Source organism: Oryza sativa, chromosome 2 (genome assembly GCF_034140825.1).
Source record: "Oryza sativa Japonica Group chromosome 2, ASM3414082v1".
In the NCBI taxonomy this organism is placed as follows: Eukaryota; Viridiplantae; Streptophyta; class Magnoliopsida; order Poales; family Poaceae; genus Oryza; species Oryza sativa.
Window position 1 is genome coordinate 8,970,556 of NC_089036.1, and position 72,089 is coordinate 9,042,644.

The window sequence follows — 72,089 nt, forward strand, 5'->3', positions numbered from 1 at the left end:
TTACATATAAATTAATAAAGACATGTCATATTTCTCGCTACCTTCTGATTTGTGCGATCTATACTATCTTTTTTTAAAAGAATATACCTAGTTAACATGAATCTAAAATTTTAAATTTAATAGTAACAAATATAAGTTTTCAAAGAACTATATATTGCGAACCTTAGTGCGGTTTATATATGTAATAATATGTGGAGAAATATAGGATAGGTGTAAGGCCATTAATGAATAAGCGTTTTAAAATTGTTATGAAAATGGAATATGCAATGGTTGGTCAAATTTTAGTGAAATGTAAGAACCCAATTTTTTACGAACTTATTACATTTTCTATTACCTGCTTTATTTTAAATTTTATACCAGTTCAAAATATAGGCTTTTTGGATCTTTAAATCATTGCTTTAATTATAAATACAACAATATTTAGGTTAGAAATCAGATGCATAGCTTGAAATTTATGCATGTTTTAATATTTTTGATTACTTTTGGCTATATAAACAGGAAGGGGTAGAGTAGAGAGCTCAAGCCGAGAAGGGATGTGACGAGTAGTGTCGTGTTGTGCTTATGTTTTGGGGGAGGGCGAAGTGAAGGGGTGTTTTTTTCTTTTATATCTAAATGATTTAAGTAAAACCGATGATCTATTTTTTTCTCAATTTTTTTGTTATTTTTTCTAATTTTTAAGACGTGACACATTGCGGCTTAAGATTTTCTAAAAAGTATATATATTGGTTGAAAATAATGGATCTACCTATTTAAGTGAAAACTAATGGTCAGATTATTTTTCTTCCAATTTGTAAGGTTTTATTCTTATTTAAGGCTTAACACGTGACGCCTTAAGTGTGCTCAGAGGATGTACAATAATTTATAATAATATAATACTTATTTTCATTTTATATTATGGTCTGTCTTTTTTCTATTTGGTTACCATGCAAAGGAACAGTGTCTATGTTTAAATCATGTATTTTCATTTTTATAGAGTGAAATATGGGTAACATGGATCTTAAATTATCTATTTAATTATAAATAAAGCAAAAATTCAAATAGCTAACATTATGATTTAACTTAAGAATTATAACCATTTGGCTTTCTAATTATTGATATTTTTTTACTTAATTAAGAATTAGGAGACAAAGAAATTAAATGAGTGAGGAGAGGAAGAGAGAGTTGAAGGGAAGAGATTGCGCGTGCATATAATTGTAATAATTATTTTTACCGGGTTGTAGTGTTTTAGTTGCAGTTACTTTTTTAACTAAAAATTGAAAAAAGATATATTGATTGATTAAAATATATCCTTTTTACTTGTCTTTTCCAGTATATTCATAGTAGCTATTAAAAATACGAATACTACAATCTAATAATAATGTTATTTTGACTTATTCTAATGTTATAATGGGGGAGTAGCTTTTTAAAGCATTCCTTAGAGTTAGGTTTATTTTACTTTTTTCTATATAGATCTAATTTAATTATTCCAAAGAAATATATGGTGATAAAATCTATACCATTATCTTTCTATAATTTTATGATTGTTCAAATGGCACACAAAAAATAAGAAAATATAGCCCCAAAGTGACATATTTCTTCTCAAAGTCGATATTACAGTGGATATGGGTCTTTAAATGTAAAATAATCTAAAGACATAAGTTCATGAAATATTAGTTGTGTGAGTTAAATGTTATAATTTCTTATTTTTTGCATAAGTTTTGCTTTCTAACTAACATATTTTGGAAACATTACTCATAGTATATTCATTTTACTTTTATGATTGTAGACCTAATTTAATTATTATGAAGTTATGTATGATGATAAAATCTATATTATTATCATTATTTTATATGTTTTTATAATTGCTTGAATGGCATGCAAAAGTCAGGAAATCTAAACCAAAATGGCATTTTTTTTGAAAGCTAAATTGTAGTGAAATATGGTCTTCAACTATAAATTTAGTTATAAATAATCTAAAGATTTACGTGGATCAGAAATTAGTTGTATGATTTAGAAGCTTAATTGTTTAACACAAAATTATTGTTTATCTAACTAATAAGGCATGAAAATAGGAGAAGGAATAGGTGAAAAGTGGAGAAATGAATTGAAGGAAGAGGAGGCGTACATACGTACGTTTGTTTTTGTCAAAAAAGTAACTTATACATACAGGCTTAGGTGGGCCTGGGTTTAGAAGAGGAATTTTTTCTAGAAAATTAATCTAATTGTTGTAAATAATGGGTCCACCAAATTTAATGAAAATATGTTTTGTTATTTTAGAATTTTTAAGAATTTCACTAATTTATTAGAGTATCACATGGCAACTTAGAAGCGTTTATAGGATGTCGTATGGTGAATTAGGAGCATTTTTTGGAAGTTTAATGGACTTTTAGACATCTAACCTAATGTTCTAAAATATTAATCGGGTCCACCAATTTAAATGAAAATCGATGGTGATATTTATGTAAATTTATAGAGTAATATGTTTTATCATTAAATAATATTAAATCCTATTTTAAATATCATCAATTTTTTTCCAATGATACTAAGTATGGATGTTTTTATATAAGCCAACAAATCATCGAAGTAGAAGTAATCGGTTGGAACAAATTTATTTCATTTGCGCATATTTGTTTGTTTCTTTTGCAATGTATTTAATTTCAAATACGACAGCAATAATACAAATTTTTTTATCAAGAGTAGGTTTTCTCATGTGGTTCCAATAAGTTAATTTTGTATTATCTGATCTCTTGATTTAAGCAAATTAAAAACATAATTGATGTTTAACAGAAATATTTTGGATTGGCCTATTATTTTTTTCAATCCAAATCTGCTTATTAAATGTTAATCAGATATATTATATAATACTCTAATAGCATCGTAGGGTTTCATCTAGTTCTTCTTCACAATATAGTAGCTTAATAGTTATAATCGAATTGAAGCGTCTCACACCAAGCCACCATGACATTCCTTGCAGCCACATGCGAGCTACTTGGCCCGCGTTCATCATTGTTCACGTACAGACGGACAGACGGACGTACGTAAGTACGTAGGAGGTGGTGGGGCTAGGGGAGAGGTGGGATTCAAATTTAATCTAATGTTCTAAAATATCGGGTCCACCAATTTAAGTAAAAATGGACGGTTAGATTTGATAGAGCCACGTGGCGGCCTAAGAACATTCGTAGGAGCACTACGTGGCGGCTTGAGAGCGTTTGTAGGAAGTTTAATGGACTTTTAGTACATAATAATAGATAGATAGATAGATTATATACTTCCTTCGTTTCACAATGTAAGACTTTCTAGCATTGTCCACCTTCATATAGATGCTAATGAATCTATATATATAATAATGTCTAGATTAATTAGCATCTATATGAATGTGGGCAATGCTGAAAAGTCTTACATTGTGAAACGGAGGGAGTAGAAGTACTAGTACTCTACTCCCTCCGTCTTCAAATATAATTATTTTTAGACTTCGACACGGTATTCGAGATACTACATTGACCAACAATATCTACAAAAGTGAGATGTTATAGAACTCTATAAAAGAACTGTTAGACCCGTCCGCGTTGCTCTCCCCAGGGTGACACGGACGGTGACCAGCGCCCGCCGCCGCCACCCTCCTCCCTTCTCTCCCCCGCCTCGCCGTCGCCTGAGCGGCTGCCAGCAAAGATGGCGGCCGTTAGGACAGCGGCGGCGAGGCTTCTTCTCCCTCGGCGGCGTTGGATGGCTGGGGACCAAGCCGCGTCCCGGAGGTGGAGTCGTCGCCGCGCCGCCCAGATCCGGGCCTCCATGGCTGGATCCGGACGGGGAGAGGCTAGCGAGCGCCGGTGGAGGCGCTGGCGAGGCGGTAGGCAGCGGGGGAGGCGAGGACCTGACGGCGGCGGTGGAAGTGGAGAAGGAAAGGCGACGAGGAGAACACGGTGGTGGGGTCGTCGCGGCGGCTGCCGGCGGATCTGGCGACTGGCGTCCTACTGGCCAGATCCGGCGCCCTCTTCTGGCGAGGGAGGCCATCTCCCCGTGTGCCAGCGAGAAGAGGAGCTCCGGCTCGGCATGCGATGAAGGGGCAGGCGGCGGAGGTGGCCCTCGGCGACGGCGTCAGGCATAGGGAGTCCAGCCTGTGAGGCTCGCGTCTACGGCAGTGAGTGGCACCGGAGGCAGTGAGAAGGAGGATGTGTGGAGGTGCAGCGGTGCTCGAGGTGTAGGGGGAGGCTGGACGATGAAGGGCGACAGAGGTAGGCCGGCGCGGCACGAGAGGCGCCGGCGGCAACGAGGTCGGTGCGGCGTGCGATGCGATGGGCAGAGGCATGAGCAAGTGCGTCCATGGCCGGCGGGGCACGCCCAGCGCGGCCAGTGGCTAACTGGCTTTGGGAGCTAAAGGGATGGTGTGGTGGTCCGGCAATGGTCGTTGCGTAGGATGGTTGTATGGAGCTTTGACTGGAATCGCTGGCGAAAGCCTTGCCAGGCCATGGGCCGGCATGACGACGACACGCCATTAGGCGCCGTTCCCCTTCTTGAAGGTGTTGTTCTGGTGTTGACCTCTCCTAGCACCAAGAACCTTTCCCATGCAATGCTAGTCATTGGTGAACTCCTGCATTGGCTCTGAAGCTCTACAAGCCTAAGGTGTTTGATGAGATCTTCTCTGTCTTGGTTCTGTTTCTTGCTCTACGGTGGGTGTTCAACATTCTTATTTGGTTACTGCTGGGTAGAGTCGGAGCTGCTTCGCTGTAGGGGTGCGACGAAGCTCGGCAACAATGACACACTGCAATCTCTTTATAAGGTTGTTGATGCTAGCTGTGTGTACGAAGTTGTTCTTTGGTTGTTTAGGCTTATGTCCTTCATAGGTATCGTTTATGCTTGTTCTTTTGGTGTTATGGTAGCATCGCAGTGAAGTCGAAGCTGTTGTGTCGCTTGGGCGGCAAGCTCGGTAACGATAACATGTGTGGGCTGTTGTGTCGTCACTATGATAAGCTTGGCCGATGCCTTGTGTCGGGCTCCGTCGTGGTAGTTTAGGTTAGATTAGTTGTTAGTGTGGTGTTGTAGTTGTGGTTTTCGTTCAGTTTCCCCTAATTAACTGGACAATATAAGGTTTGGTCCCGTTTGCTTCTTAAAATGAGACACCTTCTTCTTAATGTAAAACATCGGCAACGGTCTGACCGTTTAAAAAATACAAAAGTGAGATGTTTTACTGCTTGGTCCTGTTCGAATCTAGAATTAAGTATAAGACATATAAAATGATAAAGCTATTAGCGTATGATTATTTGAGTTGTTACAAACTTAGAAAATAGATTTGCTCGATATTTTAAAACACCTTCTAAAATAAAGATTTCATAAGAAATATATCATTTAACAATTTAAAAAACGTGCTAATGGAAACGGAGTACTCTATAAGAATTGTAATTCAGAAGCTATAAAAGGATTATAAAAGGATATGTTGTACGTAGGTATGGCTCGTTAAGAATTAGGCCACGTTTAGATTCAAAATTTTTTCTTCAAACTTTTAACTTTTCTATCACATCAACTGCTTGGACACATGCATGGAGTATTAAATGTGGACAAAAAAAAACAATTGCACAGTTTGCATGTAAATCGTGAGATGAATCTTTTGAGCCTAATTACACCATGATTTGACAATATGGTGCTACAGTAAATATTTGCTAATGATGAATTAATTAGGCTTAATAGATCCATCTCGCAGTTTACAGGCATAATCTATAATTTGTTTTGTTATTAGTCTACGTTTAATAGTTCAAATATGTGTCCGTATACTTAAAAAAATATTGGCACACGAACTAAACACAACCTTAATGCAGGAATTTTACAAGACTGTTAGAGAAATAAAAAAAACTGGGGGAAAATTTTCTCGTGTTTCAAACGAGGCTTGAATTTGATTGGGCTAGCTAGCTAGCGTAAATTAATGTGTCCCTCCTAATATTGGCATGTACCAAAAACTATAATAAACGCAACCAGTCTAAAACTGTGTGTGATGTCAACAACATGCATTTTAGGACGACGGACGTCGAAAATCAATTATTAGCATGTACATACTGTACGTACAACTGTGCTTCATTTCTCTCATAGTACTGTTTATATATCTACTCTTGCGAACTACTCCTACTACTATATATACTTATAACATCAGCAATGTGCTATAAATAAATACTAGTCCTCCATATATAAATGCATAATGATGCATATCCAGATACATGAGCAGTCCTCGCAAGGCACAAACAGTGCACTATCACGTCGTGTTGCAAACTACTACTCCTGCTAGTATCAGGCCATTCACAGTGGGTTTACGTGTCATTCAGCTTTGAGCTTACACGTATGAGATTCTCAGCCACATCATCATTTCCCGTGACCAACCCAGGACCGAGTGGCCAATGTGAGACACGTTCTTCAGCAAAAATTTGGTAGCTTTGTCAGGTCGCCAGGGAAGGGAGATAGGGAGGAAAGGAAGCTCGGCACATTCGAAGTTTGAGGCTGAAGGCGAGGAGGGGAGCTTGAGGCTGACGCCGGCCATGGCCGCCCCCTTTTCACGTGCCGAGATTCTCCTGTCGCGCCGTCCCCCGTCGATTGGAGGACAGATGGCGTCGTCGTCCCCACCGCTGTTGAGCTTGTCGTCCTCGTGTCGTCGAGCTTGTCGTTCTCAAGCCGCCCGTCGCCGTCACTGCCCGAGGCCAAGTCCGGCCGGATCTAGCCATCCGTCCCGCCACCGCTCGGCCCTGCCGTCGTCCCGCTGCCATGCCGCGCCCGGCGCCCGACGCCGTCGCCGCTTGGCTCGCCGCCGCTCCGCCCGGCTGCCCCGCCGCCGCTTGGGCCGCTCGGCGTCATCGCCCCGCCGCTCCGCTAGGCCACCTCTCTGCCCGGCTGCCCCGCCGCCGCTTGAGATGCTCGGGAGAGAGAGAGGAGAGAGAGATGAGGGAAAGTGAAAAGGAAAAAGTGGTATGGTGGGTCTCACTATAAGTTACTTGTAAAATCACTTGCATTGTAGATAAGTGGCTTTTGGTGTTTTCTAGCTGAGCCTCAAACCCAGATGTACCATTTCTGATGGCGCACTGTGAGTGCTCTCACAGTGGCTTGTGAAGCTTGTGAGTTGTGATGGAACAATTGGAGGTTGCGGTTGGTGAAATGGGTTGGCCGCAATTAAGGCGCGCGGACATTTAGGGGATGGGGGCGGTACACGAGACAAATTAAACAAAATCTTGGCGTGGCAAAGCTCGACACGTGGATGCAAATGGAAATGGACGGCCCGGATCGTCACCGATGGCAGCAGAGTTTTTTTTTTTTTTTTGACACGAGCAGCGTTTGTTACCAGCAACCACTGCAACGCGTAAACGAGGCCGCACCCGCACGCCCATCTGGTTTTTGGCGGGCGAATTTATGACGCACAAACCTTACCAACCAGTGGGGATAAATTGTACCCAGGTCCTCCCACTTTCCACTATTTTTATGGTCCCTATGGAACAGTTTGGAGAATATATATGTAGGGGTACTATTATGTAACAGGTAGGCCTCAGTGCAAATTTGCTATACGCTTGTTTGGCCGATTGGCTCATTGCCGTTAGCATTTTTTTTTGGCACAGCAAAAATTGGTCATTACCAAATTTTTAGCAAGAATTGACAATGGCTTCGTTTGATTTGCTGCCAAATTAGTTATATATGTCGGCTCAATCTTTCCAAGATGCTCATAAGAATAGGTGTATGTGCACACAAGTCTTATCGTGTACGCAACTAAAAATCTAGAAAAAAAATTATAGAAGTGATTTCAATAGTATTACACTTATCTGCGAAAGGGCCTGTAGCCTAGTGGTTACAAGAGACTCAGTAGAGGTCTTGGGTTCGACTCCCCATGGGAGCGAATTTTCCAGGATTAAATGGCGTTGTGCTTTCAGTGGTAGGCGACATACCCGTCGACAGCGAGGCGCCTGTGGTGACTTCGTCAATCTCTCCAGGATTTGCCGGTCCAGTCTTCGAAGATGCTCATAGGGGTAGGGTTTGCGTGCGTTCTGAGTGTCTGCATTGTACTGTGTAATTCTAGGGTTTGCGTGTGTTGTGAGTGTCTGCGTTGTACTGTGTAATTCTCAAAAAAAAATAGTATTACACTTATCTGTCCAATGTTAACCTCAAATTCATTATATTTTAGCTGTAACAAAAATGATAAAAAAATTTTAACAGTTTTAAGAGTATAAATCTGTCAAAATAGTGTCGTTTTTTTTGCTCCCTACTCTCTCTGTTTTATATTATAAGTCGTTTGACCTTTTTCTTCGTCACATTGCTTGAGGTTTGATCAAATTATTGAAAAAAATAGCAACATTTATAACATCAAATTAGTTTCATTAAATTTAATATTGCATATATGTTGATGATATGTTTGTTTTACGTTGGAAATGTTACTATATTTTTTTACAAATTTTGATGAATTTAAAAAAGTTTGACTATGAAAAAGTCAAACGACTTATAACATGAAACAAATGGTATATATAATGAGTTTGAAGATGAGACTCTATACATAGATATAATACTACTAAGTATATATGTACAACATTTTTAGAACTTTTTTGATATTATTTAGTTGATGTGCATGATGTGTATACGAGAAAACTTGTGTGCATATGATCGATACATTGCCGTGTGTATTACAGGTGTTTAGAGCTTGTTTATACTGTCTTTCTAAAAAAAGTTACATTTTGGCATTTACTTAAGCTAAATAATTTGGCGTGCCAATTTGACTATAAAAACAACCCAATGACTAAAATTTTGGTGATGCCATTTTTTTATTTGATCGTGTTTGGCATATGAAACAATTAATTAAAGAGGCCCTACAATCCCATAACAATTGGTTTTGTTCCCTCCTGACCAGGGAATCGATCATAATAAATGAAGCGGGACGTACAGACAAGCAATTTTTCGCGTCTCAATTAATCTCCCTTTCACAGCAAGCAAGCATGTGCAAATTACCTGTAATTGGCTGGACTATGTGATTGGACTACTCAATTTAAGTGCGATTAATTTCACTACAACTCTACAAGTGGTTCATGCTCGATCATGGCCAATTTCATGAGACAAGCTGCATGCATGCTGCTGGTAACGACATGTATGATAGTTCTACCTTGGTTGCTAACTTAAAGATATATACTAGTACTCAATTGCTAATTTGGCATGTGACAAGATGATTAGGTTGTGTAATTGTATCCCTAGGTTATCATGATTCAAAATCTAGAGTAGATATCGGTGTCAGTGCACTCACAAACATCATGTTTAGCTAGATAACTATGTGGTTTAACTAACTGGAGTTAAAATTGTTTAGGTTGGATGTAGATGCCAAACAAACTGTATTTCTACCAAAATGCAATTCCTTTTTTCACATGAGTATCTTTATGTCGGTCTACGTATAGTATTATACCATCAAATTTATCACTGTTATAGTTTGTGTTGAATATATATACAAAATCAGTTACAAATTAGATTTTTTAGTTGTAACAATATATGTTAGAATAGAATTAGAGTCAAATATTATCTTAGACTCTCTCTTAAATAGAGATGTACACATGTTGTAACAACATGCATGGCAACTATAGCATAGGGAAGGGAAATTGACCGGCTGCCTAACCGGTCGATCGTCATGGCTACCCTAATACATTGTAATTATACTAGATCGAGGAGGAGAGTCCATAATTAGGCAAATATAATGTCTTGGTTTTGTCGTCATGATTCGATCTCTTGTGGAATTTTTATATTTCGATTATACCCACCACCTGTGAAAATCAATTTCCACACGTGGGGCTTGACTGGATAACCCACACATATTTTCATAGGCGGGTCTTCCTAGCCCCTTGTAAAAATAAGGGGTTGTCTTAAAAAAAACCATTTCTATATATAGTAGTGACTTTTGGTAAGCCATAAAATCTAACTCACACTTTTTTTTATTCCCACTTGTCATAGACCCACACTTTTTTTTACTAAAGTTTGCCTAACATATGTAAATAATTAATTCTTATCAATAAAACTTGTGGCATGTCGTCACAATTTATATATGTCAAAAAGTTCGGTAAGGTGAAGTCGTATATACAACCAAACAGCCCCACGTCTGGCGCTAGTACATGCATGCGTGGACTCTAAGCATTATTCAGCACGCATACATCTAATACACATGTACATAACCACAACCATTAATATAAATAATGTAGGGTTGATGCATGTCATGCAACCATCATGTATATGCATGGTTGGTGATCTGAAAGACTGAAATTAAAGTAACTCTGGTTAATTAGATTAGTACATATAGGAGTATTTGCAGCTTAATTAAGCTCCAGGTTTGGCCTTTGGCGCGCGCTTATAGCTAATTACTCCTAATTAAGCTAGCTCCAAGATCGATCGATCGATCGAGATCGATGGTTAGATCGACAATGTAGCGTGCGCAAGGGCGGGACAGCGTGTGCCCGGAGAAGAAGGCAGCACGGCAGTTAGCTATAAGCTGCATATGCAGGCAAGCAGGCATGTGTTTCAGCCAAAATCATCATCTCCTGCACAGCTTTACATTGGAGTCATGCTGCATATATGCAACATACATATTCATTGTGTTTGTGCTCGATCCGATCGATCGATCGATGGAGATGATCATCATATATATACATGCATATCGAGCTGCATGTGCAGGCAAACGGCGTCATCCGTATATATGGACCGCACACAGATCGATCGGCCGACGACGCCAATCGTACTAGTTGTTAATTGAGCGTACATAATCACCCTTGGGAGTATGTAAATAAACCTCACTAAACTATCAAACTATGATAATTGATCTTATTGGGCCCCTTTGAATCCCAGGATTGAGAAAACGTAGGAATAGAAAAAACGTATGATTTTGATAGGAATGCAAATGTAAAACAGAGTATTGTAAAAACACAGGAAAAACATAGGAATGACCGTTTGATTGAACCGTAGGAAAAACGCAGGACTTGGATGAGAGAGATAGACTCAAAGGAAAGTTATCAAGAAGTTGAAGCCCTTGCTAAATTTTCTCCAAAATCTCTATAGGATTATCTATTCTATAGGAATTTCAAAGGATTGGATATGATCCAATCCTTTATTTTTCAAATGGCTTCTTAGTAAATTTTCCTATAAGACAGAAATCTTCCAAAATTCCTATATTTTTCTTCAAATTAAAGGGGCCCTAAAATTGTTGGTTCTATCACAGCTGGTGGAGAACGTTATGCTGATCCAAACCAACTGTGATAAGAAAAGAACACCAGCTAGAATTTCCAGTCAAAATGATCCCTCCCTAACTGGAATTCTAAAGGCAGGGCACTAGATAAAAAAGAGAGGGGAAAAAAAAGGAAAGTTTTGAAGGCTAGTCTAATTAAGAAACACAAAAAAGAAAAAGAAATGGAGGTCAAAGGGGGAAAAGAAAAGAGAAACGAACTAAAGGAGATAATGGATGAAATAATTAAAAGTGGAGTGATCGGTTGCGATCGATGAGACCTGTTTTTGCCTTTTGATCCTTTTTTTCTGCTAGGCGAGCAAAGCCAAAGGAAGGAAAAGAAATATGCCAGGTTGACCGGGCGGTGGCCAAGTGGCCAACTGCAGGAAGAGCACCCGCACTAGCACTACATATGCAGTAATAAAAAAAATAAATTCAATTACTAGTATTTTTTTAAAAAAAAACTAGTAATTGAGTTACTAGGTTCAAATTTAGATATCGTCCGTGCTTAAATCTATAGTTATTCATTCGTTTCAAAATGTAGCATTAGTATGACTACGAATCCGGATATAGGTTGCTAGCCGGTACACGAGGTAAGAAATTTATTGTACCGATAATAAATTTATAGTCGAAAGTTTTTTTTTTAATGGCCAGTATACATGGTAGGAGAGTGCTCTCGTGATCCTGTTACATTACGGATGAGGCTCGTCTGACTTATTATTCTCTAACGTGGATCGCTGACATATGAACCCATAAGCGGTGGGATCTATGTGTCAACCATTTAAAATTAGAAAACAGTACTAAGTTAGATGACCTATTTTCAGTACAGTACGCCACAGCACATTACTAGGAATAGTACATTACGTACGTTGTCATGGTGACCATGCACGAGGGAGAAGTGAGAAGGAGGAGATGGGCAGCCATGGCGTCGCTTTTGTTTTGTTTTCTTTTCTTTTCAAGCCGTCACACAAAAAGGAGATGGAGTACGTACTGTATAGCAGGTGTACAGTAGTACGAATCCTAGGTGGATCTCGACTTTATTCTTCTTGGTCGTCCTCTGCATTGCGATGCATTTCTTGCCACAGGTAGGTCACCTCGCCAACGTCTTCCTCTCTCTTCTTTTTCGTCTCCAAAGACGAGACCAAGGCAAGCAGCAGCAGTAGCAGCAGCAGCAGCAGCAGCAGCATATGCACGCATGATGATGCCGCACACAACTGGGCCCATATATGTGCTCCACTTGGGTACAGGATGTGCGTGTTGATCGCCCCAAGTTTAATTAAACTAGGAAGGTAGCGTGAATGCGTATGTATTGTGGGCTGCATGTTTAATATTAATCGGATAGCACTGTCATACTTCAAAGTATATTTTCTCCACAAATATTCTTCGTCGGTATTTGTTATTTTCCACAAATGTGTTATCTAACTACTTAAAAGTGTTTTACATTGTTGTAATGTAAGCAACATGTTGTTAATAATATGATTTAAAATTCTTTGTGGCTTTTCCTAAATATTTATGACTGATCAATAGCTAGTCTCCAAAATATGGTCTAAAAATGCTTACATTTTAGGACGAAGGTAGTAGTTAATTTGGATTCGACTCATGAAAGTTAACTGCAAATAATCTAATGAGGTGCACAGATAAAAAAATTAGTTTAGGTGGTATAGTTGTTTAAAAATTGCTATCACAAAATATGTTTTCTATCTAACTAATAAGCATAAAAATAAGACAATGGGAGAGAAGGAAAAGATGAGGCGAGGTTGTGTCGTGCATGAGGGGGGAGGGCGCAGACATGCATATGTATGGACATAATGTAATAGGACAGGAGGGTTGGGATTGGGCCTTTTCTCTTTTTGTCTATTTATTAAGATAAATCTAATGGTAAAAAAATAATGATTCCATGGTAAAAGGCATATTTCATATAAATTATGAGTGCATGTGATTTTTTTTCAATTATTTCATATTCTATTATGTCAATTCGGATGACATGTAAAAAAAAAGCAGGGATGCTGTCTCTTGACAAAACACTATTTAATAGTTGAATTTCTAATTTTTGTTTGACATTGTAATTTAAATTTACATATGCAAGTTTCTAGAATAATGTAGATGAGAGGAAGGAGGAGGAAGGGGAGGAGACGTTTTTTATTTAAAAGTTTTATATAGATAGATTTTATGGTTAAAAATAATAGGTTTATCTATTTAAATGAAAATCATTGATTAAATGTTTCTTTCGCAGCATTTATAGTACTTTTTATAATTTATTAGATGTGCCATGTGATGAGCTAAAAACACTATAAAGGATGTATAATAGAAATATCTGCATGATATTTTATGGGGATCTGCTTAACAAATCTTTATTATATAATAAAAATTATATATTAATTATTTATATACTAAGCTGCTAGCTAGAAATAAGGATAATAAAGTGAAGGAGAGATGGTAGATCATTTACGATTGCATGATATGTCTTAATATTTAGTTATCATATAAAGGATATGAGTTTATATGCAAATGATATATTTCTTTTATATATATATACATATACATATATATATACATATACATATACATATACATATATATATATATACATATATATATACATATACATATATATATATATATATATATATATATATATATATATATATATATATATATATATATATATATATATATATATATATATATATATATATATATATATATATATATATATATATATATATATATATATATATATATATAAAACACTCCAACACATGGCATAATTAAAATCAAATATATTATAAGAAATTCTAATTATTTAATATTAATATTTTAACATAAAAATTTGCTACCTATAAATAAATGGAAAGAAAGAGAGAGAAGGTGGGGGACGTACGTACGTTATGTACGTGATGGAGGGGATACGGATGGGTTTTGTGATTTTTTTTTTCCTGTTATAAGATAGATATCTAATGGTGTGAAACAATGGGTCCACCGTATTAAGTGAAAATCGATGGTCGGATTTTTATTGTTTTCTTAGAATTTCTATAATTTGTTAGAGCGCCACATGGCGGTATAGGAGTGTTTGTAGGAGCCACATGGCGGTTTAGGAGTGTTTGTAGGAAGTTTAATGGACTTTTAGTATATAATAGAAATAGAAATAGAAGATCTGCCCAGATTATTGGGTTAATTAACCTGCTACTACCGTTTTCTTGGATCAGATGTTCCTCGAGCTACAACGTCGCCGGGTTTTGCAGCTTACTACAATTAGTCCTTCCTCCGATTATGCCATTCTACTACCTGATTAGCATCTTATTCAAATTTTTTATAAGAGCGAATTTTTAGATTAGTCTGTTTAAGGGGTAAGGGTGTGTTTAGTTGGGGAAAAGAAAATTTTTGGATGTCACATTGAACGTTTGACCGGATGTCGGAAGGGGTTTTCGTACACGAATGAAAAAACTAATTTCAGAACTCGTCGGTAAACCGCGAGACGAATCTTATGAGACTAATTAAGCCGTCATTAGCACATGTGGGTTACTATAGTAATTATGGGTAATCACAGACTAATTAGGCTTAAAAGATTCGTCTCGCGATTTCCCCCATAACTGTGCAATTAGTTTTTCTTTTTATCTATATTTAATGCTTCATACATGTGTCCAAAGATTAGATGTGATGTTTTTAGGAAAAAATTTTGGGAACTAAACGGGCCCTAAGTAGCCTAAAATCATTTATTTTATGTTGAATAACAGTACTAGTAGCATCAACTGTCGGACGTACTTACATGAATGATTTTTTTACATTTTAGACTTTTTGAAAAACTTCTTTTATAAATAGACTTATAAATGAATTTTTGTAGGGCATCAAGTTATTGACGCCATGATCCCTAGCTTGCCCGTAGAAGCTAAAATGCTGATGTAAAAGGGATCGGTGCACACGTTATTGGTGCCGATGATCTTTTTGTAAATTCTTTTAAAAAATAACTTATTTGTAATAAAAGAGGATCTATTTAATTAAAAATGCATTTACAAATAGATTCACGACACTAATAACACGGCACTGAGAATCTATTTATAAATATATGTATTGTAAATAGGTCTTTTTTATAAAAAATAATTATAGATAGGTTCTTGATGCCAATGACATTGACGCTAACTCCTTCATATCAGTCACTTAGCTTTCACGTGAAGGCTATAGGATAATGTCAATGTGATTAGCACTGTCACGTTGGACCAAGATGCCTATCTTCGTTGGCACCCTGAAAAGAGTCTATTTTTAAAATAAGTTTTTCTAAATATTTATTTGTAAAATGAGTTTCAGAGCAAGGACAAAAAGTAAAAAACAAAAAAAAAATCTAGATGGACTGGTCCAGTGAAGAAGATGGCTCCCCAATCCGAGCTGCCATGTGTGGATCTGCAACGCAAAGAGTAGGCTGGCTGTAGCTGTAACTAGCTGCACACAGCAGAGTACAGGACACATCATATTACCTCTGCAGGCTGGACTACTGCCGCTGCACAGGCTAGTATAGCGGAGAGGGGTTACGTCTAATCGGGGTCGCTGAAATTTGTTGTTTGTCATGCATACTCCATGGATACACGAGTCGCAGTTGTCTACTCCAGCCAGTGTACCGTGTGTATATGGACTGGAGACTGGAATCTGGACTGCTTGTGTGTACCGTGTGTATAACGGAGGATCGATCGGTCATTGTGTCACGGCAAATCCTGCTTCACCAAAGATCTTCTGCTGCTGCTGCTTCTCTACTCACAAGATCAATCCATATCGTCCCCGTTAAAAAAAACATTAAACAAGTGGTACTACTAGTAAACATTAGAAAGAGTGGGATCATTTGGTTTGGTGTCCTAGCAAATACCTTTGGTAAATTTTGGCATCAATCCAAATATCTACAATGTACTATTTAAAGTGCTTTGTAGGGCAAATTTTGTCATCAAACCAAAACAGCCCAGTACAACCAATATCATGTTGTTCTTGCTTACTAACCCCGTTCCATGAAAAATCAATCTAGTAATGGATGTGATAAATTCTAGTACTAAATCACACATCTGTTAATATGTCACATCCAGTTCTAGATTATGTTTTATGGGACGAAGGAAGTATTTGTCCCTCACATAAAAAAAATCAATTCAGATACTCCCTCTCTCCCATTTTAAGTGCAACCATGAGTTTTTGTGCCTAACTTTAATCGTCCGTCTTATTTGAAAATTTTTTATAATTAATATTTTTGTTGTTATGAGATGATAAAATATTAATAGTACTTTATGCGTGATTTATGTTTTTAATATTTTTTTAAAATTTTTAAATAAGACAGACGATTAAAGTTGAGCACAGAAAAGTATGGCGGCACTTAAAATGGGACGGAGGGAGTAAGATACAACATATTCCCTTCCAAAAAAAACAACTTTCATGGATCAATTCGAATAAGCATTTTTCCAGATTTATCCTTGGAAGTTTATTTTTTTTATATTGATTGTTTATGTCCTTGAACATGAGCAATCAAACTTGTCTTTTTTTTTCATATTGTAGTATTTTTAGTAAACATATTTTTAAAAATAGACTTAAAAAAACTTATTGCAGATCCTATCTCTACGGCATGGTTTGTGGATTTTGGCGCCAGCAAGTTTGGCGTCTACCTCTCCCATCTAGATTTCCTCAAAATCTTATTACTAATTTGCTACTCCGTATCAAATTTTAGGAAAACTACAAACCAATGCATCCTAATTCATTCACGCTAATTTATAAAGGGAGGAGAATGTGGGTCCCACACTCCTTCTCACACCTAGTAATATTGATTTGCAGTGAAATTTCGGGGAAAAAAAATACATATCATGTGTCAGATTTCGATTTTATTTCAAATTTAACCACGAATCAATAGTACTGGAGAGGAGGGTGCGAGCCATGTCCTCTTCCCATATTAATTTTTTATACATAAAAATAAACTAGCGGAAATAAATTAGGAATTTACGATACATTAATATATATCGTCCTTTTTTTTCAAATTTGACAACAAGTCTATAAAATTTGCAGAAAAAAGGAGTAGTTCTTAAATGGGAGAGGACGACGTTAAAATGTTGCTCTGTGATATCCTACCTCAGCGCCAACATCTCTGGTGCCAAGATAGTGGGTCCATACCTGCAATAAGTTTTATAGAGGGTATATTTGTAAAATATTTTTTCTAGCTAAAAGAACTAAAATGCAGCCAAATACATTATACTATATTCAATAAAAAGTACTGTCGGCCCATTCTGGAATAACTATCGCTGTCGACGACGGACAATAACTTTGACCATAAATTACTTCTAAATGAATGTATTACGATCAAATGAAGTATGTACAATCTATCTATCTATTATATACTAAAAGTCTATTAAATTTCCTATAAACGCTCCTAAAACGTCACATAGCACCCCTAAAAACACTCCTAAATCACCACGTGGCGCTCTAATAAATTTTAGAATCCGATGGACCCATTAGTTCTAACCATTAAATCTATTATAAAAATACAATTAAATTTATCTAAAAACTCTTATTGTACGTGCACATATAGGTATTCCAAAAAAACAAAAAGTACGTCCATATTTTGATACGTACGTACGACGCTGGGCCCACATCATTCTTTTTTTTTCTATCTCACTTATTATGGAAAACCAAACTGTCTATATTTACTATGCAAAATATATGTTATTTAGAGTTTCTAATTAGGCGCATTTCATGGAAACATCCATGAAAAATATAAATAAAATAAAAAATAGATTATATGATAGCTAAATTAGGCTTTCATTTTTAAAATAAAAACAACTCTAATTGTGACTAACAATTCTAAAAATTTTTCCACTCCCTAGGTAAAATATAATAATATGTCAAAATGATATTACTAAATTATCATGAACGTATTTTCAAGTATTATATGTTTTCTCTATTCTATAATATTTGAAAATTAAAGATCTTATATATTCTTTTGACACCATGTCGATGTCTTCTATCTCCAACTTAATTAGACTTTGATCTAGCTCAATAGCTGAGCTTATCTTGGACACACGAAACGACACATGTCATTAGTGCAAGATTAATTAAATATTAAATATTATGAAGCCAAAAATAGATTTAGCTTTTATATAGAATATATTTCTAATAATACACACGTTGCACTTAAATATATACAATGTAGTCCATGATATCAATTTAATTATAAGGAATATAATGGTTTAGATGGACTTAGATATTGTTATCAAAAGGTATTAATTTCTTTTATAAAAATTCCTAGAACAATCGAGGAAACGTGCTCATAATAAATAAGAGAGTAGCCAATCCGATAAGTACTTTACAACTTATTGCATACATACTAAAACCCTTAATATGTAGTATATAATATACTTTATAAATACAAAATAGTCTAATACAATCGTATATTCCCACTAATCATAAGTATATAAGTTCTGTATTAGTGGGAATATTGCTTACGAGTCATTCGTGCACAGTGCACCTAATAATTAGCTGATATCCAATAAGCACGTGTGTCATCAAGCACCGAAGATAGGACTATACTAAGTGGGCAACTTCAACAAATGATAGGTAAGAAGAGTATGCCACTAAACCACAACAAACAATAGTTGACAGTGAGTAGGTTGCCAGTGTGAGTAATAACATTTCTACACTCCTACAAGCACTCTTAAGATGCCACGTGACAACTCTAATAAATTAGAAAAAAATAAGAAAAATTATTAGAAAACAAAATATTTGGCAATTGATATACACATAGCTCCATTATTTTCAACCATTACATTAGATCTATTCCAACTAAAAACCATTTAATCCCTTCGTATGTACGTATGTACACAAGATATGTAAAAAAGAATAAAAAAGAAGAGTTCATATACGATCTGCTCTATCTGATAGTTTTTTTTCTTTAATTTGAGGCACTCATGGCAATCTTCTCGAAGAAGTCGTGTCGCTGTGGCACCGCTTCATGCCATCCCACCAGACATTTTGAAAGTATTTTTTTACTAACCATGTAAAAGGCAATCGTAAGCGCTCATATAAATGTGTGCACACTATCCTATGAATACACATACTACTATTCACAAAAAGAAAATATACATACTTACAATAAAAAAATGTCACATGGAAACATATTATATCCTTATGTAATTATGCCATTCTCATATAAAAAGTGTTAACAAAATTAGCATAAATAATTTTGACAATGGATTATTCCTTCGTATATTACCCATGAACATGCGCAGGTGACTTAGATGTATAGTAAAAGAAAAAAACAAAACTCATATTAACTCGTATGTTTGTGAAAGATGGTGATAGACGAGTTTACGTATAACCAGGATAAAGTGAATTTGTTTGAATATAATATACATTATCATTTAGTATATAAAATTTTATGGTTTATTTCATGGTGTAAGTATTTCTTTCTTTTATGATTATAATGTAATTTATAGTTCTTACAGTTGAATATGGTGAGATACGATTTTTTATATTCTTTTTTATAAACAACAAATAAATTACCCGTGCATCGGTACGGGTTTCCTTGCTAGTTTTGTTTAAAAGGCATGTGGTTAAAGTATGAACTTGGAATAGTGACCGTGTCAATTATTAGAGAACGGGTGTGAGTAAAACATGTTAAAGTTGCATATCTCATTTGTGAACGCCATATTAATAATTGTCACTAAAAATAATTTAATAAAATTATGTATTTACAATATAATAATAACTACACATAATTGTAAATAATAACTACACATATGGGTATGCATTAGAAATTAATTACTCCTATACTCTATCACATCCTAATACGAGGTTGACTTTTTTTTTTGACGGGGGAGTACATGGTAAGTAGTTATGTCCTAAAATAAATAAGCATATCGTGTATAAAAGATAATTTGTTTTGAGGGAGGGAATAAAAAAGTGCAAAGGAAATTGTACGATGATTCATGAGCAATTTTTTTGGAAGACAAACATGAGAATCTAGTGGCCTGACGTGTCCTTTGCAAGGAGGGAGGGAAGGTTACCTCAAACCATACCTCAAAGAGGAGAGTACTATCACTAGCTGTCCATGCAGTATAGACTAGATCTATACAACCATCCAGCATGTTGTTGTGCCATCGATCCAACACAAAAGCAAAAGCCGGAGATATCACAGACATATATGCATCCATCCATCCATCCATGATCTGATATAAATCTCATCATTCTATCACAAAAGCTAAAGAAGGGGGTACAGTACTGTAGCTAGCTGATGATTGAACTCAAGGACCTAGCCATGCATATATAATTGTGACAATAACATTGCAGTAGGCCACGGAGTTTATTGTTTACTTGCCACTGTACAAATCCGAAACGGCAATCCAAGTACGATTTATATTCTTCTTTGCCCTTTCCCTTATTCTCCTATGATCTGTTTTATTTTCCTCTCCTGCCTATGGATTATACAAGCATGATGTACTATTACTACAAGCATGGGCCGTGTTTAGATTTAAACTTTTTTCTTTAAACTTCTAACTTTTCCATCACATCAAATGTTTGGACACGTGTATGATGCATTAAATGTGGATGAAAAAAACCAATTGCACAATTTGCATGTAAATCGCGAGACGAATCTTTTGAGCCTAATTACGTCATGATTTGACAATGTTGTGCTACAGTAAATATTTGCTAATGACAGATTAATTAGGCTAATAGATTCGTCTCGCAGTTTACAGGCAGAATCTATAATTTGTTTTGCTATTAGTCTACGTTTAATACTTCGGATGTGTGTCCGTATACTTATAATAATTTTGGCACACAAACTAAACACAGCCATGGTTATAAAACTGATGGATTATACAAGTATGGTTTATAAAAACGATGGAAACCAGATTTCCTAGACAACGAAAAAAAAATACAAATTGCTCGGTTTTCAAACTGAATTTCAAACTTTTGACAAGATTTATTCTAATTTCATCAGTTTTGATTTGGTTTATCAACGATTTCCACGGAATTCGACATACCAATCGGTTCTTGATCCGGTACTAGGCAGGTTCATAAAACCGATTGTTTTTCATGAAATTAGTTGTCGGTCTGTGAAAGTTGATCAGTATTAATTGGTTTTCAACATTGATCGAAAGTCATCGGTTTTCAATAAACCAGTGGGGAGCCTTTTTCCATTCAAAGGCCGTGTTCAGTTCCCTGTCTAAATTTTTTTTAAGTATACCGACACGTATTTAAAGTATTAAACGTAGATTAACAATAAAATAAATTACAGATTCCGCCTGTAAACTTCGAGATGAATGTATTAAGCCTAATTAATCCGTCATTAGCAAATGTTTACTGTAGCACCACATTGTTAAATTAGACGTAATTAGGCTCAAAAAATTTGTCTCGCAATTTACATGCAAACTGTGCAATTGCTTTTTTCGTCCACATTTAATGCTCCATTCATGTGTCTAAATATTTGATGTGATAGAATTTTTGAAAGTTTGAAGGGAACTAAACACAACTAAAAACAAAAAGGTACTCCCTCCGTTCCAGAAAAAGGCAACACTCTGTCCAGATTCATTGTACTGGGAGGGGTCACATTCTCTCCTAGAATGTTTTTTTTTTTTTTGAGACGCAGGGAGTACCAGGATTGTGAATCCGGATTACAAGTGGGCATGCATGCCAAGAGGTACTAGGAGGCAACAAGGCAAGAGACAGAGCATGGTGGATGAAGGTGGGGAGGATGAGATGATTCAGGCCACCACAGCTGGGCAGGCAGCACAGTCCCTACATACACACATCACATTATATGCTGTTTTATCAGTCACCTCAGCTCACCTAGGTTATCTGGATTTGCTTGGGGCAGGCATGCATACCAGGGGGGGCCTCCTCCTCCTCCTCCTCCTCACCTGCATCCTGCATGCATGCAAAAAGCAGGTTTTGATTCACTTGGATTGAACTGATGGAACTGATGCTATCATGACCATTTCTTCTCTCACACACATACACAACTCTGGTACTCGTCTGGTAGACTTCACTCCAGTACGGCTGTGTCTAGTTCATTAGTAAGTTTAAAAGTTTGGTTGAAATTGATATGATGTGATAGAAAAGTTATGTGTGTATGAAAGGTTTGATGTGATGGAAAGTTGAAAGTTTAGAAAAAAACTTTGAAACTAAACAGGGCAAGTGAAGTGAAAATGGGAGTAAATTACTGTAGATAGAATTACCAGATTGAGCAAGACTTGTACTACTACTCCCACAAATAATTACTGTAGAGTATAGCAATATAAATTCATTATCACCAAAGGATGTGCATGTATGATTGTTTTTCTATGAATGAAAGGAGAAGGAATCAAGGAATCAAAATGAAACATCCATGCAGGCTTCAGCCCCATCATCTCCCCCATCTTTTGCTGACCAGGTGGCTGGCAAAAATTGCAATGGCAATGGGGCAATCACGCACCGAATCCGCCTAAAGAGATGGGGGAAAAGAAGGGGAGGAAACAGCAGCTGAACAAAGCCAGACATGCGCCTTTCATTCATTCATCTTTTGTGTTTTTTTGTGTGTGTGAATGTGTGAATGTGCAAGTGTATGGGCAGCAGGATAATTGGCTCACTGACACTGCATGCACATTCCTGTCATGCAGGACCCAAGAAAAGAACTCTAATGATAATGTTAGTGGCTGATTGATTCCTTCATGGTCCTTCACTCCTCTTGAGTTGTGTATAATAGTGTAGGAGTAGTACTCCAGATGCTCACTATCAATTGCTGCAACAAAACTTGAAGCTACACTATTTGTGGTGTTGGTAGTTGAGAACCGGAAAACAAATCAAGGTTATTGGCAGTTTGGCACTGTAAGGGCACCCACAATAATTATCTATAAACTCTTTACAAGAGATCCATGTTAGCATATTTTTCTACTTGGAAGAGATTAAATGAAGAGAGAGAGCAAAGCTATCTACTAACCTGAAGATAGTCTATAGAGAAAAACGAGGCAATATATTAGAGAGCTATAGATACCCAAGTAGACATACTATTGAGGTGGTTTACTATTAATCTAGTCTATTGCTGAGATGTACATGTTTTATAGAGAGCAACTTACTTTACCATTGCGGGTGCTCAGCACATTTCAATGTCTTTCTCCCTTTCTTTTTGTAAAGAAACAGGAGAAAAGTTTTGGCACTGAAAACAGGTTTTTAATAGTACTACTACTAGTACTCTCTCCGTTTCAAAATATTTGACGCCGTTGACTTTTTAGCACATGTTTGACCATTCGTCTTTTTTTAAAAAAATTTAAGTAATTATTAATTCTTTTTCTATCATTTGATTCATTGTAAAATATATTTTTATGTAGGCATATAATTTTTCATATTTCACAAAAGTTTTTGAATAAGACGAACGGTCAAACATGTGCTAAAAAGTCAACGGTGTCAAACATTTCGAAACAGAGGGAGTAGTAGATTTCACCATCAGTCTAATAACAGGGTTTGGTAATTGTCATTTTGTCTCATCTCATTGTTTTAAACGCCAAGTACGGTAAATCAATCAGCAGTTCAGCACCAAAAAGAAGGGAAAAAAAAAGAAGAGCTACTAACTACTCTACTGCTTAACTAATCTAGTTGTTGAACAAAAGGAAAAGGACACAAACCGTCTTTTTTCTTTAATTATGAGCTAAAGATTATACATGTCTCATGCAAAAGTTTAAGCTAAGGTTTTAGCTCCTAAAAGCAAACAATCCCCTCCAGCCAAACTCACCATTTTGCAGGTCACTTCATCACTATCAACTCTTAACGTGAACATGTCCTTCCAATCCCAAATGCTCATCAAACTGTTCATCAAAAGCCAGCAAATTTATGTCTCACACTGTTCACCAGCAGCATCTGCATGGACATACAATTAAATCACTAGGAGGAGTAACTACTTATATCTGCCTCCTCTGATTTTAGATATAAAGATATTAGTTGGCATAATAATTAAGAAAATGGCTAAATGTATTTGTTTCTTTATTTATAATATATATTTGAAAATGTAAATAATTTATTTGTGAAAATATAAAATCTATGCAAGTTTCAAAATGGTCTCCATTTAGCAAAACAGTTTCTAAAGATACAGGAAATTTCATTTGGAACATGAGAGAAATAGTGTAGTAGCCATGGAAAATGAACAATAAGCTATATCAACTTTGAGGGCTCTTTTCAACGCAGGATTCCTATAACACAGAAATAGAAATAGTAGGACGCTGCGATACTCCTCCCTTATATTTAGGGATGGAGGGAGTACATGATTTTAGAAACATAGCAACACTTAAGATATTTTGTTTGGATAGTTCCACAGGAATTGAAACAATTTTTTTTAAGGAAATCACATGCGGGGAGAGAGAGAGAGAGAGAGAGAGAGTATACATTGGACATTAGCAAAGGAAAAAAAAGATGAGTTCATGTTAGAATTCATATATTGATTGAGAGCATATGAAAACAATCCTTATGCATTTTACTTTGTTCCAAGAGATAGAACATAGGAAAAAAAATTCTTAGTCCAAAGGAGCCCTGATGCTACATCACAAATCACAATATGAAGAAATCAAGAAATATTGCTTGTAGGGAGGTGTGAAATGGTTATGACTGAGGAGGATCATTCATGCACAGAGACCGATGCATGACACTGTTGATCCTACAGAAACGCCATTGTTTACTGCAATTAAAAATGTTCCCAGTCGTAACAGTAATATGTTTACAGCTTTTGTTTAGCTTTTTATGCATGCCCTTTTGGACTTTAGCTTTACCTTTGATCTGGCCCCGCTTTAAAGGCATTGTTTAGACTGTTTTGGATTCTAAAGCTGCCATGGAGATAGCAGCAGTAGTAGTATGGGGGTGCCTCACTGACTGAAGCTGCCAATGCAACACTTGTTGGACTCTACTATCAAGCAACAATAATCTACTCCTACTGGTACTAGCACTGGTAGTTTGCAATGGCAATGAATGTGCAGTGAAGAAATGGGAGTAGTAAATATGTGTCTCTTGTGTCATCTTGTGTGTGTACATCTCCATGTCCTTGGTATGTGCATATGGTTCCATGGCCAAGGTTTGGAAGCTTGCAGGCAAGGGGATATAGGAGGAGTACATGCTTGAGCCTCTTGTGTGTTTGCATGCTTTGTCCCATACGTGGTGTCCTACTACTAGCAAACACAAACAGGAGTAGTAGTAGTAGTTTGCTTGTTTGGTTTTCTTTGGGCTTGTTTCTCTGCAATTGCTTTGCATGGTGTAGTTCCTCTTCCATTCCCTGCATCTGCATTTAATCAGCACAAATGAGGGCACACTAGATTTAGTACTCCCTCCGTCTCTATGTTTGACGCCATTGACTTTTTAAATATATTTGACCATTCGTCTTATTAAAAAATTCAAGTAATTATTAGTTCTTTTCCTATCATTTGATTCATTGTTAAATATACTTTTATGTATACGTATACTCCCTCCATCCCTAAATGTTTGACGCCGTTGACTTTTTTAAATATGTTTGACTGTTCGTTTTATTCAAAAAATTTAAGCAATTATTAATTCTTTTTCTACCATTTGATTTATTGTTAAATATACTTTTATGTATACATATAGTTTTACATATTTCACAAAAGTTTCTGAATAAGACGAACGGTCAAACATATTTAAAAAAGTCAACGGCATCAAACATTTAGGGAAGGAGGTAGTAGTTTTATATATTTCACAAAAGTTTTTGAATAAAACGAACGGTCAAACATATTTATAAAAGTTAACGACGTTTTCTAAATATTTAGGGAAGTCGGCTATTTAGAAACGGAGGGACTACTACTAGTATTGATCAGCACAAACAGCCGAACAAAGTTTTCTGAACCAATGCAATTGCTCTTCAGCATCATGCTGAAGAAGCACATGCTGAACAAGCTCTCCAAGAGTGTGATACTAGCAGTGTAGCACATGCTGAAGAAGCTTGCTGTAAACTTTCGTTTTCCAAGAGGATCCAAGAGCTTGTCAGAGTGAATACATGGATGCAGCAGTGAAATTTGTCAATGCTTCTTCAATGCACCCCTGTCACCATTCATGACTCATGAGAGGAGGAAGGTACGAGCAAAAACAACTGTGATGCTTGTGCAAGAACAGGCAAGGAATCTTGGACCCAAGAAACTCTCAAGCTCCAGATGACAAAATTTTGAGCGGTTCAGATTATTCAGTCGAAATCATCGTCGCAAGAACTTGCTTGGAGAAAGGCCAATGCGAAAACAAAAAAATTGACAAGGCATCAAATCGACCAGGACACTACAGAAATAATGTGAATGAGTCCTAGTGGAGTAGGAGCAAGAAAAAAGAACAATGTGATGTACTTACTACTACATAGGATTAGAACAGTGAATTTCATAGTACTGAATAATGTGATGCTTTTGGGTGTGTTTAGTTCACGCTAAAATTGGAAGTTCGGTTGAAATTAGAACGATGTGACGGAAAAGTTGAAAGTTTGTGTGTGTAGGAAAGTTTTAATGTGATGGATAAGTTGGAAATTTGAAAAAACAGTTTGGAACTAAACTCGGCCTTTGTATTACCCATTTGGAGTTGTAGGCGTTTGGGAAGTTTGGGCCTTTATCCAGATTACTTGGGCCGTTGTCTCGGCCTTGGCTAAGCATTTGGGGCCCATCAAGCTTTGGCACTTCAATTACAGAGATGTGCTGGTCAGTGTTCACAGGAAGCAACAAGAGGTGTGAACTGATCAACGTTGAAACAAATGCTAGGTCAGTACTCCCATTTGGCCATTTCAGAATACTTGCTTCTATGGAGCAGAGAAAACACCCATTTATCCTGTGGCAACTTCCATCTACTGCATGAAAGCTACTCTTTGGGAGCGATTTGCGTTCAGCAGCAGCACAATGATAGGAAAAACCCCTCTTTTTCACGCGTATTCTTCCCGAAGTGTTACCGTGTGTTTTAAAGGAATTTTCTATAGAAAAAATGTTTTAGAAAATTATATTAATTCATTTTTAAATTTTAAGTAATTAATACTTAATTAATTATATACTAATGATCCACTTCGTTTTACGTATCTCCTCGACCTTCTCTTTTTCTCCTCTTGTCAAACACACCCTCTCACTGAGATGATTCCCGTAACAATTTTTGTTCAGACGGGCATTAACGGCATCTAGAAGGTTGTTAAATAATGCGGATTCACTGGGAGAAGGCGAGAAGCAAGGTGATCAAGGAAGGAAAAATCATGGAAGGTAGGCTTTGGTAGCAGAAGCACACACGTCTTTCTTCTGCTTCACAAGCAAAACACCAATGAAAGGCTATCGATGCCTCTCAAACTCTGAAGAAAACACCTCTGCTTATTGAACACCCCAAGTAACTATCAATCATCATATTTGTTGATGACTACTAGAACAAGTTGTCCAATTATTATGAGTTATTGCAATCTGTTTCCTGATTGCCGTTGTGTTTTGACTCTTGTTCACCTTTCAGACATGTGGGCTTCCTTCCTTCCGTTTTTGCAGGAGAAGCAAGCAAAGTGATAGTAAAATGAATAAAAAATCAGGTTGAATAAAGAAAATCAAATAACGACGCGTAAAATACAGTAGAAAGGCAAATTTCTAATACCCAACAACTCCTACATATTTACTGTAATTGTTATTGCTGCTATTAACAAGTTTACTTCATTAAAAGTATATTTATTCAATAAGTTTAATCTGATTTTCATGTTGGAGTACCTTGGTATGATTGAATTGCTACAGTTTTTCATGAGTTTTCTGTGAACCTCAGTAGCGTATGTATCTTGGTCAAGCAACCAATTCACACAAACCATGCTGTGTCCTGAACTTTTTCTTCTTTTTTTTTGTCAGATCTGGTCGAACAAAACGAACAAGTCCTAATTAACTAATTAAACCCTAGCTACACCTACGTACATTTGCGTTTTCGGCAAGTTAATACCCTCTGCTGGAATGATTTGTTGGAACAGAAACTACTGAATCTGGGCAGCAGCAAGAGGCATTTGCTGTCGTCTTCTCCAATCAAACCCCTGATTTCCCTCTCACGTCTCTTGTTGTTCGCATTAGATTCTTAATTGAACACAAACCAATCATGCAATTCATCCCTCCCTACATGTCCCTTGCGTTGTCCATAACTTCAAATGGGTTGTTTGATTTGCACATACGTGTCATCAACCATATGGTTTGTGCATTAATGGCCCATCAATCATTCGGTGTATTATGCAAGAGCGCTCAATCTGGACCATTCATCTTTGATACACGCGTTTCCTATTGTGCTGGCACGCTCGATCTCAACCGTTCGTTGGTTCATCCATGATACATGGCCTCATCTTTTCGCTTACACTTATCAGCAAAAATTTGAAATTTCAACTGTAAATTGGAGTTGGTTTTGAGATTTTTTTTATCGTACTCCCTCCGTCCCATAATATAAGGGATTTTGAGTTTTTGCTTGTAGCGTTTGACCACTCGTCTTATTTAAAATTTTTTGAAATTATTAATTATTTTATTTGTGACTTACTTTATTGTCTACAGTACTTTAAGCACAACTTTTTATTTTTTATATTTGCAAAAAAAATTGAATAAGACGAGTGGTCAAACGTTGCAAGCAAAAACTGAAAATCCCTTATATTATAGGACGGAGGGAGTAGTTTATTTTTCAGTCTTTACTTTTATATCGCTAAGAACGTATATATAAAAGTTTTATTTATAAATTATTTTTTATTTACATATATGTCGTTTCGCTTATATGCTTATGATCAGCCAAACAATAGGGCGGGGCCAACAATCAAACACTAAAACTCGATAATTATTCGGTGTATTATGCGAGCACGCTCAATTTGGACCATCCATTTTCAATCCAACGGCGCGCGATCGCCACACATAGCGAGTAGCACCACCTCCTCTTTATGGACACCACATTTTTCCTCTCCTATAAATACCCCTCCACACATGAGCAGCCTCTTGCAACCATCAACAAGATACACCAAAAAAAAAAAAAAGAAAATCATATATAGTCCTAGCTAGTCTCCTAGACTCCTAGTCCTAGCTGCAAGAAAGCCACATTGGCCATGGGATCGTTGGGTCCAAGCGTGGTGGGGCTGCAGCCCAAGGCCGAGAAGACGACGGCGGCGGCCGGCGGTGAGCAGCAGCACGGCGGCGGCGGCGGCGGGTGTGGCGGGTCGTCGTTCCGGATGCCGCTGCACTACCCGCGGTACAAGAAGGCGGAGTACGAGGCGATGCCGGAGTGGCGGGTGGACTGCCTGCTCCGGGAGTACGGGCTCCCCGTCGACGGCGACCTCGACGCCAAGCGGCGGTTCGCCATGGGCGCCTTCCTCTGGCCCGACCAGTACTAGCTCTAGCTAGCTACATCCATGGCATCAGCTACTACGTACGTTACTGCAGCTAAGCTACTCTCCCTCCCCGTCCGAAAATTTGAAGAGCTTAAAATTGAAAGGGATATTTCCTAATACCACGAATCCGGATATGCTGCTCATTAGCAACTTAATTTTCCTCCTCTCCGACCCGACTACGCTGCACTATAGCCCCTACATTTACGGTTCTTCTTGGTGGACGCGAGCTGACCGATCGACCAAGCCGTAAACGTTTTTGCATCCGACGTACAGTACGGGGTATGTTAGATGCCCTTCCAAGTGTGTGTTTCGACTAAGCCATATCATATTTTCTTATGTTGTGCTGCACATTATATAGTGTACTGGACACTGTTGTATTATATAGGCACGTGCATCTATGTACGTATGTTATCAACTTGTAATACAAATATATTCAATATATGTTATCACATTGTAAATTGTGTCATTGGTTTATGCGATTCCTATAAAATTCCTGCATTTTAAATAATGCTTTGGTTTGATTTTGGGTTTCGTCATATCCCAATTGACATTGCTCTCTCTCTCTCTCCATCTGTTGGGTTTAGTCTCACATCGGTAATTGAGTCTTCGGGGCCACACGGACATCAGGGTTGATGTGACGGGGGAGAATGGGGTACTCCTAATGGGCGGGTGATCGCTCCCTCACCTCCCAAGCAATCACCCGCCCCTCCCCCTTACTACTTTACCTCCCCTTCTTCTCTTACTACTACACCATACAAATTTGAATTAAAATTCAAATTTGAAATGGGTATGTAAACTTTTTATTTATAAACTTTGGGTCTATAAACTAATATTTGAATTTAAATTCAAATTCAAATTTGAAATGAGTATGTAAACTTTTGACCTATAAACTTTGGGTCTATAAACTAATATTTGAATTTAAATTCAAATTTGAATCGGGTATGTAAAGTTTTGACTTATAAACTTTGGGTCTATAAACTTTAGGTGTATAAAATTTAGATGTATAGAAATACTATATATAGAAAATATTTGAATTCAAATTCAAATTTGAATGGATATAATTCAAATTCAAATTTGAATCGGGTATGTAAACTTTTGACTTATAAACTTTGGGTCTATAAACTTTAGGTGTATAAACTTTAGATGCATAGAAATACTATATATAAAAAAAATATTTGAATTCAAATTCAAATTTGAATCGGATATATAAACTTTTGACTTATAAACTTTTGGTCTCTAAACTTTAGATGTGTAAACTTGAGGTGTATAAACTTTAGGTGCATAAATTTACTAAAATAGGAAAGTAATGCGGTGCCAAAAAAGGAAACCAGGTGGAGGGAGGGAGGGGGAAGGGGGATCGATCGCTACCCTTGTCGCCGGGCGATCGATCGCCCATTAGCACTTCCGGGGAGATTGTTGGGTCTAGTCTCACATCGGTAATTGAGATTGTTGGGTTTAGTCCCACATGACTTAAAAGGTGGGGACGGTCCTCACCCATCAGACTAGTCTTTTGGGTTGTGTAGGCTCAGAACCTAGTCTTTTGGGTGGTGTAGGCCCGGTACATGAAGTTGTGACGGCCTGTGGTGGAGTAGGCTCAATGTGACCTAGGTGGCTCACGGTTGATTGGCTGGGCTGCACACTCTAACACCATCCAAACTAATCAGATCATATGTCCACAATTTCAACACTCATTTGGCCAGTGAAATTTGCTTAATTGCATACCAAGACATGATAATGTAACTTTTCATGTTTTTGGTCAAATATGGAAACCGGCAAACTACATAAGCTAATGTTTCCTAGTGCTACGTACAATTCCACGTTAATTTCCAAATCCTAGAATTGATTAGTCTCCACTAGCATAGAGCCCGTGCATTGCAACGAAAAACAAATTAAGTTAAAATAAATTGAGTTTCTACTTTATTAAATCAATTAATAAGCACGTATTTAGTCCAAGTAATACTATAATTTTCCTTATTAAATATGTAAGTGATTTTAAAATCTAAAGAGAGCCAATAATTAAACGGGAGAAGACTCAAGACTCACTGAAAGGTGGTGTAACAGTATAGATTATAGGGCTCATATATCAGCGGTAAAGATGATATGAAAATAGACACAACCACTACTTAGAAAGTAGTAGTATATATTCTCTTTCCCAATCTATTTTTAATTCTCCAGAGCAATTAATTTTCTTCTATTGACATGCACTTTATTGTTGAAGTTATATTATGTCACGTTCATGCACCTTAAACTTTTAATTGAAATTTAAAGACTATTGGTCTGATGGTCTCCCCGGCCTTATAACTAAAGAGTTCAGATTTTTTTTTAAGCGTGTGTACTTTTTAAAATCTGTTTGTCTGTATATAATCATACCGTAGAAAAACGCGGGGTATCATTTAGCTTTTTTAAGCAAGAGAGAGCCAACCACAAAGCAACTCTAGTTGAATTTTTACCCTCTTAAAAGAAATAGTTGAATTATTTTTGTTTATCATAGTTTTTTTTTAAAAAAAATTTACTCTCTTCCCAATATTTTTAGCAAGAGAGAACCAACCTCTAAAGCAACTCTAGTTGAATTTTACTATCTTAAAATAAAGTACTTGTTTTTTGTTTTCTCAAAGAGTAATTTTTGTTGTATCAGTAGTACCAAATTCAAAGCAAGTGCGGAAGCACACTTGCACACTTCCTATATTTCTCTCCCTTTTTCATTCCCGCGATTTCAAGAGGCCGTTATTCTGCTGAATACAAAACAAGAGCTTCCCAGAAAGAAAAGACAATAAATTTCGTTTCATTAACCGATAAGATGCCGTAAAAGAATAATTAGTTACACATTAGCATTGATTTATGAGGAGCATACATCATACAACAGTTACAACTTTCTCGTACAAGTAGCGAAAAGTACAGATGCTTTAACTTTCAACTGCATGAGGTTTTGTAACTGCTACTATTTCACAAGTATAGTAACATTTTTATATCTTGTACAAACTGTATGTATTGCCGTTTGAAGTTTTGAGTTCCTCAGTTTACCATCATATCAAGGTAAGATCATGTAATCTTTGTTTTGTTTTATCATGTTGATAGTTCATCGCAGTCATCGTATGGAGGAGCCAAGGTACTTTCAGCTGGTAAAACTGATCTGAAACAAGTTGTAATTGGTAAGCAAGACAAGCATGGATAATGCTTAGTCCATAAAAGTTAAAATTGTAGCCAGTTCTAAATATTGCATGTTGCACCTACAGTTTGTAACCTAAAAGAAATTAGTGCCAGACAAGAATACAAGCATAATGAACTGACAACAGTATGTTTAATCAAGCTAGAGATAATTCAAAGCCATGGAGTTAATGAAATTGCAGATGCTCTTCACTAGATTCCTGAGCAACCACAAAGCAATTGTTGCTCATGACAATATTCTACCTCTAATTTATAACAGGGAACCAGCATTTTGGTTCTAAAATTTGCATTGTTCTGTATTATGAATAGAACACACAGAGGGATCCAATAGAACAATGTTGAGTGAAGAAAATGGATAATCTTCAAAGAAACTATCAATTCTTTCTTTATTAAACAAAGGGTAGAAGCAGTGTTAAGAAGATACCTCAGCCACCAATGTGAATCATAGGTCTATTTGCCGTCTTAGCAATATCAAACATCCCAGCATGTTTAGCTTTCTTCCTTTTAACCTGGGTAAAGTAAGTTGGCGACTAAACATGATAATATAACTAATGATATGCTATGCTCGTCCCAAAATGTAGCTATTTCTAGCTATGAACATGGACAAGTAGAGTAACTAATATCAATAGAAACCTACTAGCTGTCCAAAGGAACAATTGCCTCAGGTGTAGGCAGAGCAAGATCCACCTGTTCCAATGGAGGCAAAAGGGTGCTGGTAAACGTTAAAAGTATCCCAACATCCCAGGTAACCTTGGATATAATGTGCAGTTTATACCAGGAACAGGATAGTTCGCCTCTGCTTATCTTCTACCCAATGTGGTCCAAACCAAAAATGCATGCCCTTCCTTCCTCAATGGAAATCCCAGAAGCCAGGAGACTCTACTTCTCTTTTGGTACTTATTTGCGATGCTGATTTTAAATTTTTGTCAAGAGAAGCAGTCTTTTAACATAAAAATCATTTTCTTCTCAAACAAATTAATTGAATTCATATGTTCTTAAACTGCTCAGATGAGAGAGAGAAAAACAGTTAAAAACCTTTTGGTATCGTGTTCTATGAAAGGAACAGGAGTGGATTGAAATAGTTGGTGCAAGATTGTTATTCGACAATAAGAATAAATGGTCTAGATTACTGTCTTTCATACAGAAGATGTCAACCAAGTGAATTTCTACACATACCGCAGCGCTTATTATTTCTCTGAGTCCAGCATCATCAACACCAGCTCGAATAGGCTCTCTCAGGCTCACCTGTACAAACCAGAATATTTGTACTCATTTATTTTTTTTTAGCATTTTGCAAAGAAGACTTGTTCCTCGATTTTTATCCATTCTTGTCCAATGATATTAATACAACAAGAAAAATAGAACTGTACAAGGAGATTTCACTTTTAAAGAGACAACTGGAATTAACAACCTGAATTCTGAAATATACAGTGAATTTAAATAATGAGAAATAGGACTTGCAGAAAGTCGGTCAAATTTTACTCTGATTAAGGTTTAATATATCATGGACACTGGATCTGCCCCCACTTAACTTTCACTTTCAGATCTAAGGCACAGCACACCTAAACAGAAATTCCAAAAGCAACAGAAGGAAACAAAGCACATGAATACCATTCAACCCATCCAATCACTCATTCAGATTGTGTTAAGACAAAAAAGATGATATAACATGCTTGGAACATCCTGAGCATTTTTAGCACTATACAGAAATATGTGTATTGATCTATGTTCAAATAGTTCATAATTGTGAAGGAAAATCAATGAGTACACATGGTTCAAGTTTGCATGATTATGCGTGACACATTAACACTGATTATGGTATTCAAAATAAGAGGCCACAACATCAGTGAAAGCACAAAAATTGTCCCTCATGGAATCCAAAGTAGAAAATTGACATATTGGCCCAAAATATGATAGGAAAATTTGCAGAAATACAAGTCAAGGTTTCACAAAGTGTCTGGTTAGCATACCTCTGAGGGGCCAAATAAGCACACTTTCAAGTTGCCATCAGCCAATAGTCGTAATCTATTGCAACCAGCACAAAAATGCTCTGTCATCGATGTAATAAACGAAATTGTTCCAGCATGACCATCAATCTTGAAATTCTTTGCGGTCTCTGACGGATGATCTTGAAGTCTCTCTACACCTTTAAAACGTTGGCGCTGATCCCCAAGGTTGCAAGTAAGAAAAATTACTTGTAGCTTCCATAATAATAATAATAAAACCACATGTACATAAAATGGCTAGGATGCTAGATGCAGGCGGAAGAAAGAAAGGTAAAATGTATAAGGGAAGTGAACTTTTCAGAGGTGTACCTTACCACTTTATCCATCATCTCTGCATAAGGAACCAACTTCTTGACATTCCAAACATTACCATCAAACGGCATAAACTCTATAAATCTGACATTGACAGGCTTGTCTCTCGTCATTTCAACAAAATCACAGATCTCGTCATCATTCATTCCACGCATGACAACGCAGTTGACCTGGCAGCAGAAAAAGGGAAAAAGAACCAATTAAACTGAGGATAAATGCTCAATATGATGCGGATATAGCTCCAGTTTGTGGTATGTTAAAAAGAAGACAAACTGCAGAAATTTCAGGTATGCAAAAATCTGCATACCTTGACAGATTGGAATCCAAGTTGTATAGAAGCATCTATCGATTCCATGACTCTCGAGTGCCCTTTACGTCTTGTCATGAACTCAAACTTTGCAGGGACCAACGTGTCCAAGCTAATATTTAGAGCATTGAGCCCACATTCTTTCAACCTTGGGAGCTTCTTAGAAAGAACGAGCCCATTCGTGGTCATCGCAAGAGTTTTCAGCCCCTTCAAGCCGGAAAGATGCAAACAGATATCCTCGATATCCTTTCTAATGGTTGGTTCTCCGCCGGTCAACCGGATCTTATCCACACCAGAAGTAACGAACAGGCCGGCAACTCGGATTATCTCATCATGCGACAGGAGCTCTGAGTTTGGCGTGAGCTGAACTCCTTGGGCAGGCATGCAGTACTGGCATCTCAGATTACAGCGCTCGGTCAAGGAGATCCTCAGGTAGTTGTGGAATCTCCCGAACGAATCGACAAGCATGTCTGACAGTGGCGCCTCACTCAGTGCTACCTCTGGCACATTAGCACAAGAAGAAGTTGCATATAACCTTTGACTATCATCAGTAGCTTTGGATAACGGGCAAGTGCTCATCAAACATCGGAGCCCCACTCTCATTGCATCAACCTGAAAATTTTGGTTTTGACTGTTACAGCACCAGAAAACAAGCAATTCGTTTTTGACTGGAAATTAAAAATTAACAGCACAAGCTCATCCCTTCGATGTGATATGGTACTGCATCAATACATCATTACTTGATTATTACTAGTACCCAACGCACAATTACAGAGACCCAATGCATAATTACAGTACAAAGACACAGCGACGTGCTTCTAGCTGAATGATTCATCCAAGAAAGAAAATGAGTAGAATCTCACCGCGCGATCAGGCCGGCGGCGGGCCAGCTCGGAGAGGCAACGCAGCGGCATCATCATCATCTGACAGACTATCTATCCCCTCTCCTCCTCCTCGTAGTAATCCCAGGAAGCAAACTTTTTGGGGGAACAAACAAACTTTTACACAGGTTAATTAAGAGGAGAGCTTCTTCCAGATCTACAAGAGAAAGCTAGGGTTAACGAACGCGAGCGAATTCCAGACAAAAAAAAAACTACTCCAGGTGGGAGAGAGATGAATGATTCATCAGAAAGGGGATGTGGATGCTCACCTCACCAGGATGCCCTCCCCTCCCGGCTCCCCTGCTCTGCTCGCCTCGACAAATGGAGATCGGCGCCGCCGACTCGCAGAGGAGAGGGAGCACGTGAAGGCGGCGGCGGCGGCGAAGGATGAAGAGGCGGAGTTGCCTTCCCGACTCCCGAGGAGCTGGGGCAGGTCAAGGTCGGTAGCAGCCACCCGACGTGGATGTGGGACCCCACCGTGTCATCATTTTATGATTATCCAAAATTCTCTTATACTCCTTCTATTCCAGAATAATTTCATTTTTTTTCTCTTCACCCGTTTGTCCCAAATAAGTTTATTTTGTCTATAATCATTACATTAGAAGAGCTTGTGGAAGTAGATAAAAAATATACGTCAGAAGTAGATAAAGTAGACAATAATTATATTAAGATACGATAAAGTGAGAGTGTTTTAGTGTTCTTTTTTTTATTATTGGTATGTGTGGGATCGGTAAAAGATGAGCCAAAAGAGATAATAAAAAATAAACTTATTTGGAAAAAAAAGTTTTATTCACAAATTATTATTATTATTATTATTATTATTATTATTATTATTATTATTATTATTATTATTATTGCTAATAAGCAGTACAAATAAACATATGCGAAACGATAGAAATGTGCTTTCAATTTTTCTTATCGTTTTAGTTTTATCATAAATTAAATATTTCTGTTGTTTTAGTTTTATCCTAAGTCAAATATACTATGTTTGATCAATTTTAGTTGGCCAGCATTTTTCAAGACTTCCATGTGCAATCCATATAGGTACACCAGGATGCACACCGAATTGGGATCTGGCGTATATACAACTGTCGCCGACAAATCTAGCAAAGAGAGCCGAGGCCATGGTCAACTGCGGCAGGAGTCAGACCGGACAGCTTGTTCGTCGCCGCTATCGTTGGGTTGGCTAGGAGAGGTGGGTCGCTTCCTTCTCGCCGCGATGGAAAGGAGGGAGATGGAGGAATCGAGAGAGACGTGGAAGAGAGGGATGGCGGGGGTGGGGCGAACGAGGAGATAAGGGATAGAGATTAATGGGCAGGGTAGCACGGCATGGGTCAAACATGATTTTTTTTTTCTCCATGCTGATTTTTTTGCGTGCTTGTGGGGCTCTAAATTTGGAGCGGGTAAATAAAAAACCCAACACTCATAGTATTTTTATTTGTGTCGTCTTTTAAAAAACCAGCGCTTACATTATATGTGTTGGTTTTTTTATAAACCGGTATAGGTGCCGATTTTTATTTTTGACTCCTCTGAGAGTTTAGGAGGACAGGAAAAACGTTATAGGTGCCGGTTCTAGCATTTCCAGCATCTATAGTAGTTTTGTGGTGTTCTACTACTGTAGTAGTGTTTTCTTCAAGTTGGTACAAAAGCTGTTCGAGAAATTTACTCCCTGCCGATCAATTTTTGACAGAAATTCATGCTGCATGAATCCATGCTGCTGTAACATTTCTGTTGGGATACGCGTAGGCTATGATAGCATAAATCAAAATTTTCTATCGCGTAAACCGGGAACCATGCAAGTATTAGATCATAGATCACTACCACTCGACGCGCTGTGCAGCGGAAAAAGACGTTGAGAAGTCGAAGGAACTCTCGCGAAGTAGCGCGCGTCGATCGCACCGGCTCGACCTTCTCCTCCTCGTGCGTTCTCCTCGCCGTACTCTCGCACCGATCAGCACCGCAAACCAGCGGCGCCTCTACCGGTATCCACACGTACAGAGACGGAACGCCACGCGCAGATGTGCTAGCACCCGCGCGCGGCTAGGGTTTTGCTCGGGGAGGGAAGTAACGGCTAGGGTTTCTCACGTGATGCAATACCTCCGCCGGTCACACCCCTCACGAATATATAGGATCCATCACTCGGGCCTCCAAGGCCCGTAGGACTCCTATTCGGATCCTTATCCGAATTAAGCTCATATTGGATCTCTATCCAATTCCCTTATTCCGGCCCATTAAGCGTGCGACCCTATAGGTTCATATATACTCGGCTGTAACCCGAAAACTCCTTTTCGGTCCACGCGTCAACAGCGGCCCCTAGCAGAACGTATTGACCCACCGGACATACATAAAGATCATATCGGCTGAACCTCTAGTGTATACTTGTATGAACCCCTTTGCCTCACTATATCGATTAAGCTCAAGGATAGATATGTGCCATCCTCTAATAGCTCAATCATTCACTCGAACCTGTTGATAGATTATATAACTTGTGATTGACTCCTCAATCACCTTTGGCATGGCCATGCACTTCCATAATCTACAACATCGAGGGGCCTAGAGATATCTCTCCATAGGAGGGGCAAATCCCATCTTGATTATTCATATTCCACTACATGTTTCATAGCATACCCGAAAACTACTTTTATAACTACCCAATTACGGAGTAGCGTTTAGCAATCTCAGGTCTAAGGATTCAACACCAACACTTAATGAGATCACTGATGACACAACACATATGGCTCTTGCAGTGTCTCATGTTGGGTCTATCCAACAACATGTGTCCACATTATTAATTTGGTATCTCTATACCATGATCCATGAGACATGATCATCAATTAATACATGTGCTGATTATATAAATATATTTGTTCCACATATGATATTTGATCAGGGATCCTTTAGAAATAGTAACAAACAACATAAAGAGTCTCATGAAAGTATCACATATTCATTAACTAATAAGGAGTTATCTATTTCAAGAACAATATCGGATAAATATGTAAACATAGTATGTGATACAATCATCTCTATGATTGCCTCTAGGACATATCACTAACAGATTCTCCCCAAACAGTACACTGCAAAAAAAAAGGGGGAGAAAGTTGCATGAAACGTGTGGCTCTAAATTGTTCAGATGCCAAATCGATTTGTTGTTTGTTTCATTGAACGGACAGCCATGTCGCACTGACGAAGACAGCATAATGCATCATCACACAGTTGGTGGCTGGCTCATGCAGATGTGGCGAGCCAGCAGCGTGTTGCAGAGTTAATAATAACCATAATTGTTTCTTGTAGTATTTGATGACACTTATCAAAGCGGTCGAATTCAATCTTATGATGGCTAGGTCAGGTGTTTGAGATCAGAAGAACAACAGGTTTCAGCAACCGCATAATTGACAGGCAAATCATTCGGAGGCATTATTGGCAGAACAATAGTATTATTAGTATCTTTTAGCAATAGTCTGAATATGCAGGAAATAGTACTATCTTTTAGCTAGATATGCCTAAAATCTTATTGTCATCACTGTTGCTGAATCATCTGTTTTCTTGGCACTGCATTGTCCTGCTGTTTGTGGGGGGTCCTGGCATGTTTGTTTGCAGTGAGAGGAAACTGATCTACTGCTATGGAAGCAGAGATGTGCTGCATCTGCATCTAAGGTGCCTGGCCGATCCTGATGTGCATCTGAATTCTCAAAAGCCTGCTCAGGCCAGAGCATACATAACATGAGTATCCTGATCTCCAAATAGTCTGACTATGCAGGAAATATCTTTTAGGTTCTGAGATTTTGTTTCATTAAGATCAGAAAATGAAGTGGGGACGCAACAACTGTCGTGTACCGCAGCAGCAAGAGCATGATAATTTCAAACATGTCAGTCACATAGATTTATTAGAACATGACTATCACAGGACAAATTTTGGAGGTGACAGCAGACCTTCAGTACAAGACCTGAAATTCAGCATCTAATGTGTAACCTTCCCCCTTTTATTTATCTCACACAGGTGATTATTACATTTTACAAAGCACAAACGATTAATAATATATCACAAGTTCACAACACTGCTAAACAAATCAGGACACAACAGTTCACACAATCACACCATAGTTTTCACACCCGAAGGATTAAGAAGAGAAGGCACTTGTCAGATGGTTCGAAGCATATGCTTACTGAAATGGAGAGAGCAGAAGGCGGTTCAAGGCTCTACAGCCAGCTGCCCCGCACCGCAGAGTTACCGGTCACCATGCCATTGGTGGATTTCGAGTTGCGAGGTGCAGAGGTGCTAGCCTCTGCTTGGTTGGCGGGATGCTTCCCCAAACTCATGCCATTTGCAAACATTGACAGGATGTTGCCACCATGCACCCGACCCTCGTCAGCTGGAGCTGCCACACGACGAGGAGCCTCCATAGGATGCGAGAAAATGCTGCACCTGCTTGTTTCAGTGTTTGAAGGTCGATCTCCCTGAGAAAGTGCATCGCTGACAACGCTGAAACCCCCATGGACACGATTTTCATCCACCTGCGGATTGTGATAAACACACAGGCCATTCTTGCCTCTTGCAAGGCGCTCACAAGGAGTGTCACCAGCTCCATGGTCAGATCCTTCGTGACCCCACAAGCAACGCTTGCCGCCTCCATGTGCCTTGCAAAAGTTAGTGCTTCCCTGTGCACTCTTATCACATCCAGAAGATTGGCATCTCTTGCCCCCGCCATGGCCAACACAGCGGTCAGTACGGCCTCTTGCACTCTTTGTGCATCCTTCTACCACACACCTCTTCCCACCTCCATGGGCAACACAGCAAAGGGTTCCGCCATGCACACTCTTAGTACAACCTTCAGCTGAACAACGTTTGCCTCCTCCATGTCCCTTGCAAAACGCTGTACTTCCCTCGGCACCCTTTTTACAATCAGGGTGTGTGCATCTCTTCCCACCACCATGCGCCTTGCAAAAGTTGGTACTTCCCTGAGCTCCTTTTCCGCAACCATCTTGCTGACAGCGGCGCCCACCTCCATGAGCAATGCACAAGCCTGAGCGCCCTTCTGCACTCTTTGTACAGCCTGCATGTTGACACCTTTTGCCACCACCATGTTTAATACAGCGACCAGATTTCCCTCTTGCTGCTCTTTTGCATCCTTCATGGCTACAACGACGGCCACCACCGTGAGCTATGCAGAAGTCAGTACGACCTTCAGCACTCTTGGTGCATCCAAGGTGTTCGCAGCGCCTTCCCCCACCATGGGCCTTACAAAATATTGTCTTGCCCTCAGCCCCCTTGTCACAACCATCTTTTTGGCACCTTCTACCCCCACCATGAGCAATGCAACGCCCTGAAGAACCTCTGGCTCCTTTCATACATCCTGGGTATGTACAGTTTTTTGTGCTACTGCTGCGCTGTTGTGGACGAGATAAACCGGAAGTACAGGCTACTGGACTTTTTGGCAGTTGAAGCAATGTTGGCATTGGAGCCGGACCTTGACTCTGGTTAGAGCTACCTGGGAAAACCTCCCTTGGAGAAAATTCACTCATCTTTGCAGTCTTATTAAGGAAAGACAGTACCTGACAACCAGATGGTCGGCGAGCAGATGTAGATCCTTCATCAACTGTTGGCACTAAGTCCATATAGTATGGCTGCAGACTTGGGCTATTATATTCAGTCGCTGCAGTGAAGTCTGCACCAGTAATAGCAGACTGGGATGACAAAGACAGCTCAAGATTCAATTCAGGCTTATCCAAAGCCCTCCTAGAATCACAGGCCCGCTTATCAAGCCTGGAAGTACCTTCATTGCCCAGAGTAAAATGATTCAAATCCAAATCAATAGAAGAACCATCATCACTACCCTTAGCAGAAGATATGGTGCAGCCAGTACCCATGCTTTGCTTGCTAGATTCTGAGCTTGATGAGTTGCCCAGCCCTAGTGACAAGCCATCAAACTTTCTCTTGGTCCCTCTAGGCAGGTTGTATGAACTGCAATGAGCTAGCACATCAATTTGACTAGAAGCTGTAGGATGGCTGACTGTGGAGATGACAGGGAACTTGCCCACATAGGCATTTGGATTTGAGAAATTTATAAACGCTGACCGCCCAAGTCTGGGGTCCATTGCTAGAGAATTTCTCAGGAGACAAAACACAGCCAATTTTTTTGCCAAGTACCAGATAACCTCACTTCCAGATTAAATAATGGTTAACAAAGCTAAAAAGTTAGAAATCCTAGGGTGATGCAGTTCGTTGATTCTTTGCAACCTCCACTGACAAACCCAGAAGTATCTCTATGATCCATCTTCCAGTGCTCTAGATAGATAGATGTTATTCGTTCACAAAGCAGTAACAATTCTATGCTTCAGAATAACCAACTACCATGGATTTCATTTGGCCAAGTGAGTTACGTTCTGCAGATAACAAAAGGACAAAGATATGATCAATGATCATGATAATACAACTCATACACACAAAAAAAAAAGAGGACAACAAACACATATAAAGAAAATTAGGATGTTATATGCTGCTACACACATGAAGAGAAGATACAAAAGTTCATATGATAGCAGGATCTCTACATGCCTCTCATGCATTTGAGGGGCATATGTTTGTGTGGCTTTTCGTTGTACTCTTAAAAAAGAGAGTACTCCAAAATTTTGTCTAAAATTCAGATGATAAAAACAGGATTCAAACTTACTGTATAGCAAGTGTATTAACAAAATATAGGAAGTCTGGTTGCATCAACAAATCTAAAGTAAAATTTCATCAATTGAAGTGAAATAGCTACAAACAAAAAAAATACCCTGATCCTTTGTTACGGCAATGATAACAGGCCAATTCAAGCTCGATAATGCACTTATATATGAACTATTAATTCCTTAAGATAGAGTAACTTGAAGTTGAAGCCTATGTTTATTACCAGTAAAAGCCAGAAGCAATGGCCCACTTATGCTTGAAGCAGATAACCCTAAAATTCAGCAACTGTGCTCAGCAAACTGAAAATAGAAGTCAATATTAGAGACTGATCAACATGGATTGTGACTATGTGAGCAACCAAATAAGTAAATACTAGTAATCAAGTTCTAATATAGATAACCAACATTTATCCAATCACCCATATGGTCACCACAGCTGTAATTATTCGGTGAAACCCACCCAGTAATGTGGCCTAACTAGCAATAGCATGGCAACAAGTAGGGGAATCTGTCACTTTTATATACCTAAAAGACACTCTTAGAACACTGCTAGTCATCTGTAACGGCTATGATTCTATCACTACAATTTGGGGGGGGGGGGGGGGAGTAGCTAAATTTTAGTATCCAACACTCCTATATTCCAAAAAAACAAAGAGATTTGGCACAGCTCAAATAAAAAAGAAGCAAAACTTTCAAGAAGACAGTGATAGAGCATATATTCTGCTACAGAAATGTGTGCTTAAAATTCCAATCATGCATACCAAAGCTTACAGCTTTATACGAGGAAGGGGAATATTAGCAGGTCCTAACAAATTCAAGAGGATAAAAAGTAGCAAATATGCCATCAAAGGATCAATAGGGCTGCAATATTATACTGCATAGATACCATAATTCAAAATTCATTTCTATCATTGTTGCAATTTGAATTTGGTTTCATTATTATCCAGATAATACCCTCAAATGTAGAAAATGTACAATTACTAAAACATCTTTGTGCATCTTTCAAAAACAAGGAGCTAGACCATCAATCTGCTCTAAAACTCTCTAATAGTTGAATTATGTATGCTCAATCAATGCCCTGATCACTTTCAAAGTTCTGAGAAAGAGGGAGGATGATTTGAAGATTTAATGAAAACAACTGTAAGTGATATAGCAAATCTAAGAGTCTACCATTCCTTCAAACACCAGAATCTTCTTATATCCAAAAAGAAAAAAAAAAGAAAAGGAGAGTAACCAGGACGGTATCTCAACCTCAACGCTGTAAAGTTCTCTCCAGAGAAGAAAGTAATCAAGGTAAAAACAGTATCATACTTTTGCACAGCACATCAGTTCAAAACTGATCCAAGAATATGAGTTCACTACTATAATGAATTCAGAGACTATTCCGACTTTTTGCTCATAAAACCGCAAAATCTGCGTATAGTATTTCAACAGCTGGATCCATGCTCCTCCAAACCAAGGCTCAAACCCGCACAAAGATCTCCTTTTTTTCCCCAAACAAAATCAGAACAGTCCACCAACTAGAACAGAAGATACTGTCAACGCAAACAAAAACCGAACTCACTAACAACAAACAAATTTCTAAGCACGCCCACCACCATCTAAAAGAAGAAAGCGTTCCAATTCGTCTCGCCGCGCATCTGTCAACATGGAGAATCAATCGCAACTAGTCTCTTCTCCAAAGAAACTCTCCCCAGAACACGATGAAGATTCAGCAAATACCATAACGAATTCACTAAAAAAGCAACCTAGCCAGGCCCCAACGAATTTGCACTAGAAACATCAGCGAGAGCACGCAGGGGCACAAACCTTGCACCCCACCTCCGGAGCACGGGACCGGAGTCGGAAGGCTTAATTCGCGGCCTCCCTCGCGGTTAAATAGAGGGGGAAGCGCGCGCCACCGCGACAGGAAAAACAATGAATTCGCGCGGAAAAAAAAAAAGAGGAAGAAGGAAATTGCGGGGGAAAAGAAGAAGAAATCGCCTGGCCTGTAGCCCGGCGGCAGAAACGACGACGACGCCTGGAGGAGGAGGAGGAGGAGGAGGAGGAGGGGATCAGGGGAGGGCAACGCACCTCGCGGCGGGAGGATATCCCGATGCTGCGACGGCGGCGGCGGCGATGGCGGCGAGGACGCAGGTGAGGTGGGGGGGGGGGGGGGGGGGGAAAGAGAGAGGCGGTGATGCGATGTCGGGATGGGGAAAAATGGAGCCGAGAAGAGGAGGACGACGCAGGAGCCTCGGGTGGGTAATTATCGTGTTAGGTGAGGGCTTTATTACAAGATGCCATTTTGGCTCGATGGCTCTCCTCCAAGTGAGTGATACGATCTTTCCGCCTAATCATCTTACATTAGCAAGTACAATAGCATGCTGCAAGTCAGCTATAAATACATATGAATAAGATAAAAAGAAGAGAGAAAAAACGAGCTATAGATTTATAGTCAGTTACAGGAGTGTAGCACAAACTCTAAAATATTATGTGTATAAGAGGTGAGACTACATATTAATGCTATAGTACATAAGAGGTGGAGTATATATTTATAGGTAACTATTGTATAAATATATTTATAGGTAACTATTGTATGAATGAGCTATTAAATTGGCTATAGATGATTTGGAGCTAGTAGTTGGCTCTACTATTAAACTTGCTCTAAGCAAAAAGCGCAAAGACTATGGACAATAAAACATTCATTATCCTGTAGTTAATTCTCATCGGTTAAGGAGCAACGTCGCTTTATGTTTCGTGGATTGCATCTAGTTATAAATATTGCATGTAGTTGGACCAATAGAAATTAATTTTGGTTGGTTGCATATAGTACATTTAATGATGTTCATTTACTCTTAGCATAGATAAACAAAGATGCGCTTGTTAGAGGATAAGATGCGCTTGTTAGAGGATGATTATGTTGGGAAAACCTTAAAAACCTTATGTGGTGATCAAACTGGGATATATAGAGTACTGAGAAATTTATTTGGAATATTGTCTAGATTCGTATAGCTAGGATGTGTTGATTTTATTTACTTTTTTCAACCATGTATATATTTTTATACTGTACTCCCTCCATCCACAAAAGTTACGCATATTATTTTTGTCACCAAGACCTAGGAGAAATTAAATTATTTTGGATGTTACAAAATCAAGGAGTGAATGCAAGCATGGAACCAATGAATATTTAGATGACTCCTTGGGTTCTCGTCAAACATTTAATTTATCTCTTCATTTAAGTCTTAAATGCATAAAGACTACGAATAGCAATAATTTATTTAGAAAAACTTAAATGTAAAATATGTCTAACTTTTATGGATGGATGGAGTATGATAGTTTGATAGAGCTATACATGTATAAGAGAAAGTATAATATACGCTTGTACTGCCTCTTGTATAAGAGGAGTACGAGCGAGTATATATTTTAGTTTGTTTGAATCTTCAACATTTTAGTTGCACGTAAAATAAGATAAGTCATTGACATAAATAATTGAGTATTTGTCATTACAAAATTTAGAAATGAGTTTATTCAATTTTTGAAAGAAACTTTTATATAAAAAGCTTTTTAGAAAAACATACTCTCTCTCCGTCCGAAAATAAGTACGTACACTGTCCAAAAACAAAAATAAGCACCAAAACTTTGGGGCGAAGAGAGAGTATCATCATTTAATACTTTAAAAAACATAACGAGGAAAATATTTTTTTCAGTTGAAAAAAGAACGCAGACTTATTAGCTATGGCATTCTGTTTCTGTCTGTTAGGGAAAAAAAAAAGAAGAAGAAATGAAAACAGGGCAACTGGCAAAAATTCAGGGACTAAAGAGCAAATCCGACGCTCTACAACTTGTACAGGGGCCTAACAGCAAAAATCGCACAAAAACGAAAAAACAAAGGAAGCCGCTTGGAAGAATCAACGACCCGCGCACACGGCGGCGCGGCGCATAATCCCCACACCAAAAGAATACTACCCTCACCCATCGCCCCGAATATACCCACATCCCTGACATGTGGGTCCCACACGAACACCCTGCCCCGCACGTCAGTGACGTGATCTCCACCACCCTCCGGGCTGGAGCGCCAGCGCCGCGCCGTCACGCGTGACGCGGACGCGCACCCGCGCACCAGAAATCAATCCGGCCGTGTGTGGGTCGTGGGAGTGGCTGCCAGGTGGTCCCCGCGCGCCGGCGGGGTGGGGTCGTTTTCTCGGTGCCATTGGTTTTACGGTGGGGTGGGGTGGGGGCCCACGCCTGACGTGGCATCGTTTGGGTCGGATTCCCTTGGGCTCTCCTCCTCCGGTCCTCCCACACAAGAATACCAGAAAGAAGGATCTTTCTCCGCGGGATCCCCCGCCGCGTCGCCGTCACCGACGCCGACCTGCGCCCAATCGCAGCGCCACATCCACATATACATACATAGGGGAGTTTATATATTACTCCGTACTATTGTTGCTATTATTGTTACAGGTATAAAGAACAGAGAGGAGGAAGTAACATTGTTGTTTGGTGCTGTAAAATTAATTAACTACTAGCATAGAACTCCCTCCGTATTTTAATGTATGACGCTGTTGACTTTTCGACTAACGTTTGACCATTCGTTTTATTCAAAATTTTTGTGTAAATATGAAAATATTTATGTCATGCTTAAAAAAACATTTGATGATGAATCAAGCCACATTAAAATAAATGATAATCACATAAATTTTTTGAATAAGACGAATGGTCAAATGTTGAAAAAAAATCAACGGTGTCATACATTAAAATATGGAGGTAGTACTAGTATTTGATAGAGCAATGCTACACGTACTAAATTTTTCTTACTAAACTTTTACTAACAATCATCTCAACCGTTTGATTTAAGTAGATGGAAGTTACAAAAAATCTAGATGCACTCGTAGCATGACATATCAGTGTTAGTAAGAATTTAGTAAGAAAAAGTTAGTACGTATAGCCTTTTCCTATTTGATACTCCATTTTGGGAGGTTTTCTTGATAGTACCGGCTGAATCAACATGTTTTCATGATTACAAAAGCCAATTTTGCTAGGGATTTGCCGTGTGATTTTTCTATCCAATATTTTTCTATCTGGTATGCGTAAAGATTCGTACTAACCGATGGATGAGCGATTCGTGCTAACCGATGGATGAGCATCAAGATCGTACTAGGTGGGGGAAAAAAACAGATAGCAACCATGTGTTCGATCCAGTAACCTCTTGGTTCTCACACGTACACGCTTCCCAATTAACTTACTAGGTGGGGAAAAAAAAGATAGCAACCATGTTTCGATCCAGTAACCTCTTGGTTCTCACACGTATGCGCTTCCCAATTAACTTACATACTACTCACATTTCTTAAGGTAGAAGTAGAATTCCAAACTCTGCACCAATTATATATATTAAATAGGTATTTAATTATAGGCGTGAATTGTGAAATTAAAGTGTTCCAATTATTATTTGATGATGAACAATTGATTTGTGAGATAATTGGTTTTTCTTTTTTGATATTTATTTGCAAAGTGGTGCTATGTGTAGAGCCAGTTAGACCGGTGGGTAGTGTGCGGTTAGACTAGCCAACCCGACGGTCTAGTCGACTAGCTCTGTATTAAAGTTGGTTTCAAGTTGTTTGTTTGGATACTCATGATTACTTCATATTTATAACTTCTAGATAATTACTATACGTATATAATACTATTGTGTGGTAATGTTGAGTTAAGTTGTGGAAAAACTTGTGCTCGAATATGATTTCTTGCTTGATTTATGTGTAAGTGTGTCTTAATGCCTCGAGAGAGTGTTGCTGGTGATGGATCGAGAGTCATCCTGTCAGACTAGCAACATAGGTGCGGTATAACCGGTGCATATCTGGCTCTCACACAGAATTTCGTCAGAACTTCATTGAATTTGAGGGTAGCTTTTAATTCCGCTAAAAGTTTTCGTTTTTTGGTGTTTATATCATTCATCCCATCTGATAGGCTTGGTTCTTATATTTCCATCCCACAAATATCTTGAATACTCTTTTTTTTTATGTGAGGAGTAGAATTTTTTTTTCTCTTGTGATGATGGGACACAACAGATGCAATAGCTCAATTTCCCTGTATAAATCAGCTGAGAATGATCACAATGTACCTCCAAATGCATGCAACTACAGTCCTTCAATGTCCGAGTATCACTTGTAAAAGATCATTGACAATTTGACATTGCGATCCATTTTTTAATAAAAGAAAGCACAAAAGTATAGTGTCTTGTGCTCGCGGCTATATTCATCTATGAGAAATCGCATCTTTTTCTTTTCAGTCCTTGCTTGGTGTACATGATTTTACAAATATAAATATAGCTTACACTTTTCGATCGAAGAAGAAGATGACACAGCGATGTTTACATAATCGTAATGAATTAGTGCCGTGGATGACTAGCTTTCGTCTTAAGTTGACGCTTAATTAACATGAAGATACCTACCTTTTATATTTACTTGATTGACCTTAATTCTCATGCACGAACGATTCCAAAAGGGTCACGGGATATTCGATCCGGTTGTTAGGTCTAACCTCACCTCAGATTAGCTACAAACATATTTGAATTGTTTCTTTTTCGAGGGAACATGTATGGAGTTCCTACAATTTCAGTGTAAAAGTTGATTCACTTTATAAGAAAAACCGGACCCAGAAATCTAGAACGACACGGTTAATTTACAAAAAACCGATGAAAACCTTGACATTGGCATACTGAAACTAAGAACAGGGCGACATCGTCCAATCCAAAAGAATCTAAAGTTTTCACCTGCTGAATTCCCTTGATGTGGAGTTGAATGAGAACTCCAATAGCAATGCCTTCAAGAATGTGAACGACACCCGAGGGTGTTGCCGTTGCTAGCACCGGCAAGCCGAGCAAGGCTTTCACCTCGGAGTCCCCTTCAACCATAGCAACCACAGCGGAAGCCACCAAATGCCACCTGCACACCGAAGGTACTTGCACTATTCACACCATCTGCACAATGACCGGACTCCACCGAGCGGCGGAGCAAGACTGACGGCGCCATCCGACGACCACACAGGCTGCCCAAGCTTCATTGAGTAACCTCGACGTCGGGCCCAGCCACACTCAACACCGACTGATGATGTGACCATGGCTACTATAGATACAACCGTCGTCCACATCAAGATCAAGCCGTCCAAGTTCTGCAATCTAGTTCGGCCACCTGCTACAGTGTCGACTTCAAACGGCCACCAAATATGCATGCGAGCTCCATTTTAGGTCCATGAGTACTTGATGGAAAGCTCTCAGAGTCATCTTTCCAATGGATCCAGCTTCATCGCCAAATTCCATCCCAGTCGGCCGAAATCACAAAAAGAAGGTGCTGCGTCACCTATAATGGGCCTATGGGCTTGTAACTTCGTCTGGAACCCCGGCCCAAGTGGGGCCCATGTGGGGTGCGCCCCAACCAGGTGGAGCACGACCCTAGGGTCCCCTTAGGTCGTCCTCCCACCTCCTTAAATAGTTAGGTACCCCTTTAGAGTTTCTTGGGTTTTGTTTAGATGAAAGTTTAGCCATTGCTACTTCCTTGCAGCGCGCGTGTCGGCTAGACCGTCCATCTGCTTGTTCTTCGGAACCCCAACTTATCTTGTGTATTCATTCCTATTTGCAATTCAGATTGCTTCTATCTTGTTCTTGCTTGTTTCTTCGATTTGCTTGCAGGAATAAGGTTGATCTGCACCGGCAAGATCAACAACCCACGGAGAGGTGTATCGATCGCTAAGGCGCAACACAACGTCTTGTACGGTTGTAGTCGGATCACCAACGTTTCTCTCAAATCGTAGTTACCTACAACTCACCGAAAGATCGGGCCAACAACAGCCTTGAGTGTCGAGAGGAACTTAGGGTTCATCAACTGAGGATGCCCCGTATCTAGACCAAGAGGAGCCAGATCTAGCCGTCCCCCTTGCACCACCACCACTGGCCGATGCCACAACGCCGCCACCAACCCGGGATGGAAGAGCCAACGCCAGATGCGGGGAGGCAGGCCGCCAGCACCGGAGGAGATGACCGGTGAATCCCCAGATTTGGAGAAAACGGAAGGGGAAAATGGAGAGAAGGAAGAAGAGGAAAGGAAAAGAGGCTTAGGCTGACTGCAGGAAGGGCCACGACAGTCACCTCAAATCTAGAGGAAAAGGGTGGAAGGGAAAAAGAGAGAAAGGAAGAAGAAAAGGGTGGAAGGGAAAAAGAGAGAAAGGAAGAAGGAGAAAGGAAGAGAGAGGGAAGAAAAAGGAGGGAGGAGGGGTGCGCTGCCGCTACTGCCGACCACCACCGTAGGCGGCGGCAGCAAGGCCAGTGGTCGTGCTTGGGAGGTTGGAGGGGGTGGGCGGGTTTCGCCTCGTGGGTCGCCGAGAGAGGTGACACGGGAGGAGGATGTGGGTTATCACCAAACATATTTGAATTGTTTCATGATGAGTAAATTTTGCGAGAGGTATACTACTGGTTAAACTATAGGATTTTATGAAATTTATTTGCCTATGTTTGGTTGTTCACTTGTAGAGAAAAAACTAAACCTCAGTTTGGCACAGGTCCGGACCAAATTTTTTAATTGGATATTTCTAACTGTTAAACCTTACAGAGGTGAATCATTTTATTAATATTTAATAGAAAATACAAAATTTCAGAATACTATAATTTAACTTATAAAATTCAGCAAGGATCTGGGATATGGAGGCATGACAAATAAGATCTGATTGTTAAATTGTTATATGAATTTTGAGGGCAGGAAAATAATGTGCAGTAGTGTTGGAGCTTCGGAGGGCGAAAGGCACGCACATGCCCTAGATAGTTTTATTTGGAGCATGAGGAATTAACATCAATCACAACGATCAGTCATAAGTCAGATACACTTAAATTTTGCTGAAGCTATAGTGAATTCAGCACAAAAATTTAAAACCATGGAGGAGGTCAAAGCTCCTGCTCACCTGCCAGCGGCAAACAATTATTTCCTTCATCCTTTCATTCGAGATTTTTCTTTTTTACTTTTTTCAAATGCACATAAGGCCTTAATTTGTTACTAACAGAAGTGCCACTAAATATTACGTAAACAAAAACAATACAATGTTCAATACTCTTTGGTTAATTATAATATAATTATAAGTTATTGATATGTTTTACTGTGCTTGCATGCTATAGAAAAGTATCGTTTCTTTCAGACACAATAAAACACCGCTAAATCCTTTTCTTTGTCATTGTTGGAATCGATTGCTTGTTCAACAACACCGGAGCGTATTTTAATGTCCTCGTTGGGTTTTTTTTGTGTGTTCTTTTACTCCCTCCGTTCCAGGTTATAAGACTTTCCAGCATTGTCCACATTCATATAGATGTTAATGAATCTAGGCATACATATACGTCTAGATTTATTAACATATATATAAATATGAATAATGTTAGAAAATCTTATAATATGAAACTGAGGAAGTACGTAACTTTCCTCACACTTTTCAAAGATAACCGAGGACATGACATTAACATGATGAGAATTAATAAAGTATAATTGGGAGGTGACGTTGACAACAAACTCTGGCCTTATAAGGTTGACACCAATTAAGCATGCATGAACGGCTTGTAACGTGCTTTTGTAATGGAATAATGTAACAAAATCTTTTGCGTGTTCTGGAAAATAATAGTTTCCAATTGTGAGGTCTCGACTAGTCCACATAAGATCGCACTTATGTGCATGAGTTACTAAATATTTTTTTTGGACACTTTCTCTACTAATTCGCCGATCGATCAAGGAGAGGTAAGAAAGTACTCTTGGTTCATCTAAAAAGAAAAAAAAAAGAAGGAAAAAACAAAGTGCTCTTTTGATCCTTTCTGATCTCAGTGGCTACGTGTTTTCCAGAAGCTAAGCTAGGTTGCTTTTAATCGTATGGACACAGCATGGAAAATGCTTGGAAGAATTAGTGCGTAGTGACAAATGCCTGCACCTGTGGGGATCGAGTGGTGGCCGGTTCATTGCACCTAGACGTTGCCACTGACCGTTGCTACGGGCAGGGGCCCTGTTTAGAAGATTAGCCCGGGGCTAATTTTGAGAGCTAATGTTTAGTTATGAATTGGTAGGCTAAACATTAGCCTAGGGTGGCATGTTTGGATCCATGGGCTAATTCAAGGCTAAAAGGTGGAGAGATAGTAGAAAGAGAGGGGAGAGGAGAGAGAGAGCTGACTTTTGATGGTCCCCACACAAAATTAGCCCCATTAGCACCCCTTAGAGGGGCTAATGTTTTGAGGGGGGCTAATTCATATTAGCCCAAAATTAGCCCACCTGTTTGGGTCCTTGAGGGCTAATTTGAGGCTAAAAGGTGAGGGCTAAACGTTAGCCCATGGAACCAAACAGGGCCTTGGTTGATTCTTGATAGTTTATGCTTTTTTTGTATTCATGTACTGTTGGACAAAGTTTACTTAGGATCTATTTGGCACGACTTCAACTCTAACTTCACCGCTTCTGGAGTAGGAGCTTAGCCAAACAGTTTCAGCTCCACCTAAAATAAAAGTAGAGCTGGTTGAAGTGTCCTCACAAAATAAACTAGAGAGGTAGAGCTATGTTTAGACCGCTCAACAACTCCACTCCAAACCAAACTCCTAAAATTAAATTTAGGAGTTGGATCGAGTTCTACCAAAGAAAGCCTCATCCTACAACCACAAGGTTGGATTCAACCAAGTCTAGAAAACAACGTTGAGGGCTTCGATTTTCAAAGGAAATGTGAAGGATTTGAATCCTTAGTTTTTTTTTCCTAAAAAGGTTGTTTGATTTGGGCTCACAAAATTCCTTTGAAATTCATTCATATGGCCCAATTCCAAATGATTTTAAACATTTTCTATGAGAATTTCAAAGCAACATCTCTCTTCTCTTACTCAATCTAAGTACCACTACATAATCTCAAAATTCTTATATTTTTCCGGTGAGCCATCCAAACACATGTTTTGAGCAATCCTATGATTTTATTTTCCACAGGGTTCAACATGGCACGATATTCCAATCCTGCTTCTTTTTTCTATTCGTGCGATTAGAATCTTGTGTTCCAGAACTTTTAAACTGATATCTTTTTAAGCTTGATCGGCTTTGATAGTTATGATTCAACATTATATAGTTGACAAGTCCAAGATTGTTTTTAGACTTAGAGTCAAGAGAACCTTTACGGTATCATAAGGTATCTGATACCTTCAGGTATTAAATATTACACTAGTAAATATGGGTGTGTTCGGCTGCCCAACTGCAGCGGCTGTGCAGCGCTGCTGCTGCAGCAGCAGCAACTACGTAGAAATTGTACGTTGTTACTGTAGCTGCTGGCTGCCATCTAGGCACGCCGAACAGGCCCTATGATACCACTTAGGATTTTCTAAAGGATAATAAAATTACCCACGAATTAAAGTTCAAGGTTATATTTTTTTTCCCATTTTGATAATGGATATACAAATGAGATATATTAAATTATTCATAATTACTATCAACGACGTACAATGTGATAGATGGTTGAGTGACATTTTTTTTTCTTAACATTGGAACTTCTAACCTTTTGTCTGAGTAATGGAGTCATTTCTAAATTTCTTGGCCTCCTAAAATTAACGCTGCAATTTATAGGAGATCATCCAATTAGCATAAAGAAGATAGCAAAATGTATGGAACAATACACTTGTTTTTAAAATTTTAAAAGTTCGACAAAATCTTAACTTGAACGATAAGGTCCAGGAAAAACAAATATTCCAATTATATATTAAAGATTCATATGAAGGACTTTTACATAAATGATTGAATTATATCCTTTTCCATTGAAAATCCTATGGAATAGATAATCCTGTAGATATTTTGAATGAAAGCAAGAGCTCCAACCTCTTTAAAATTTTCCTTCGAGTATGTCTTTCTCATCCAATTCCTGCGGACGGCCTAATCAAATGATCACTCCTATGTTTTTGTGTTTTGTAATTCTCTCTTTTGCGCTGACATTTGTATCAAAATAATGTGTTTTTCTTTTTTTTTAATCATGCGTTTCAAAGAAGCTACCAAAGCAAAAACAAAGGAAATCAATAGTGGTCGTGGGTGCATGGAGGGATTACTCCACATTACCCTAGTGACTCATGCATCATGGAGCTGGCCAGCTGGGCTAATTGAAGTCCGGGGCTGCCAGGTATGCCAAATCAGATCCCTGAATTTGTCAAACAACCTGGGACCTGGCTATAGATGATTTGCCTGGTCCAGTTTTGTAATAAAATAAAACTGTAGTGTTCAATTAAAAGTTCCAGTCAGTACCAAGGAAAAAACCGATCAATTAATTGTCGCACTTGCCCGATCGACCAGGGAACAAATGGAATAATTATCAAATCAACATTGGCCTTATTTGGAGAAGTAACCGAGGGTTATTTTAAGAGCTATTTTTTAGCATAAGGAATAGCTCTCCAATAAAATAGCCCTTGAGCTGTTTGGATCCAAGGGTTATTTGGCACTTTTCCAATCAAACTACCACTCAACTCTCTCTTTCCACTGGATCTTGTGCACTTGTGTCCTTGGTGTGGCTGATGCGGCAGGACATGGAGCCGCCGGTGTCGAGGTGCTGGTGGATGGCCATGGCCAGCACCTGCCGGTGCAGGAGCTCCTCCTCCGCGGGCATCAGATTTAAGCAAAAAAAAGAGCCAAGGAGAGGTGATAACGCAGCAAACGAACAAACAAAAAAAGAGAAAATTTTATGACAACAAATCGACTTGTGCTTCAACAGTGTGGAATTCAATTCGCAGAGGAAGAAATCAACAAGAAGAACAACAACAAACTTTAGAAACGAAAAAAGAATGGAAGGTTTGGGGAAATCAAGAAACTGTGAGCCTAGAGAGCGGCAAGATTAGATTGAGGCGACGAGCCATCTACTGTCTTCTGTCTCTCTTTCTCTGCTTCGAGTTCGTCGATTCGGTTCTTGGTGGGGGAGAAAATCACTCGTCTCATAGTCGGTCACCCAGGTCAGCGCAGACTCGCGCCGGATGCTACCCCGCCTTCACCGGCGCCGGCTCACCGCCGTTTCGACCGGGCCAACGAGGGAAGAAGAGGAGGAGGAGGCGGCGACACGGGTGACGGCCGCAGTGCCGGCGATTTGTGGGGGCGGCGCCGCCGGTGACCTATGAATCGTGGGGACGGCGGCGGCGAATATTGGGGGCGAGCGCGCGCGACCGGATGGGGAGGGGAGGAGGATCCCGTGCGCCTGTGGGAGAGAGAAAAGACACCTTTTTAGTGAGTCCCACCCGAAATAGCTCCAATTAGTACCGCTTAGATGGGATAGTTTTTTTGGGTGGGCTATTTCCAAATAGCCCTCAAATAGCTCACCCTTTTGGATCTTTTGGGGCTATTTAGGCTATTTGAGGGAGGGCTAAAAAATAGCCCTTGGATCCAAACAGGGCCAATTGAGTAATTAGCATAAGCAAGATGCAGAAAACAAGGGACAAGAAAGCAAAGATTCATGTCGGAGGCAGGATAGAATATACACCTCGAGATCCCAAACTGAGCGTCGTTTTCCTGCTCTACGTGGAATCTACTCACGGTGCATCACTGGCTGCATCTATCGCAAAGATCTATAGTTATATTGGTCAGTTTATCTCCATCTCCATCTCTACCCAAGTTAGGGGGAAAAACCCATGCTCACACAGCTTAATCTTGTGCTATTTTGGTGTCATACGTTCGTTGCCAAGAGAGAGAAAAAGGCTCTGTGGTGTATCTGACACTACTAGAAAAAGTATTTTTCTCAATATAGGGGTTTCATTTTCACAGGCGGACATGACTCTTAAAGCCAAATGACCGCCTACAAAAATATAAATTAGGGTGAAATGGTCGGTCCGCCTACGAAAATAGACTTAAATATAAATAAACTTGGTAGAGGTTGATTTTTTCTAAGTCTCCACCCACGGCCGGCCTCTCCCCTCTCCACACCTCACGCCTCCTCCTCTCCCCTCACGCCTCCTTCCCTCCCCTCACCCCTCCTCCTCTCCCCAGCCACCGGAGGGGGAGTGACGGCGGCCATGGCGCGGGGTGGCGCGGAAGGCAGCGGGGCGACACGGCGTCCGGCTGGCGGCGGCGGCTCCCCTCCCCCCTCCCTCCCAGATCTGGTCGGAGGAGGGAGGAGGGAGGCCAGCGGTGGCAAATACGGCGCGGGGCGGCGGCGGCGACGACGACGCGTGGGGCCGCGGCGGTGGCTCCCCTCCCCCCTCCCTCCCAGATCTGGCCGGAGGAGGGAGGGGGGAGGCCGGCGGCGGCGACGACGACGGGTCGGGGCGGCGGCGGCGACGACGGGTCAGGGCGGCGGCGTCGACGGCGGCTCCCCTCCCCCCCTCCCAGATCCGGCCGGAGGAGGGAGGGGGAGGCTGGCGGCGGCGACGACGGCGCGGGGCGTGGCTCCCCTCCCCTCCTCTCCCAGATCTGGCCGGAGGAGGGTGGTGGTGGCGAGGCGCGTGGCGGCGTCGGCGAGCCGCCGCCGTGATTTTTTTTTGTTCGTTTCATGGATTTTCGCAGGCGGGCTGTTGCCCCGACTGCGAAAATCGTTGATTTTCACTGTCGTTGTGCTACAAGCGGTCCGACCCTCCGCCTGCAAAAATCACTTTTGTCCGCCTGCGAAAATACTTTTTCTAGTAGTGTGAAAGTGTATTTTCATTTTCAAATTCTTCTCAAAAACTGTTTTACCATATCTCGAAAATGCTCGCCATCGAGCGCTCAGGGGAGGGAGCCGAAATCGGGCGCTCCCTCCCTCCAAGACGCGCGCGCCCCTAGGCCCACCCACGTGCCCCCTGCCCCCACCTGCCACTTGTCCACACACAAAACTCCATTGCAATAAATAACCCACATATTTTGGAAGCCCTCTAAGGGATTTCGTTTCATTTTTTTTCCACCAAAAATGTTTCACCTAGTGTACTCACAATGTTTCACTATGTATAGATCTAATGTTGCAGTGAACTGAAACATGCTTCCGCTATTTACTGAAACATTGTTTTTACATAAGGTGAAATAACATCCGATTTAAACGATTGAAACATTTTCGATCTACTTAGTGAAACAATTCTAATATACTTGGTGGAACATCGTGCAATATTTAAAAATAATTCAATAATAGGGTAAAAAAATTCCGTCAAAATATAAACATGTGTGGTCTTGTTTTGAAGATTTAATTACAACAAATTTAATTGTGCAATCGGATCATGATTTGGATAAATAATTTAAGAGAAAATCTATTTTAAAGTAGTTTTGCACACATGCGTGGCGCCGATTTTTGCACATTTGGATCGGGCGACCGATCCGTAGTCCCCTCCAACATATCTATGTAAGGCATGCTGCCAATAAATCTTTTTCTTTTCTTTTTACTTCATCCAAACTTCTGTCCATCGTGTTATTTGGCTTATTTCGGATCTATGGTACTCCCTCCGTCCCATAATACAAAGGATTTTGAGTTTTTATTTGCACTGTTTGACCACACGTTTTATTCAAAAAATTTTGGAATTATTATTTATTTTTTTACTTACTTTATTATCCAAAGTATTTTAAGCACAATTTTTCGTTTTTTATATTTGCACAAATTTTTTTAATAAGACGAGTGGTCAAAGTGTAAGTAAAATTATAGGACGGAAGGAATAAATGTGCACATCACTAGACTGTTTATATATACATAGAAGATATCACACGGTTTGAGTATGATCAGCATGCCAATTTTATGGATCCATCACTGTACTTATCTATGTACTTCTTCCGTCCGAAAATATAAAAACCTAAAATCAGATAAGACATTTCCTAATACTTACTATGAATCTGGATAAACTGCTCTAACACTATGAATCTAAACAATATCCCATTCGATCCTAGGTTCATATTTTGGAATAGAGGGAGTATTTGGGATGATTCCTAAGTTGACATACCTACTCAAATTAACTTCATTTTTTTATATTAGCATATATACCTAGCAACTACGGGATACACTCATCCCAGGCTAATAACTTATTTCCTTCGTTTTATGTTATAAGACGTTTTGACTTTAGTCCAAGTCAAACTACTCTAAATTTGACTAATTTTATAAAAAAAAAGTAGAATATTTTTAACCCAAAACTAATATATTATGAAAATTTATTCAATTATAGATTTAATGAAACTATGCTGGTGTTGTAAATATTAATATTTTTTTATAGAGTCAGCCAAACTTTAAGTAGTTTGACTTTGAACAAAATCAAAACGTGGAGGGAGCAGTAGTTACTGAAGTATTGAGGAATTAGGCTGCATAGTTTGACCGGGTTTAACAGCACATGGTATGATGCTACAAGGGTCCAAACAAGCTGATAAAATCCTAGCAGTTTTCTGTTGCTGTCACAGATCTTTAAAGATTACCTGCATGTTGGAAATGATTCAACACTTGCATTGGTTTGACGCCAAACGATGTATGGCCAATTGAGCTGCCGTCATCACCTGCACTTTGCCACAGCAGCTCGGGCAAAAAATAAATTGACAGCGTACTGAATCTGCAGGACTTTGTAAAAGATAAAAACTAATGATGATGATAATGCCCTGCAAGACCAGCAATTGACCGTGAAGTAATTTCATATCTTCTCCAGCTAGCTCTCTAGTAAAATACATGTATGGAGCCAGTGGATTAACATATGGAACTTGTGACGTAGCAGCGAGCAGTGGATGCTGATGTTGTACTAGACGCTATGGTATCAATGTTGCCAGTATTTCTGTTTCTTGGGGAATAAAAAAGAAAGCACCTTTTGCTAATGGTGCAATTCCAGCATTTTTGATCATGCATCAAATGATCATAAAATCATAATTATAGAAACAGTTGCCAAGGAATCAAGCAACCTTACAGGAAAAAACTAGAGGATAAAGGGAAAAACAAGGGGATAAAGCAGTGGCAGCAGAGGAAGGGGGAGTGGCCTACATCACCATCACCGTCGTCCTTGACCACCGACAAAGCCAGAACCACCTCCCTTGACAGCCAGCACCGCCCGGCAGCAGGGGAAGAGGGACGGAGGTAGCGGCCCAAGCAAGGGTCTCACTCTCACTCACCGTCGGCGGCGGTGGAGCAGAGGCGAGTAGGTGGTTGAGAAACGGGCACCGATGGGATTGGGGATGGGGATGGATCAATAGATATATGGCTTCCATTTAGTGATTGGACTCCATAAATATAATGAAAAAGCCCTTCATTTCCTATTTTTCTATCTGCGTAAGGCGAAGCGACGCCTTAAGGCATAAGGCGTGCTGGGGTCACCTTACCTTGCCTTAACACCCATGCCTTGCACCTGAATTTGATACTTCCTTACACCTGGAAGCACCGCGAAGAGACGACCTTTTTTCCGTTGTTCAACAATCTACTATAGCATCATACAACCATGTTGACAATTAACAAGTCTTATATATCAAGAAAATTGGCTAGCATATAACAAATTAGTGTGATTATATTTAGTTTATGAACCTTTACAGTGGTCAAATTTTTACTTCAACAAGGGTTTCAATTAGGCAAAAGATGTCTGAAAACCACTATAATTCAGAACTGTAATATGCAATTAGGGGTGAAGGACTACTGAAACAGTCATAGTTTGCCAAAAGATTATACGCCTTATGCCACTGGTTATCTTTGGTAAGGATTCAAAAGGGCAAAACTTCTGCAGTTCTTCATGAACCAAGGTTCTAAAAAGTGGTAAGCAGAATCCATGCAGCCACCTGCCTTGTAGATGCTTATATGGCCTAAGTCCTAACCAGCTGCTTATGTGCCCTAAGCAGTACAAGGTTGCACACAAACACCTTATATATGGCCTTGCAGAACTTCTCTTAGAACACTCGAATAAATCATGACCAGAACTGCATTGAACATAGTACTGTAACTGATCCCAAAATATTAGGACATAGCCCGTTCAATAAACTAAGCACCATTGGTACAGATGCCAAAAACAGTGAAATTAGCATCAGTAGTCACAAAAACTGTATAAAGTTACACAAACCAAAGCTAAAACATCCGTATCGTGGTAAAATGCTCTCTCTTTTTTTAAGCACAGTGAAAATAATACAGTTGGCTAGGATACACAATATCAGAATGAACAAAACAGATGGTGGAATAAACAAAGGATGGAACAACTGGATGACTGGCAGCACTCGAACACATGAACAAAGCAAATTTTGTTCAAAAACTGTTCTTCCAGACAAGAAAAGGTAGCACTCGTATTCTAATGTACTACCAGTTGTTTGTAACTACAGAACTTACAATTGCTCTTAAGCTGGAACATACTCAAGTATCGGGTCAGCAGGGAAGTCCTCGTATCCACTTATGCCGGTAATTCTTAACCTTGTGTTTGGCTGCAAAACAACAGAGATTTTTAATCTAAAAGAACTCTAATTGCTTCGCTGTAAAAACTGAATCAGTATTTATCAATAAAATTCTACCTTTCTTGAAGAAGGTAATTGGAAAAACTTACCTGTCTGTGACCAAGTTTCCTCTGGTACTTCTTCTTCTTCTTATATTTGAAGACTATCACTTTATCATCCCGTCCCTGATATAAAAATATTGGGGAGACATCAGGGTCAAGTAATTTTGAATATCCATGATTAACCCGACAACATACAGAGGACATACCTGTTCCTCAACCACTGCATGAACAGCAGCATTGGTCACCACTGGCATGCCAATGTAAGCCTTGTCTCTAGTTGATACCAGTAATACCTTGTTTAATATTATCTGCACATCAGCATTATCCAGAAGTGAGAATTTCTGGGAAAACAATACTAAAAATGCCAGCAACATAAGCCAACGTATGGGTCCTATGGGATTGGAAGCTTTGCATCAGAGGAGTAATTTTAGTTAGAAAAGGAACGAAGCTAATATATGCAGGCTACACAAAACTTATCGAAAAGTTCTGAATAAGATATTTATGTGAAATCAGGAACTGGGATTGAAGTGTTATAATTACAGGGAAGTGACTCTTTTACTTCTAAAATGAAGTAGGTCACTACCACTTTCCATAATTTCAGAATGTACAACCTTCCTCGTTGTTTTGAAGTTTGTTATTGCATCTCATGGATGAAAAAGAATAATAACCAAATAACCAATACTATATATTTGCCTTTTCCTAATTTACAATCACCTTATCTAGAAGCCACCTCAGCATCATATACCTTTTAAATTTATGGATTAATACAAACCAACTAACTAGCAAAAATAGGCCAAATTTCTAGTTAGGGTGTAACAAGTATCCTCCTGCATCCTCTAAAGTGGAAGCACCAGACCTGATCATTGACATTGGCGCCTTTCAGCCTCTGCGTGTATATATACCTTCCAGGCATCACAATGTACTGTCTCGACCCAATCTGCGACAGAAGAAAAATAATCAAAATAGCTCCCTCGTTATTATTCACAGCGCTCATACAAAACAAAACACAGAGAAACCCTCCTCAGATGCACTCCTGCATATTTCAGAAATGCATCCGAACAATTCTCTGTAAGACTAGTATTGTATCATTCGAAAACACTGTAATTCTCTGCGCCGTTTTCTTAATGGTGTGTCCTGTACATACTAATAATCGGCGTGCGCGCATTCCTATTGGCGCGTGAATCCTAAGCTTCTTATGCAGCATAGAGTAAGCAACACAAGCCTGAAATCAAATGCTCACTTCACCGCAAGAAGCAACGCAACTAGCGCCAAATGCCTGTGTAATGATATTATTTAAAGAATTCGAGGTAATGTAGCATGAACAAATGTGATTCTTTTTTTGTTTGTTTGCAGTGAGCCGAGCAGGACTAAATCTGAAATATTGGCGGCAAGGGCAAGCTAGCCCCACCATGACAACGGCGAAGATGTCGGCGTCCTTCCCGGCGCCCGCGGCTGCGATCTGCGCCTCCACAGGCTCCGGCACCGCAGCCTCCTCTTCTTCAACCTCCTCCTCCTCTACCACCTCCGCCTCGGCCTCGGCCTCCACGGGTGCGGGCGCCGGCTCCTCGGCGGAAGCGAGGAGCCGCCAGCAGCGGCGGGGCGCGGACGCGGCGACGGGGAGGGAGCATCGCGAGGCCGGGAGGGACGGGGCGGAGGGGAAGGCTAGGGTTTTGGAGGCGAGGAGGCGGAGGGGCAGCGTCGCGGTGGCCATGGCCGGCGCGCGGGGGGGAAGAGCAGTGTGGATGAGAGTGTGGGCTATCGTATCGGAAAGAAAGAAGAGGGATAATATTGTGGATAGGGAGGTTACCCTGAGCCGTTCGATTGGAGATCAACGGCTCAGATTAGATACCCATGAAAAACATGAAACTATGCCCTACTAGTTTTTTAGCGATACTGCACGTACTCATTTTGTTTCTCCTTTCTAAAGTTTAGAATCGTTTGATTTAATCAGTTAAAGATTATAAAAGAGTTGGATCGAATGTGTTGATTAGACCATAAAGAATATGCGAATTAACACGAGTGATGAGAACTCTCGTGAACTCTCGGACGAAAGAGCCAAACTGAACTACTACGCCTCCTCGACCCCTCTTCCTCACAGGCTCGGGTGACCTTGCCGCCGGCGAGGTGAGGGAGAGAAGTCCGACAAACTCTCTCTTTGTAGGTCAATCAATTTAGTTGGGTTTTTCTTTTAGTTTGAGCGTGAAGGTCGGCGATGTTGGCCTTCTAGTCCTAGGTTTCATGGAGAAGGCAATCGAAGTTTCTTCTCTAGTGGTATCCCTCTAAAACACCGGGTAATTCTCTATCACCGTGAGTTAGGAGAAAGCTAGACCTAGTTAAGGGAAGTTAGGCAAGTTATCTTTCTTTTCTCCAGCAGGCTTTTCGCAAGGATGATAGTTTTCTTCCTCTTTATTGGTGGCAAACCTTCAAGAAGCAGTTGAGTTTTGTTTGCTATATGCTTGGATTCCTCAACCTTAGGCTATGGAGGCCCTAATAAGGTAAGCTTCTTGGTGCTTTTTTATGCAACTTGCCATGAAATCTTTGTCTCTATCACCAATATCAACGATTAGGTTGTCGACCTTGATGGTTCTGCTCCAAGAACAATCTCATTTAGCTCTGGATGTACTCATCTATGGTATTGATGAACCTTTTCATGAATTGTCATGGCCTTAACCTCTATTGTTGTGAAACCCTATTTGGGAATGCGTCAAGGCAACATCTTCTGTAGCTCGCCGTGTCCATGTAGCACCCACTGCCATCAAGTATGTCACCAGTCACCACCAATGTGGGCATAAGACAGAGGAGGACCTGATTGTTGTTTTTTTTTTCAAATCTTGTTGAGTCCTCCTTTGCTTATATTTTGACCTAGCCATCTTAAAGAGACTATCTTCCGTACTCCCAGTTCTATCAACAATGAACATTGACATGTTCAGTAGTCACATTTCTATGGCATTGCTTCGACTGTGTAGCCGTAGCCAATGCAAGGTATAGCGCACTATTGCTTGGCCTGTTGCTATATGCTGCAGCCCATGCAAGCGCATCAAAGGCTATCAAACAACATTGATAAACTGTGAGACTGTTATCTAAGTTTGTCTTTAAAAACAAGAGTACAAAGGACAACCTTTTTATTATTTGCAATGATAAGTTTTCTAAATTATTAAGAAACTGTGCAGTACGATTTCCAACATAAAAGAATATCACTTTAAAGGCCATGACAATCGATGCTGAATCGATTAAATACCATAGCTTATATAGAAGATGTTTATTATGCCATAATTTATGGCCTTTTATCATTCGCAACCATAACTTTTTCCAAATTATGCTACCAAAATAATAATAATAATAATAATAATAATAATAATAATAATAATAATAATAATAATAATAATAATAATAATAAATCAGCTATAGAAGTTAAATAGCAATCACCTTCACAACCATGATTAGCCTATATATGTAAGATATTAATTACAACATAAAGAACAAACTTTTATAATTTGCAATCACAGCTATTCCAAATTATTAAGAAACTGTGTAGTATGTTTCCATAATAATAAAAAGATAAGCTACAAAAGACACGCCGAATCGATTAGATAGCAATCACCTTCACAACCGCGATTAGCCCAACAGTACCCCATCATCGCCGGATTGCAATCGCTAGCTCACTCGCCGTCAACACCTCATCACATTCTGTGCATAGGATGATGAAGCTATTCTACATGTTGCTACTAGCCCTTTCCCTCGTAGCACACTATTCATGTAAACTTCCCTATTGTTCATCTATTGTATTCCATAACTAGGATGACAAATCTACATGGGTGGAGATAGTCTTTTTTCTTTACGGATTTGCTATATTACATTTGGCAAAAATTTGGGGTCAAAATCATGATTTTTTTTTTACCTTGCGATTTGCTCTATGATACCTGCACTACCTAGATCCGGATTAATCTTCCAACAGGCTCCCATAAACTTTGACAACCTCACAAGTGGTCAAGGTAAGGGGTTAGGGTGAAGGAGGGAGTGGGTGGTGTTGGCAGCGGGGGATGAGGGATGGTGGGAGGAGTTCCCTACTTTAAAGGGGGGAGGGGGTTGGTTGTTCAGGGTGATGCAGGACAACCAATAGGTGATGACGATGAGAGGTGATTGTTGCGCTGACAAAGCTGTGTTGGGGGAAGAGGGCAGGGGTAGGGGGCATCCACAAAGAAGAGGTTCGCTGGCGGTCATTGACTGCGATGGATCCAACAGCGATATCAAGATGAAACAAGGTTGTAAGGAGAATATGGCGATAGGGAGGGGGTGCTGTAGTTTGATGGCTACAAAGGTGACACCGATAGGGTACAGAGTGGTGGGGTGCAGGGTGGAGGGAGTGGGGAGGATGGAAATAGCACGCACCTTGTGTCCGGTAACGACCTTGATTCTATCTAGCGGTTGACCTAGGAAGAAAATAACGGGATAAGAAGAGAATGCAGCAAAGATCTAGATGGTTCAGTTTGAATCCTACGGTTAAAAGATTCGCATGACATAATGCCCCAAAAAAATTAATTACATAGACAAATTCCTTTTTATTGCCTAAAGGCATGAGCGTTGAATGTGAATTTCACATAAATATTTGGTTATTTCACTTGCTTGCAGATATGTCGATGAAGGCATTAGTCGATGACAGAACCCCAAAAGACTCATGCAAGTTCACCATCACACCTGGCCCCTGTTTTCCAATGTTGTGCCTTACTGCCACGCGCAAGTCGCTGCAATATCTACTGGCAAGTGCACTCCTGAGGGATGCCAATGCACCTACTGTCTTCCGTCTCCACCTCTAGACAAAACCAACTAAATAATCATGTATTCCTTTCTTCTTGCCAACGACATACTTGACCATTTGTTAATCTATAACAGTGGTAATAATATCATAAACCGTATAAAACCGTGGCAGCCGATCATGTGCATATGCTTCTGGTTTGAGCTACAAATAATGTGTAAATTAATTAATTAGGAGCTGGATATCGTAACTAAGACATCTATTTTATTTAGGACAGGTCATTGCAATATCATCATGTGTGTTCATATAAAACAGGATGGTGTGTTTGACTATAGAATACAAATTAGTGCATGCTGAGTTGGGTATCCAAAGCCTACCATTTTTCCTGAAACAGGAGCTATGCCCATATTAGAGAACTTTTACGGTACAATATACTAACAATATATATTAAACCCTAAACCCTAAACCCTAAACCATACCCTAAACTCTTATATTAAGGAGAAGAGGCTAGCCACGAGCTAGGGGCCTACAACTTGTGGGAGGTTTATGTTAAGGGGCTATTATACACGAAAGGTGTTTTCTTTGTAAACACAGAAAAGATCTAAAATAGTGAAAGCAACAAGCTTTCTTGCAAATTACTGCGCCACGTCATCCAATAAATGCGGGCCGCCCGATTTCGCTTCCGGATGATACAGACCGTAGGATCCTTTGATTGGCGAAATATCTTATTGATCCTTTAGGAAACTTCTATCTACTTCTAGTCCTTCCACGTCCCTGGGTACTTACGCTATTTTCATTTTGCCCCCTACATCCTACCGTGGACGCCGGCCTGCCAAAGCCGCCTCCAATTCTCGTCGCCCCTCGCCGCCGCCACCTCAGTTCCTTCTCCCCGTCCACCTTCGCCCGCACTCCGGCGAGACTGGGGCGCCGCTTGCCTACTCTCATCCTCGTCTTCGTAGCCGGTTAGCGGCCCTGCCTCCGCCTGCTAAGGTCGTAGCTGTTCTCCTCCCCAACAGCACTGTAGCTGCGTCGCCTCCTCCCGATCTCCGCTGCCTCCTCCTAATCCCTGCGGCTAGGGAGAGCATAGGTAGGAGGAGGTTATCGGGCCCTCCATCTAGCCACCAGCCTCCAATATTCCTGATTCGATCTGACCATAGCTTGACCTATGGAATCAAGAAGAGGAGAATCGGAAGAAGAAGGCAAGCGACCGCTGAAGCAGAATGAGATATACAGGGCATGGTCGAGTGCCGCGTGGAGCCCTCAATCAACAGCAGAGGCAGTGATGCGTCAGTGCAGAAGCAAGGGAGGTAAAACGGTGCGAGCTCTTCGTCCATTACTTACTTTTCTTCATGGTAGCGCTGGATCCTGTCTTGGGAATGATAGCTGAAATGTTCAGCTGGTTGACAATGTCAGGTTGGTTTGTGATTTGTCTGCTATAAGTGATGGTGTACTCCATATCAGCTCAAGTGTCATGCCCACAGAAATCATTAAGAGATACTTTAAGGAAAAGTCCTGCCTCTTGGATCTCATGGAGTTAGGAAACAAGGTAACTGAAGGTCCTGATCAAACGCACCCCCTATTTTGTTTTAACCTTGAAATGTCATGTACGATTCAATTTATATATAGTCTTCAGACTGCCATGAGCAAAGGATCTCTCGAGATACAGAATTCAACGGTATGCATGCAGGCAGTATTTAAGCAACTCTACTCAAGTTAAAAAACATTATTGATATATCTTAATTTACTGTCTAATTATCTACATCATGAAGTAGTCCATTAAAAAATCTGAATACACATATTTAAATACATTTTCTACTTCTTCTCTTGAGTTGATTCTGATAAAAAGTTCTGAAATATGGTCCAAGTACTGCTCAGGCATATAAAACAAAAACAATTTATTCATTTATACCCTTTTAAGGTTGTGAGTCATCAAGGATTTCATCAAGATTCTAAAAATACATGCCATGCCAGTACATAGTTCCACATTTAGACTGAAAATCTTATTGCTGGCATTCATTACTTGATTTCTAGCGATAATATTGTGGTCCAGGCCTAGCACTTGTGTATCAATTAGATTGTACAGAAGTCATTTCGAATTTATTCCATCAGCTCATTACCTGTACCGGTCCTCAGCCGAAGTATTCTTGCCTGTGTAGCTCCATGTTGTGTGCTTACGTGTTCTATTGAATTTGATTTGTTCTCTTACTGAATTGATGATTAATTGTTGCTTGTGTGATGACTCAGACAGATTGGAGAAACCACTCACAGGTATGGTGAAGGAGCATATTTAAGGTAGAAGCACATTTGAGGTTGTGTGATACATTCCTTTTTTGGGTTAATTTGAGTCATGCCATTACAAATATGTCATATTAGAAAAATGCCATTACAATTCGCAATATCGACTCGGTGCCTTTCTTTTTTGGCTATAACCAACAACGTTTGCACTTTGCAATACCAGATCAGCTTATTCCCAGAACACACTAATAAACTTTTCTATAATAAGCAGCAACTTGGTATAGAGACAAGTTGAATTGATCTTTTTTCTTCCAGAGCTGCATTTTAACACCATAAAATGAATATGGTAGGATGTTTTAGGCTCAATGATTGGCTAGACAGGTAAATAGAGTCATACGTGCCATGGTTAATAGTCTGTCCAAAATATAGAAGGCAAGTTATTTAGAATAATTTATAATAACAACAGGCAATCATGAATTTCAGTTTTCTATTGTACATATGTTTATAAACAGGGCAGTGAACTCTAGATTCTTTACCATCTGTTAGATGTAAACAATTCAACAACATAACATTTTGTACATGAAAACTCGGCCATGGCACCTTTCTCGATCATTTGTGGCGTCAATCTCCTAAATACTAAAGTTTCACCACCAAGCTCATCATGTTAATTCCTTTATAAGATAACATGTTTTCTTTTTGCATCCAACAGTGATCTTGTGCCAATTTGGTGGTTCAAAGTGATGGCAATTTTCTAAGCAGCGTTCACAACATCTGAGACACTCCCCACTTCCACTCACCTAGGAATGGCACCTTCAGTGCCTCTGTTTGAGGAATAAAGCAACATGGAGGATCACACTTATGTAACCTCTTTCTAAATGGCAACATAACATTAAGAGTGTTAGACATCATTGTACAATCTCATACATTACGATCCATACATACAGGGCTTTATAGGGCCACCAAAGTCGCGCAACGCGCGACAAAGTGGCTAGTTAAGTTCTAAAAGCTACTTCCCGTTTTCTTAAAAAAAAAAAGCTACTTCCCGTTTCAAAATAACTGGATGAGACATTAGTAAACGAACATGGAGCAGCCTTCTTTGTGCAATGTCTTCTATTATTTGCGTAGCTGTTTTGAATTATATGCTCGAAATTTGTTAGAAGATTATTTTGGTTCTCTCGAGCTACGGTTTGGAAAGTTTCTCATTTTCCGGACATGTTTTCGAAAATGGAAAGTGTCAGTCGGACATTTTTTTTCGAAAATTTTCGAAAACGGAAATGAATTCGGAACTTTTTTTCTTGGAAATAAAAACAAATACAGTAAGGCTACTATTCGTAGGAAACCGGCATCGTAAACTTTCCGGAAACAATTTTGGAAACTTTCTGGAAACGAAAACTTTTCATATACAGTTGATTAGCTTTAGCCTTCTCTACTCTATGTTCAGATTTTTCATAGTATTGAGGTGGTTAGTTGAATGAAGATTTTGATTTTAGTACGGTACTTTAGATGTTTTTTCTTTTGCCTAGTTACTGTTTCATTATTTGGCCATGCCATACTAATTACAGGTATAGATGAATATAGCTTTGGTTCTTATGGTAAGTGAACCGTACAACTAGTCGTATTATATTTAAAATTGATAAAAAAAATATAGAAATGTCGATTTATTATTTTAGAAAAGTAATGAGCTACACTCTTCGTTAGTTTGAAAAATTCAGTGAGGGGTTTTCTATTATGATAAATATCCGTTACCGTTTTCGCTATGTTTTCATATTCAATACCATTTTCATATTTGAGGTTTCCTGCTCCGATTCCGATTCCGAAAAAAGTTATGGAAACTATAGTCTCCGTCCGTTTCCAAGCCGTTTTCGTCCCTATCTCGAGCCAAATGCCATTTCAAACAGCCAAATTTAAAAACAACAAAAAAAATTGCATGCTTGAATTTGCCTCAAGAAATAATGTCATAATATCATAAGTTTGGTACATTTTGTAAAAGAGCATAATGCCCGTGCGTTGCAATGGTTTTCTTGTTAACTAATATATTATCATTATGTTAATTTTGTTGTCATTTCGTGAGATGAAAAATTTCATAATATTGTATTGTCGGACAAAACCAGAGTCAAAACCGTCGAGGGACCTAGTCTTTAGTGGTTTTGTAAGTTGGGGGACGTGTTGTATCCGGTTTTATGGTTTAAGGATGATTTTGTAATTCGATGACAAGTTGAGGGACCTTCGGTGTACTCTTTCCATTATTTTATGCAAAAGGAATAAGTCCATTTTAGCTCCCTCATCTCTTGCCCTTTGTCGAATAACATCCCTCCACCACAAAACCAGGTATAATGACTCCCTCATCTCCAAAAACCAGTGCAAATCGACTCCCAAGGCAGTATTGAGTCCAGTTTTAGCTTATGTGGCATCCACGTGGCATCTAGGTGGCATTCACTGTAAAAAAATTAGGTGGGACCCACCTATCACCCCTCCCCTCTCTCTTTCATCTTCTCATCTCTCACAGCCGCCTTCCATTGGCTCGAGCGGCGGCGGTGGGGGAGGAGCTCGCCGGGAGGCCGCGGCCGGCTGGCCGTAGGGGAGAAGCTCGCCGGGAGGTTGCGGCCGGCTGGACGCGGGGGAAGAGCTTGCTGGGTAGTCGCGGCCAGCCGAGCGCGGGGGAGGAGCTCGCAGGGAGGTCGCGGCCGCTCGGACGCGCGGATGGAGCTCGCCGGGAGGCCGCGGCCGCCTGGACGCGCGGATGGAGCTCGCTGGGATGCCTCGGCCGGCTGGGCACCGGGGAGGAGCTTGCCGGGTGGCCACGGTTGGCCGGGCGGTGGGAGGAGCGCATAGGGTGGTCGCGGTCGGCTGGACCCGGGAGATCTTGTACTCTCCGAACGCCGCCGCCGTCTTGTTCGCCGCGAGGTGGTGGCGGTGCCGCCTTCTCCCGCCGGCAGCCGATGCCGTCCCGCTCGCCGCGAGGTGGTGGTGGTGTCGCCGCCGGTGCCGCCTTCTCCCGCCGACAGCCGATGCCGTCCCGCTCGCCGCGAGGTGGTGGTGGTGTCGCCGCCGGTGCCGCCTTTTCCCGCCGACAGCCGATGCCGTCCCGCTCGCCGCGAGGTGGTGGTGGTGTCGCCATCGGTGCCGCCTTCTCCCGCCGGCAGCCGATGCTCACTGCCTGCCGCCCGCATCCTAGGAGAGAGAGGGGAGAAGGGAAAGGATCCTCCTGGATGTTGCGATCTTCGACTTCCCCACGCCGTGGACCGTCGACGTCGCCAGGCCGCTGGGCGTCAAGGTGGCACAGCGTGGACCGTCGACGTCGCCAGGCCGCTCAGCGTCAAGGTGGCACAGTTCTCCATCTCCGGCACGTACATCATCGCCTCCGCACACTGCCTCCACGACGATCGCTAGACCATCGAGGACCCCGTGTTGACACCCATGGGGTTCCTGCCGTCATCGTTGCTCGCCACCGTGCGGACCAGGCGGCGTTGATTGGGGAGGCGGGAAAGGACAGCGACGAAGAGGACCAGATGCAGAACGCCGCCGCTAGCCCCCTCCCAGCCTGTTGCGTGCACTCTAGCTGCGGCGGGATGCGGAACGTGGCCGCCAGCCCGCCGCCGCCAGCTCGAGTTCGGCGTCGGGCGAGAACGACGATGACGAGGAGGAAAAGGCCACCCTGTCGCCACGCAGCACCAGCAGCCGGCTGGCTGACATGTGGGTCCCACCTGATGACTCAGCCATTCAACGGGGTCAAAGATGCCACGTGGGACAAAAACCGCCTCCGAAACCGCCCGGGAAGTCGATTTGCAACGGTTTTGGGAGTTGGGGGATATATTACACCCGGTTTTGCGGTTGAGGGATGCGATTCAACCAAGCGCAAGAGATGAGGGAGGCAAAATGGACTTATTCCTATGCAAAAC

General features: G+C 39.9%; 4 protein-coding genes across 5 annotated transcripts; 1 reads left to right on the forward strand and 3 right to left on the reverse strand.

Moving 5' to 3' along the window:
• Positions 1–29,102: 29,102 nt before the first annotated feature.
• Positions 29,103–29,947, forward strand: LOC4328929 (uncharacterized). Its single transcript, XM_015771349.3, has one exon. The coding sequence runs from the start codon at positions 29,208–29,210 to the stop codon at positions 29,490–29,492; it is 285 nt and encodes a 94-aa protein (XP_015626835.1). The 5' UTR covers positions 29,103–29,207; the 3' UTR covers positions 29,493–29,947.
• Positions 29,948–32,246: 2,299 nt separating this feature from the next.
• On the reverse strand, positions 32,247–36,621 carry LOC4328930 (GTP 3',8-cyclase, mitochondrial). 2 transcript variants are annotated; one of them, XM_015771348.3, is made up of 8 exons: positions 36,430–36,621; positions 36,143–36,317; positions 35,280–35,891; positions 34,975–35,142; positions 34,625–34,816; positions 33,831–33,899; positions 33,079–33,163; positions 32,247–32,619 (listed from the first exon to the last, which is right to left on the reverse strand). In XM_015771348.3, the coding sequence occupies exons 2-7, from the start codon at positions 36,200–36,202 to the stop codon at positions 33,080–33,082; spliced, it is 1,185 nt and encodes a 394-aa protein (XP_015626834.1). In that variant the 5' UTR covers positions 36,203–36,317; positions 36,430–36,621; the 3' UTR covers positions 32,247–32,619; position 33,079. The 2 variants fall into 2 exon arrangements, 1 of the variants encoding a protein (XP_015626834.1); XR_001543792.3 differs by having other exon boundaries at positions 33,079–33,899.
• A 3,501-nt stretch (positions 36,622–40,122) lies between these two features.
• LOC4328931 (uncharacterized) lies at positions 40,123–45,071 on the reverse strand. Its single transcript, XM_015770662.2, has 3 exons — positions 44,903–45,071; positions 43,054–43,129; positions 40,123–42,544 (listed from the first exon to the last, which is right to left on the reverse strand). The coding sequence occupies exon 3, from the start codon at positions 42,254–42,256 to the stop codon at positions 40,361–40,363; it is 1,896 nt and encodes a 631-aa protein (XP_015626148.1). The 5' UTR covers positions 42,257–42,544; positions 43,054–43,129; positions 44,903–45,071; the 3' UTR covers positions 40,123–40,360.
• Positions 45,072–60,801: 15,730 nt separating this feature from the next.
• Positions 60,802–62,959, reverse strand: LOC4328932 (large ribosomal subunit protein bL21c). The gene is made up of 5 exons (XM_015768127.2): positions 62,611–62,959; positions 62,059–62,139; positions 61,409–61,510; positions 61,251–61,325; positions 60,802–61,131 (listed from the first exon to the last, which is right to left on the reverse strand). Exons 1-5 carry the CDS (start codon positions 62,911–62,913, stop codon positions 61,048–61,050), a joined length of 645 nt encoding a protein of 214 aa, XP_015623613.1. The 5' UTR covers positions 62,914–62,959; the 3' UTR covers positions 60,802–61,047.
• Between the last annotated feature and the right edge of the window lie 9,130 nt (positions 62,960–72,089).

Excerpts from the sequence above, each read along its gene's own strand:
- LOC4328929 (XM_015771349.3), top strand. The coding sequence starts at position 29,208 with ATGGGATCGTTGGGTCCAAGCGTGGTGGGGCTGCAGCCCAAGGCCGAG.
- LOC4328932 (XM_015768127.2), bottom strand. The coding sequence starts at position 62,913 with ATGGCCACCGCGACGCTGCCCCTCCGCCTCCTCGCCTCCAAAACCCTA. Across the intron at positions 61,326-61,408 it reads ATGCAGTGGTTGAGGAACAG|GGACGGGATGATAAAGTGAT; the intron begins GTATGTCCTCTG and ends TTTTTATATCAG. Across the intron at positions 61,132-61,250 it reads GGAAACTTGGTCACAGACAG|CCAAACACAAGGTTAAGAAT; the intron begins GTAAGTTTTTCC and ends GTTGTTTTGCAG.
- LOC4328930 (XM_015771348.3), bottom strand. The coding sequence starts at position 36,202 with ATGATGATGATGCCGCTGCGTTGCCTCTCCGAGCTGGCCCGCCGCCGG. Across the intron at positions 33,900-34,624 it reads GCTTATTTGGCCCCTCAGAG|GTGAGCCTGAGAGAGCCTAT; the intron begins GTATGCTAACCA and ends TGGTTTGTACAG. Across the intron at positions 33,164-33,830 it reads GAGAAATAATAAGCGCTGCG|GTTAAAAGGAAGAAAGCTAA; the intron begins GTATGTGTAGAA and ends TACTTTACCCAG.
- LOC4328931 (XM_015770662.2), bottom strand. The coding sequence starts at position 42,256 with ATGGACCCCAGACTTGGGCGGTCAGCGTTTATAAATTTCTCAAATCCA.